The sequence below is a fragment of the Neopelma chrysocephalum genome, unplaced genomic scaffold, assembly GCF_003984885.1.
Source record: "Neopelma chrysocephalum unplaced genomic scaffold, ASM398488v2 Primary Assembly neopelma1_24, whole genome shotgun sequence".
NCBI lineage: Eukaryota > Metazoa > Chordata > Aves > Passeriformes > Pipridae > Neopelma > Neopelma chrysocephalum.
In genome coordinates, this window is record NW_020897693.1 from 25,085,665 (window position 1) to 25,157,753 (window position 72,089).

The following is a 72,089-nucleotide window of genomic DNA, read 5'->3' on the forward strand; positions in this document are numbered from 1 at the left end:
AAGGAAGGTGTGAGAGGTGAAAAGTGATAGGAATCTAACGTTCCCTAGTATTTCAAATAGAGGTTGATGTTTTCTGCTTAAGTTCAGCAAAATCATAACTGCTTATGAGAAATCGGCACTGTGAGCTAATAAAGAATTTAATAAACTAATTAATGAAACAGAACCCATGTGACATTTTCAGGAGACTGTAGGTTACAGTGCAATGTTTGAATACTGAGAAGGGTCTTAAACACCAATGGTAATCAGAAGACCATTTCTTTCTCCCAGTTGCGTTGGTTACTAGAAATATTTTAACCCTAACTCTGTTACTTCTGAATTGTCTCTAATATTTTTACCTAAGTAAGTTGTTCCAAAAGCCTTTTGTTTCTTTTATGGTGTCCTCTAGAATGGAAAACTTTCAGAGAACAGTAGGAGGAAGATTACTTATAGAAAAGTAACATTCAGACCAATAAACTGTCCTTGCTCCATCTAGAATTCTGTTCTTTGAAATAGTTAAGTATTTTATGAGGTGGTTTAGGAATGCGGCTTGTATTTACCTCTCTAAGCAGTGCTAAGAGTAAAGGGAAGGATTCCTTGTCCTCTAATGTCGCAGCTGGGAGTTACGTCTGGCTTGCTTGAGGGCTGTATTGTAATTACTGGGGTGAGCGGTAGCGACAGGATTGGCAGCGATGCTCTTCCAGGAGCAGAACAGATTTGACGGATTATGCAACAGCAGTTAATGACAAAAATAAGCAGGCTGACGCCTTGATGCGTTAGGTCCCCTAAAGCCCCCGCTGTGCTGGAGAGTCTGTCTGGTGACACAGTAAGTGGCGCAGGAGCGGGGCCCTGGCCGCAGCGCCGCCGCCCCGCGCGCCCCGAGGGCCCCGTGCCCGCCGCCGTGCCCCCGTGCGGAGCGTCCGCGCGCCGCTGCGCAGCCCGCTGATTGGTCAGACGGCCTGTCAGTCCTGACACCCCCCCCGCCGGGCGCGAGCGGCGGGGCGCGCGCACAGCGCGGGGCTCCGCGCCGGGAATTAGCCGGGAGGAGGCAGCGGTCAGGGGGAGGACGGGGGCGGGGGGTGGCCGGGAATAGCGCGAGGCAGCTGCAGTTCTGCAGCCACTCGGCATCCTGTGTTCCTCCCCTGCGCCTGAAACAGCAGCAGGAGCATCGCAGCCCGGGGCGCTGCTTCTCGCAAGGTAATACTCCTTCGTTCGCTTGCCCACCGCTCTGCCCATCTGCTCCGTTCCCCGCAGTGGCTCTGTCGCAATCGAGTGGATTACAAAATAAACCCACTAACTCAAGACTGCGGGAAGGGGTCTCTTTAGTCCTCGTTAGCATCTCGTCTGCTCTCTCGGTGGTTATTTTTAGATAGCTTCTGCGGGATCACGAGGGCTGGGATCTCTTAGTTTCTCTTGCAGTCTTAAGAAAGTCCGTAGCTTTCCTCCTTCCCTTTTTCCTGCCTGGGCTATTAATGTAAATTATTACTGGATTACTTCCCCCCGACAGAAAATGACTCTTAAAACTCTTTTTTCTTTTAGTCTGATGTGTGGGATACGTACAGATAAGCGGGGAATGCGGACTGTTATAATTCTGTAGCATTTGATGGGTGCAAATGCCATCAAATGCGCTCAGGAGGGCAGATGAGTGGGAAACACGTGATTAATATTTACAGCGTTCAGACAATCTGTTACTCGGTGTTGCAAAGCTTATCGGAGTCACCGTTGCAGATGAGGTTAATGAACTGTTACCCTGCGTTAGAATGCATTTGTATACTGACATCTGCTAATATCTTTTACATGCAGGAAAAGGACACATACTGATGTTTTGGAGAAACCCTTCTCTTGCTGTTTTGCACACTCTCCTTTCTTCGAATGCAATATTAAATCACATTATGATACAACAGAGAGTTGGTCTGGGAACTGTATGTAATTAGTTCTTCCAGCTGTCCCACAGTCTTGTCTTGTGATACTTGTTTTCTCAAGAGTGTAGCAGGAATCATAATGAGTTCTTACTTTTCTTGTAGCTTCACAGAAGATTAATCGATTTTAAAAAATAGGTGAGAAATTACAGAGAAGTTTTGATTATGTTTCTGGTTTTAGTTATTTATTTTCACCCATCCTTTGAATTGTTCATGATGGTTTAATAATCATTTTACTTCTAGGAATGTCTTGTGCAAGTGTTATCATTAAACCATTCTGTACACATTTAAAGATATCTCTATACCAGTAGTATTCCTATGAAGTTTAGGTAAATCACACATAATATTCTGACACTTTCACCTTTCAGGTAGTTTGGACTGTACTTGCAGGTGAATTGGCTTGTTTGGGTAAGTTTCAGCAGAAACAGTTAAACAATTTTGGATTAAATGGAGAGTGGAAGAAAGAATAACTGCTTTTTGTATTATTATGAAAAAGAAACTGTCAACCCATTACATCATTAAATTAATTTGAAGGACCGTAGTCAGAATGTGTAGAGATAGAAAGTTGCAGTTTGGTATGAATCAAACCATCATGTGAGCAATGGAAATTAGTTTTGAGTTCAACCTATCTCACTAAAAGTCAGGTGCCATGAACATGCATGTTCCTGTATGGTTTTTCTAACAGATGTACGTGTAAGGTGTACAGCTACATGGACATAGGTGACTTAATCATGTACTAAGTAGAGAACAGGACAATGTTTCCCTAACATTTTGCAACTTGTTAAGACTGAAATAGAGGCATGGGGAAAAAATTAGACTCTCTGTAGAAGTTTTATTACCTAGACAGGTATTTCCAGAAAATTCGAGATTTTCCATTCAGTTTCTGTTTACAGATTTTCATATCTCTAAAGAGTAAGTGATAGGCAAATACCAAATAAAAATTGGGAAATGTCTGTTTTTCAAAATAAAGGCCAAGGTAATGAATGTCAACTTTATGCTGACATTTGTCAGGATATAAAAATATGGTGAAGAGACAGTTCTGTCTGGGATATGAGGAACTGCAGGTTTGTTTTTTTTTTTTTGGTTGGGTTTGGGTTTTTTTGTTTAACTAGGAAAAGGCCTAGGGCCTTAACAATATCATTTAACAGGGTGATCTTTTCTTAAGCTTTGGTCCTGCTTTAACTTGTACAAATAACATGTTTGAAAATGGAACCAAAAGTCAAAAGCAGTCTATGCAAATAAATACAAATTATACTCTCTAGAGAGTGGTCAAGAGTAGGAAAAGAAAAGCAAGAACAACCATAGAGGTCTTTGTTAAGGCTTGAGAGTTGGATGGCTTTTTGCTCCTTACTATAGTATTTAGAAACTGAATGAGTTCAGTTCTTAAAAAAAATTTTCCATGTGCCTTTGTGTTGCTGTTTTCAAATATTAGCATCCCTTTCTCCACCCCATCTTTTTCGAATCTGAGAAAGTTAGTCAGCTTTTAATTTTTCTTTAGCTCTTTTGACATGAAATACATTGTTTTTCTACCTTTGATCTCATATGACTTGAAAATATATATAATTTGAATGTATATTCCATTAGCTTTTAAGTATCAGGAAGAGTGCCAAAAATGCAAGAAACTGGCCATCTTGGAGTGATAAAATAGATATAACTCAGTGAACTCTGAACCTTAATCAAGTATAAATATTTTCTAACATTTCAGCATGTTTTATATATTTAGACATTACTCCTTGATGACAACCCCTCTTTTTATTGTTAATATGTCACTGCTGTAGTTTGTAGTTGTGACCATTCATGTTTATTTGCACATACTTGGAGACAGTAGGAGCAAAGACTGCATTAATATTTTAGTGACCAAGCAGAAGTTTGTTCTTGTCCTTTTTTGTTGATTTTTTTTAAATTTGATTGTATGTCTAATGATCAGAATAGTTCAACCCTCCTCTGTGGCAGTGGAGTCTGTAGAGCCTAGATCTGCCTGCAATCCAAGGGAGGTTTTTTCTTTTTGCCGTGATCACTTAGCAGTCTCATGCCATTTCATTACATCTTTCCAGATTAATGTTTGTGATTTTGCTCGCCTGTAAGTGTTGCCAGAGTAGATATATATATGTATAGTGAGTCTCAGCATTTCTGGCTGAGAACATGGAAAGAAAGCACACAAAATGTGATGCCTGAATTCTTATCCAAGTCACTGTCTCCTAATCAGGCAGATACTTTCCATGGAAGATTGAACCTCTAATTATTAGTTTAGACATTCAGCTTGGCTTTAAAACCAGTTCTATGTGGTGATAAGGGAGGGCTTAGTATCTCCACAAGACCATATATGTTTTGTTGATTTGGGCCCTTAGAAAATTATATAGGGCCTTTAAATTCTTATTGAATTGCTTCTGTCCTCCGTTTAGAGAGTCATTAAGTCTTACAGATTATTTCAAATGGCATTACTAAAATCTTGAAGTAAAATCAGTATTTATTATGGTAAGATTTAAATTGACAATTTTCTCAAAGACATTCTTTTTATCCTGCAGTATTGTAAGCTTATTACATTGAAATACTGTGTCTTCATGTGTTACTCTTATTGCTTTTTTTCCCATGAGGGGTTTCATGTTGCTTAAGTTATAACCCCTTTGGGGGATCTATGCAACCTGTTTAATCTTAAAATAATTTGGGTTTTATAAACCCTTTAAAACATTATTATTGGTAAAAGTGCATTTGATGTTGGCAGACTTGCTGAATTTAATAAAAATTCTGTGTTCCATGACAGGACACAGACCAAGAAAATTGCTATGACATATAAACAATTAACCATTTTCAAGACTTTTAAAAAGGTTAATTCATTTGCACTTAGGACTAGTAAAGCAGACTAAATGTATATCTAAACCCCAGTACTTAATATGATTAGTTGTTCAACAGGCCTTTGGAAAACCTATGATCTCTCCTAGCAGTTGGATTTATAATTTTTTTGTTAGTTATAGTCATATGTCAAAACCATGTAACTATGGATGAAATTCTGCTAGAAAGAAGTTGCACTGAAGAAAACAAATGCAACCATAGTTCTCTGATTTAACACTTTCTTGTTTGAAGTGTTAATATGATCATCTCAATTATATCCCATTTTATTTAGTACAGCCAAGCTTTTCAAAACTTGAATAATAGATTTTTTGAAACAACTCAAAATTCCTTAACACTAATTTCAAGACCAGTAAAATTTTTTAAGGGGGAAAAGTTAAAAATATTTCTGAGTTTATTCTCAACCATTGTATTTTTTTTTAAAATATGCATAGTTAAAAATAGGTTTGTTAATTTGTCGAATACATTATTCCAGAAAATTGTTCTCGATTCTTAAGAACTTACTGGGGGGCAGTGTTTTTGACCTTTAGTTACAGAAAAATATATTTAAAACCTGCTGGATTTTATGGAGGGGTTCTTCTAAGGGTATAAAATGTTGTTATGAGAAGTTTTTTTAATTGCTGTTATTATTCTTTAAATTCCATGTCTCTTTTATCTTCAGCACTGAAGCCTCCTTAGCACTTGCACCTCCTTTTGCAGCTGGATCAAACTTTTTGCAGCTGGAATTGCTTCCCTTGCTCATGAAATAGCTCAAACATTTGCTGTAACATAGCCTTTTAATTTTCTTCTTTGCTTTCCTTAAATACTGTATTGAGATTAAAGTTCGTAATATATGGGCCACGTATGTCTCTCAAAGTGATGTTTGTTGAAAGATCTTTGATCTGAATGGCTGTGTACTAAATACTTCGTTTAAATATCATCATGACACTAACAAGCATAGGCATTCAATAATTAAATAAATAAAAATATACTTTCTTGCTTTAGAGAACCTAAAGATATTAATACAATACAGAACAAGATGCAGTTCTTTTTGAAAAGTTGGCTGTCTGGACAAGCAAAATTAAAGCTTTTGGATAAAGATTAACAAGACAACAATTCTTTTATTTAAAAAAGGTTTATTTAATTCATGTTGGTTTTCTGTAGAAATATCCTATACTTGCTACCAGAAGTGGAAACAAATTACTGTGTATCCCGTAAAACTTACCCATTGATAAAAAATGTTTTATTTTAGGGGGTGTATTTATCTAGGTTAAAACTGGAAAAAATCATGTGTGCAGTTTATGACTTGTAGCTGTTCGAGGGGTTTCTGTGGGGTCACTGCCGGCCGCTCTGTGAAGGTTTTCGTGGCAGGGACAGGCGGCGGAGGTACTTAAGCCAGGAAACAGAGACCACGCAGCACACAGCGAAGAGAGCTTTATTCAAATTTCCCGCAGCTTATAAGGGCTGCTGGGCAAAGGAGGGGATTGGCCATTTGGCTAGCCAGTGCAAGGAGACAATATAATAACTATGGCAACACAGAAACCAATGGTAGACAAGTGAGTTAACAACTTCAAAACCTCGGCAATGACCCAAGTCTAACATGTACAAATATGATATTGCAAGTTCATATGTTTTTTTCACTATTAGTATGATTTGGTTTTTGGTTTACTTTTCCTGGTAATATAGTATGTTTCTGTTGAAATATGTAAAGATTACGTTTTACACATGTGAATAGAGGTCCGTACAAGCTTGTTTGGTCTAGTATAGTTTTTTGTTTGTTTGTTTATTACTTGAAAAGCAACTGACTATTAATTAGTGCAACTTTTCATTAAGACCTCTGTAACATGAGACAAAAGATTTTTTCCTTTTCCCTATAATTAATTTTTATGTCACTATGAGAGTTCACCTGAGTATTAGCCATGATCCCCTGTATACATGTACAGTGGTTTTCTATTTTAAGTTACAAAATTTCATTGAGAGTATTCATCTTAGGTACAAAAGATGTAGGGAAGGTGTTAGTGATGTTGTAGGGGAGGCTTATTTGAATAAGGTATATATATTACGTTAATGCAAAATCAGTAAAGCCCAGAATATCATGTAATTCTGTTATTGAGGAATGAATCCTATCTTTATTTTAAGATAGATTAAGTAATTCTAAAATTTATTTTCATTTCCAGATTTGGCAAAATACTCTTTTCACAGAATATTCTGAGTTGGAAGAGACCCTCAAGGATCATTGAGTTCAGCTGTTAAGTGAGTGGCCTGTACAGGGACAGAACCCATATCCTTGGCATTATTATCACCCTGCTCTAACCAGCTGAGCTAATCACAGGTTTTCTTACCAGCAAGGAGAGTTTGGACTATTGTTTGTTTACTTACTTGTTTATAAGTATCTTTTGAATCCTGTTGAATCGTAACAGTTTGAGTACGTATCTTCTGCATAAGGTGAGAGTGTAAGTTCCAGCTGCCATGATAATATTATACTTGCTATATCTATCTATTTTGGATAGATATACTCAACAGATTTTCATTTTCTGTATGTGGTAAGAAATGAAGAAGACATGGTCTGGAAAATGGTGAAGATGTCTTTGGTCTTCACTGAGGAAGGCAGAAGTTAACTGCTGTGCTGGGTTGGACTAAGAGACCTAGGCCAGGAGGGCAGCCTCGTTCTCAGAAGCGCTGTAATATCTATTAGCTCCAGAAGTCTTCTTTAGAAGAGGAGGTATGGGGGTCAGTGTTAGTATTTGAAGCAGTCTGGCTTGTATTTCATTTATCATGCAAAATGGAGTTCCTTTCTGTTTAATCTGTCATGTAAAATAATCTTGGTTTTCTGATACTTAATTAAAAAACCCAGCAAGACTGATTACTACCAGCTATATTAAAGTTGTTCAGGCATTTTTCATTATAAGACTCTCAGTTATAACTTTGTAACACTTTGATTATTTCAGCTTCAATTGTCCATACCAAATACAGCCTCCTGAAATGTTTTTCCTTAGGAAAATCTCAGTAAAATACTAAAGCAACGTTTTTTACACGTAAAGCTGGAGAGGTGAGGTGAGAAATGACAAATACAACTTTGATCGTGTTATAAGCTATTAAACCCATTTAAAATCTTTAAATTCCATAAGAGTTGCTGTTGCTGTCACTTAAGAAAGTCTCCCTTATTTATAAGGCTGTGAATTTTGGTAATGACATTTTGCTTCAAGTTCTATATGCTGGATGTATCTTTCTCTGGAATGCAGTGTTTTTAGTGATACTTTGCATTCCAGAGGCAAACTGAAAAGAATGTTTTTTTGTGATACTTTCCTGTTAGTTTGCCTCTTCAGCAGTCAAGAAACTCTGTTCTAGTCCAAAAGAATTAGAAGAAGGACAATAGACTCATCTTCTCCCTTGGTTTTTTCCCTGCTAAATGCCTAGGAATGAGATGGAGAGTGTAAAAACCTGACTGAAGTGTAGAGGGATTTTGTTTGTTTGTTTAAAGGCTTTATTTCTTGAAATAGTCTGTTTCAAACTGGCTGTTACTGTGTTAAGAGCGATTTCTTCAGGATATGTGTGAAGATTGCCTTTGCTGTTTCTCTCCTTTAATTTCTGCTGGTTTGCTAGTTAATGTACTTACTATATTAAAGACTTTTCATATTTATAATAGCCATTGCAGATTTTCTTTATTAGCAACCCCTTAAGCAGTAAAATGGTTGAATTTGTGATGGAAATCTCATTTAGTAACTTCTTCCAAATTAGTCACCTTTGTCAAACAGATTTTGGACATTTTTGCAGTGTGTGGTTGAATTCTGCCAACACAGTTTGATGAAGACATGTTGTGTGGCATCTTTGATTTTTTTTTTTTAACTTGCTGACGCAGTTGTGCCAGGAAAAAAATACATACTGCTTTGCTAAATTGAAGTAGGCTACACTGGATGAGAATTTTCATGTCAGTCTCCTTTGGGGAAGACAGGTCTGTTTGCTTTCTGAAACTAAAATTGCAAAAGGTGTATTAGCACAGATAAAAATTGAAAAGAGAAGAAAAAAAAATCCACTTGCACAAATTATATTGTATATTTCCAAATAATCACAGGTTATATTCAGAAAGTACTGTGAGTAAGAAACAAATATATTACTTGCTATCAGTTTCCATTAGCATCTGCTGGTGCTTCCATTTCAGTTGCCTTAGTCATAATACTGTTTGCTTCTGCAGGGTTCAACTCATGCCCTAATAAAGCTCTTCAACAAAACAGAATTATTTGTCTTCCTTGAATCACTAGTTGTTCCAAGCCATTTTTTCCTTCTTTGTACTCAAGTTCAAATGTAGACCTGACAGGAAATTATTTTCTTCTGAAAGAAGAAATGATACATTACATTTCTTACTCAACCTGCAGTGTAGTAATCAAACTCTTACCTGGATATTTAAAATAAATATTAGAAAATAGAAACTTTAAGTATTACATGACCTTTTTTTTTTAATTTCCCCTACTCTTTTTACTGTACAAGAACAGAGTGTTATCCAGGATTTTTTTTAAAATGTATTATTTATTTATTTTCCATCATTTTAATTTTTTCTAGTGTTGAAAAATTCAGTGGCTGTTCCTAATTTTTTCCTTTTTTAAATTTTATACTTAACTATGTCAGAAAATGGGTTTGAGGAATTAGGGGAATAATTCTATAAATTTTTACATATTTCTTAGCAGTTTCTACATGTGCTCCATGGTTCTCTCTTCTTTTGTTCATTTTCCTTATTCCTGTTCTCTCTTCTGTAATAATGCATTAACAAGCCAAATTCAGTTTAAGTCTTTGACCCTCTTAACATTTCTGTGAAATGATAATGTTCTGTTTCAACTGTAATCATAAGCAGAATATAGTGTTTTAAAAGAACTTTCTCTATGTCATCTTCATTGCCATATCATTGTTAAAATGTACATCAGCTTTTAGATAAAATATAGATATTATAAGGCCTATAATTATCACTCATTTCAATATTATGGCTCTGTATAAACTCATGTGTAGCTTCCTCTTTTGTTAATAAACAGCGATGGGTTGTTCACAGAATGTGAAGAGAGTGATACGAATTACTTCCTTAACAAAATTGTGAAAACTGCAGTACATTTTCGTGTTTTACAGGTCATGGGCAAAAAGTTGGGATATTATTTGTGTGTTATAAGAGATTTCAGTGATGCTTAATGTAGATGAAAGATGTGTAAAATATTATGTGAACTCTGAGATGCATTAGGTGACAAAATTTAACAGGAAATCTAAAAGTGTTATCTGGAGATTATATTTGCTTTCCATATGTGTTCCATCTATTCTCATCCAAGGTAGTTTTAATACAGAAAGGGTTCTTTTGTCATATGATTATCCTACATCCATTTCTTTGATTCCTGTTGTATAGACCAGCTCACCAGTTAGAAATTATTTACAAAGGCTGTCTTGTGGCCTCAGAGAGCCTTGAGAGCCTCTGAGAATCCAGAAGCATTTGTTTGTGGTGGTTCTTCACATATATGGCTTTAATGGGGAAGTACTGGAGTGAAAATGAGACTTTGTGGTTGCAGAATTTAAATGCCCTGGTCTTGTCATATGTTGACATTGCACTCAATATTGCACTCCAGTGTTGATATTGGAACTCAATAAGAAAGAAGATAGTTTACTTATTTATGCACTCAATTCTGTTGTTTTAAATGCTATATAAACTACCTGGCCCATCTATACTGTGCTAATGGCCATTTAAGTTTACCTTGGAAGGTGCATTTGGCATTAATGCATCAGAATGCTGGGTAACCTGGAGTTTCTATTAATGTTGCAGGAACACCATTAGTTCAGCTAATTTGCTGAAGCCTGTTAACAGTTTGTGAATCTAGGGATTTTGCCTAATATAATGTCCTATAGGTCTGAAATGTATTTGCATAGCTTTTAATCATAAGCAATGGGAAATTTCCTTACAAAATATTAAAATCTGTACTTTCTAGTCAAGGCTGATCTAGCAGAAAGAAGTTCTTCATGCCGGTCCTGCCTGGGCTAACACATGTTACTTCAGAAGTGTTAGTCTGTAAAAGCTGTATTGAGTAATTTTTTGTGTTGGAAGAAAGATCAAGAATTATTTGACACAATATTTTGCTGGAAGTAGGTACAAATATATGGTAACATATATTCTTTAAAGTTAGTTTCTGTTCTGGGGATTGGAATTTTTCCATTTTTCAGGAAGATGGGTATGCTAGAGGAGCACTTACAGGAAAATATCTTGCATTGTTGAGATGGACTATTGGTTTGTCACTAGGCATAGAAAATGGGTAATGATTTGACTGCTCAAAGTTTTGTATTTGAGAAGAGAGGTTTCTGCTGCCCACTTTAACATCTTCCCTCCTTGTTTTTCTCTTTTCTATTTTGAGCTTCTATCTGCTGTCATTCTGTCTTTCAAATACAGAATCATAGGAAAGGGGTCAGCATTAAAACATGGATATTAAGGAGTATAATTTAAATAGTTGGTTTTTTAAAGTTTGATAGTTGATTTTTAATAGGGATTGCAACACAAATATCAGGAGAAACATTTTTACAGGAAGCATAATGCTGGAAATCTTTTTTTATTTTTTGGGACCATGTATCTCCTGTAAAATGGAAGCTACTAACACAGGAGTATGTCAGCCTTTTTTTGAAGGAATACTGTGAAGAGCTAAGCTGTTTTACAAGCAACCAGTATTAAGAACTGCACTGACCAGGAACGATCAGTTTCAGGGACACCATTGACATTATATACATCTCATTCTGAAGTCTTTGCAAATACATGTTTCTAAAGATACCCTTATGATATTTATTAATCTTTAGGGTATCCTTTTTAAACGGTTCTGCTTTTACAAGAGCAGTTTTTAAAAATTCCCTGTTCCTTGGTTGAAAGGCTTATATAGCTTCTTGCCATGTGGCTTTTGGAGAGGAGTTACCAAGAAGTTAGTGTGAGTGGGTGGAACTAGTTGGAACTAGAACTACGTGATTGTAATAGTAAAAAACATAACTTATATCTGGCATTTAACTTGGCTAAGTTATATTGGAGGTCACTTGGCTCACATCATAGGAGCAAAAATCTGAACAAAGGGACTTTCTTTGTACAAATGAAAATATTTGTCAGGAATTGTGATCTTTTCTAGAGAAGATCACTGTACTAAAAATATTTTATTACTCAGAAACTACACTCTTATTGACTTCAATAGAAGTCAATAATTTCTGTATAATTCTAGTTTTGCAGTCTAGGCATCTTTTAAACATTTTTAAGGCCAGGTGGTGTGAGTAATACGTGTATTTTATGTTTGTTTCCCAACATGACTAGTCAAACATAACACACATTTTTAATGTAAATGGTGAGCATTAGTTCTAAACCCCAGAGTATCATCCCTGCTTTCTTCCATCTCCTGTGCACTAAAAAGGCAATAAGCATATTTGCAACTATTTCAAGGGAGACAGTGGTCTATAAAGCTCCAGAAACAAGTTTGGGGAAGTTTAGCTACTGACAATTTTTTTGTTTCTAGTGAGGCATCATCATATTATTCAGTCCACCATAAACTTTTAAAAACAATTTTAATTAACTTTTCATGCCTTGTGTAGATTATCTTTTTGTTAAATTATGGCTTCATGTTTCAAGAGTTTTGATGTCCTCATCTTCAGATCACAAAGATGATGTATTCAGAGAGCTGGGTTTCAGATTTTTTTGTTTCATGGACTTGGTCCTGGATTTCGTGGTTGTTGGTGTGGGAATAGTTTGAACAGAATGACACAGCCAAAGGTTGCATCTATGGTTAAAAATTGGTTTTGGTATAAAAAGCTCTGCATTGAGGATTAACTTAATGACTTTCAACCCAATGTTTTGTGTTACTGCTTTATGTGTCATCTGAATTTGTTGGCAAGACTGTAATATGCTTTAATACTTCCCCTGTACCGTTGCATGAGATCTGAAATTTAATAATGCAGTTCTCTGTTTGGCGTAGACTCTGTTTTGTATTCCTTAACACTCTATTTGCTACTGTAGGTCAGTACTTGCAAAGTTGAGAAGAGCAGTATTTTAAACTGCTATTGCTAACAAAACACACCATCATTCTAACCATTATACAAACACTTAAATACTCTAATTTTGGTGGGATTTTTGCTTGTGGTGTTTGGGGTTTTTTGTTGTTGTTTTGTTTTGTTGTTGCAACAATCCAGGAAATACAATGTAGGCTTAGAGTTGGAAACTTCATGTTATGAAATTTTTTTACTTACGTCTATGCTGCTGCAAAGAACTGTAATATTTTGTCTTTATGAAGAGATAATAACTTTTTATCTTTCTAATGATAATATTTGTAAGTCAAATGGTAATTTGGAAGAACCTTGCAGAAACATGATTTTAAGCAGAAGAAGAAAATGATGGAGTTTGTCTCTGCTTGTATCTATCAAACAAAACAAATACTATGGTAGTTTCATTTCAGTTTCTTCGAGCTTGTGACATGGAACCTTCTTCTGTTCACTTTTTTACTACCTTTCCTGTACCACGCTTTTTCTGTTGTGATGTGTTAATTAGCTACATAACAGCACAGAAAGTTAGCCATGGTATGCTCAGAAACAGGTTGTCACTTAATGACAATTAGATACCAGGGAGAGCTGGGAAAGTTAGGAGTTTCAATTCTTGCTTAAGTATCAGGGAAAGGAGGAAGACCATCTGTCCTGCAGAGCAGTAAATGATGCATCCTCCTAGAGAGAAAGAACTGCAGCAATGGGCTCCTGACTTTCTAAGAGCACATTTTGAACAGCGAAATGAATGGATGTGTTGTTGTTAGACTTTGAGGGCCACTAAATCTGGACATTTTTTTGTTGTTACACTAAAAAAATCCATCAGCTGAGCAGGTTTGCTTCTCAGCTGCCTATTTAACACTCTCAGCTGTTCTTTCCAGTTTTTAGATATCTCTGAGTAGTTGCTTTTCTCCTTGAAGCAGTATTTCTCACAAACCCATTGCTCTGCTACTACTCATTGGAAAGTTGCACGAGAGAAACAGTTGGGAATTATGCTGAATATTGCTTTCATTGCTCCAAGCTATGTGTTCTGTAGTTAAAATTTTATCTGTGTGTGCTTTGCCTTAATGTGGCTTTAATTTAGAACAGTTCACTCCTTGTAGTAAGGTTCGCAATGGAAGTAATTTTATAAACAGATTGCAAGGTGAACAGAGAAGTTGGGGACAGGTACTGTAATTATGTTTGAAAGTCCTTAACCAGTTTTCTTCCTTGACATAATTCTTCTGATAGTTTCTTATAGTGCTTCTGCTTCTATAGCAGGGAGTTCACTTCTTTGTTTTCTGATGGAAGATTATAAAAAGGTTGAATAAGGTGCTGAAGGCAGTGAAATTAAAAGTTTTTCTTAGTAATGAATGTATCTATTAATAGAAATAAGCTTCAAAATACCAGTAAACAGTGCAGCACGTGGTATAACATTATCTTTTAAAACAATGGAATATTTAGATACAGAATATGTCATTGCTCTAACAGTAAAAAAGTCTTCTTTCTGTTATTACTATTGTTACTATTACTGTTTTTTTTCTAAATATTCACTTTTAATATTTAATTTCAAAGTCTATGTACATTTTTTCATCATAAGGAGGTGAGTTATGTTCTACTCACGGTGATTTTACATTTTAATGTGTCAATATGGGTGCACCAAATCCATTGTTTATTTTGGTGTAATTAAGAAGATATCTAATAGGATGTAGCCTTTAAACCAGGTTTAAACTGGCATAACAATTTGTTATCTTTAGAAAAAGAAAGTTCAGCAGATGTATTTATTTCTAACTGAAAAAGAGCTTTTAGTTGCATAATGTTTTAAGAAGAACTGTAGGTCTCATTTCAGTAACATAATGATTCAGAATTCAGATTAGATTAGGGGAGCTGCTTGTGTTTTGGGAGGGGCATAGCTTAGCAAATCTGTGCAGCAGAGACAAGGGCTAGCTAGTTCTCTCATTTACACATACAGTCTTTTGTCACAAAAAAACCCCAAACCAAAAACATGCACTTTACCAAGAGTAATGTACTCTGCAGAATGGATCTGACTTGGACCTGATAAAGCCATAGATGTCATTTGAGGATACAAAATTTGATCATAATGTCTGTGTCTATAGCTACTGGGTCTGTAGTTTCCATGATGCTATTTCCTTGTAATCACTTAATCATATTTTAGTGAGAAATTACTATGCCAGTTGAGGCGAAAAAGAGGAACAGATAAAATAATTCAGACTACTTTAACACTAAGTGTTTTTTTCCTAGATAAGACTGTGAAATACACATAATGCAGACGGTTTATTCTGCATATTGATGTTCTGTGAATTGTGTCTGTTATTTTCCAAACCAAATGCATTGACAAATACTTTGATGTGATGCATCATCTTTCTTAAGTCAATATGAAGCATAGAGTTGGTCTCCTTGGGATATGCACCCTCACTTTGTCTAGTTTTTTGCCAGTTACCTATTTTTTCTTCTTCCTAGTTGAACAGCTGTATGTTGCCAGTGAACCAAACAGACTGTGCCATCAGTTTCCTTGCCTAGTAACTCCCTTGATATTCTTCTAAGTAATGTTCTCTAAGTAAAAAGTGACTCAGCATACATTAGCTGTGACTGCTGAGACATTTAGGGAAATGTCCACAAGTTAAATAGCTCATATTTCATGGATTTCACCACAGTAGATTACTTAAGTGGCAATTTTGTGCTATGCTGAGCTGATGTACTGGCAACCTGCTGCCAGAAAGGATGTTCAGTACTTCTTGCCTGAAGAATTAGTAGGTTTAAGACTGCTCCTCTTATTTCTGTATGTAGAACCACTCTTGGTTGCATCTGCCAGTGACACAGCCCCCATGGCTGCATCATCACTGTACGCTAGAAGAGCAGCAGGTCTGCACAGCTGGAGACAAGGAAGACTAGAGGTGAGGCTGCTCTTTTTGGCAGTACTCAGCCTTGTCCATATTCAAACTCCAGGCTCAGACAATCAATTAAAACAAGAATACAAGAGGAAACAGGATGGCATATTTTTCTCAAAAGCTTCTATGGGTCTATGAAACAGGAATCCGGTCTTCAACAGAAGTGCTGACTAAAGTTTTTGCACCTTTCCTATCCCTTCCTGTACTTGCACAGGATTCTGAATCATGCCACACAACTGTTAACTGCTGGTGAACAGAGTTAAGAAGCTCATCTGGCTCTGATGGAAGATTGTTCTTACTCTGCTCTCTCTCCTTAGGATCTCTCCTTTGTCTTCAAGGATTATGTGTACATAGTAAGAGCTCTGCTAGCATGAAGAGCAATACTACTCAGTATATGGAAAGTTTGAAACTATTTAAAGATCATTATAAAAAAATGCAAATAAAACTCTGCAGTAAATGACTACTTGCTGATAGGATAGGATGTTTTGGGAAAATGCTGCTTGCTTCTTACAGTTAGGACTCACTAATTATAATAAATTATGGGCATTGTTATAAAATGATATATAACTCTGCATAATAAAAACTGATACAATACTTGTATCTTGAAAAAATATGCAAAACTGAATGATGGTCACCTCACAAACAGGAGCAGAGACAAGGCAGAGGTGTTTAACGCTTTCTTTGCCTCTGTCTTCAACATGGGTGATGCCGGACCAAGGGGGTCTCAGTGCTCTGAGCTGGAGGGGCATGACTGCGAGAATGGGTCAACTCCCAGTTGACCCTGAACTTGTGTAGAATCTGCTGCTGCAGCTGGATCCCTACAAATCTATAGGGCCAATGGGGTTAATGCAAGAATCCTGAAAGAGCTGCTGATGTCGTCTCAAAACCTCTCTCAATGATTTTTGAATGGTCTTGGGAATCCGGAGAGGTCCCAGCTGACTGGAAGCTGGCAAATGTTCTCTCCATTTTCAAGAAGGGCAAGAAGGAGGATCATGGAAACTATAGGCCTGACAGTCTCATTTCAGAGCCTATTAAAATCATGGAGAAGATTATTCTGGTAGGTATTGAAAAACACCTGGAGGACAATGTAGCCATCCGTCACAGCCAGCATGTCTTCATGAGAGGAAAGCCCTGCTTGTTGGACCCGATTGCCTTCTACAACAGGGTAACCCACGTAACTGATCTGGGAAAGCCAGTAGATGTCATCTTTTTGGACTTCAGCAAATCTTTTGATACTGTCTCTTACAGTATCCTTCTAGACAAAATGTCCAGCACACAGCTGGATAACCGTGTTATGCCATGGTAGGGCACAGGTAGGGCACAGAGTTACGGTGAATGGAGTAACATCAGGCTGGTGACTGGTTGCTAGTGGGGTTCTGCAGGGCTCCATCCTTGGCCTAGTTCTCTTCAACATCTTCACTAACAACCTGGATGCAGGACTCTAAGGAATTCTAAGTAATTTTGCTGGTGGCACTAAATTGGGAGGAGCTGTCAACTCCCTCTAGGGCAGAGAGGTCCTGCAGACAGACCTTGACAAATTAGAGAGCTGGGCAGTCACCAACCATATGAAGTTCAACAAGGGAAAGTGCCAGAATCTGCACCTGGGGTGGGGCAACCTTGGTTGCGTGTATAGACTGGGGAATGAGGGGTTGGAGACCGGCACTGTCTAAAGGCACCTAGGGGTCCTGGTCGATGACAAGTTCAATATGAGTCAGCAGTGCCCTGGCAGCCAGGAGAGCCAACCCTGTCCTGGGGGGCATCAGACAAAGCATTGCCAGCCGGTTGAGGGAGGGGATTGTCCTGCTCTGCTCTGCACTGGTGCAGCCTCGCCTTGAATATTGGTGTGCAATTTTGGGCACTGCAATATAGGAAAGATATTAAGCTGTTAGAGAGCTTCCAAAGGGAGGCAACAAGGATGGTGAAGGGCTTTGAGGGGAAGCCGTATGAGGAGAGGCTGAGGTCACTTGGTCTGTTCAGCCTGGAGGAGACCCCATCACGGGCTTCAGCATCCTTATGACGGGAAGCAGAGGGGCAAGTAGTGATCTGTTCACTCTTGTGACCAGTGATAGGACTTGAGGAAACAGCATGAAACTGAGTCAGGGGAAGTTTAGGTTAGAAATCAAGAAATGTTTTTTTCACCCAGAGCATAGTTGAGCATTGGAACAGGCTCCCCAAGAAGTGGTCACAGCATCAAGCCTGTCTGAGTTCAAGAAGTATTTGGACAATGCTCTCAGGTACATGCTGTGACTCTTGGGCTGTCCTGTGTACGGCAGCAGTTGTACTCAATGATCTCAATGGGTCCCTTCCAACTCAGCATATTGTGTGATTCTCTGAAATGTGTTACACAGTAACATGGCAGCTTCCTTTTAATTACTGTTGCTTGAGGCTAAGTTTAACTGCTTTAGATTGATGAAAAGTTATGTTGTATTTATGCTTTTTAAGTTGAAAACTGAAATCCCTGCATTTTTCAGTGTAGAAAAGCCTTGGAGCAAGTGGTCTCCAGCTTTCCGTCCCCCTGGGCTTTAGGCCTTTCCTGGATCCTTATGCATTTCTCAGTGAACTTCAAATTTGTCCACTTTAATTGTGGTAGCAGAGTTCCTTCTGGATAAAAAGCCAGTTTAGAGCTCAAAAGGAGTAAATTAACTTCTATGATGTATCAAAAGAATGTAAACATATCTGTAGCAAGAAAATACAATAACAAAGTTCAGTAAATCTGCCCATAGTAGTACGATTACACTACTGCATGTTGAATCAAAATACATTTATGTAGTATCTATATGCTAGAAAGTAAACAGAAACCTTTTTTTCCTTATTCCAAGTTTTCTTGATGTCATGGCACTTTCACAGAAAGAAAATCTTCAGCTTATTTATTTTTCACATGTTTTCCTAGCAAATAAAGCAGCGAGACCTAATTACATTGTGATGGTGTTATGTTAAATAAAAGGACAACAGATATGCTCGAATGGTTCCTTTTACTAAATGTTCAACAGCAAGTTAACTTTTAACAGAGGGAGGGCAATAGATTCCACTGTTCAAAAGTAAAGTTTGTATGAAATGGGTGTTTAGTGAATATCTTGTGATCTTATTGAAGAACATTGGCTGAGAACCCTGGAGACAGAGGGATGATATATGACAGAAGGATTATGACTCCAACTATGAGTGTTAGCAATGTCATTCTTTTTGTGTCAGATTTTTCAAGGTAAAAGATTTGTATCAGAGGATAGTAAAAGAAGATTATGCTTCTGCAGGCTTGTTATTTGTCATATTAAATTTGCCATAATCAAGTTTGACAGGCTTCTCTTTATTTTTTCCAGCAGACAATATTATTGTTGAAGATTAGTCAGATGCCTTCCGTCCATTCCCTGCCTCACATGCTATGTCATGCAAGCTTTGAAACACTTAGCACATAATTTAAATGAATGATTAATTTGGCAAGCATAATGGAAGGCACACATACTGTCCTTCAATTGCACAAACCCATTATGGAGCTTTGTTACATCAGCTTCTGTCTTCCAGAGGGAAAAGTCAGAGGATTTACTTACAAGGGCTGTGTAACTCTGGATAGAACCAGTAAACGTTTCTGTAGCTGCTATCAAGTAAGGGAGAGGTTAGAGACGGAGCCATATGAAAACTTTGGAGATATTATTTTCAAACAAACTACCACGAAAGACATTCTTGTTGAGCTGTACAAACTAACTACTGAAAAGGAAAAACTGTTATCCAGTGTTTTGAGATCACATCATATTCCAGACCTTAAGGCAGGACATCAGGAGGGAAAGCAACAGGATGTTTCTGGAGTCATGAAACTTAAAGGTGATAATTACTCTAGTCTTACACATCAGCAGGAGTTCTTTCTGGATTCCACAACAAGAGACAATTTGAATCACAAAAAAATGAGGAAATACAGAAGGAAGGAGAGTTTTGAGGAATTCAGACACTGGAAAGGAGGAAAAAAGATACATGAACATCTTTTTTTACTGAGCGCACAAGACACGCAACAGGAAACTAAGAAGATGCTCCCCACAAGATTTCCTACCAGGAGTTATCCCAGTTCCTTTTCTGCCTCCAGTTGGCTAACAGTAAAAGGTAAGGAAAATTTACCAGTAGACAATAGAATACAACCAGAAAGGTGTATTCTTGGGAGCAACAAAGCTGTGAAACTGGATGCTGACTTACCAAGTTCTAGCTCCAAAGACGACAACAATGTGGTCACAGTTGAACCAGTGGATAATGGAGAATGCATTCCTGAAGTTGTAAAGGTGCAACAGAGTATCACTTTAGTGAAGCCATCTCAGTACAGTCTATCTAACAAACTTGAGACATTAAGTAAACTAGCTGCTGCTAAAAGCTTCAAAGGTAGCAAGTATGCTGAACCAATATGCAAGGAGAAACCAGGAATCACAGCTGTTGGTGAAATACAGGATTTAGATGCTTGTATTAAGAAAGTTACCAAACCCCCTGCAGAGTCTTTACCTGATTTTCTCAGAGAGAAAGAAACCATTCCTCCTGTTCTCACAACAGTACATAATGAGTTTATATCAAGAACTGATGTATGCTCTGTAGATGAAGCTGCTGGAGTCTGTAATAACAGTGTGCTGCAGGAGAAGGAGGAAGAAGGCTCTGGTTTGCAGTACAAAGCAGAGAGAGTGCACATTACTGATGAGTCACGCAACCTTGTGGGAGCAGTCAATAAAGCTCTTCTGAAAGTTATACGGAGCGACAGTTTAGATGAAGCTGCAGAATGGAAGAGACTGCAACAAATTACAAGAGCAGACAGAAACCTGCCGGGCTCTCTATATGAGAAAAGAACCACGGTATCCCGGGCAAACAGCAAGCATTTATTTTTGAACCTGCCTATAAATGAAAGTCCTGATATTCCTCAGACAAGTAATAATCTTAAACTGGAAGAGAAAAGGCTGCATTCACCCCCTTTAGCAGCAGTGAGTAATGTTTTTAGTAGTTCATATCCACTATCTAATACACACAAACAAATGTCACCTGTTCCTTCTCCGTTATCTTCAAGACTGCCTAGCCCACAGCTGCATCATCGGATTCTCCCGTTACCAACACAGAACACCGAGGACGAATCTATGTTCAGTGACTATGGCTGTGGAAGACATGGTGCTATAAACTTCTCTTTCAGTGATTTGGAGCCACAGTTTTATCTGAAGTTTTCTGAACCTGGAGAATTGGGATTTGCCAACAGACAACAGGGCTTACATCAGAATGCAACTGCAGAGTGTTTCGAAAAGCGTGCTGTGCAAGAAAAATTAACTACTCAGACACAGCAGAATTTCTGTCCAGGTCAGTCTTATTTCATAAATCTTTAAAGTAATAGAATCAACCAACCATGAAAGTGTTATAGTGTTTGGTTTTGGTTTTTTTATAATACTAGCCTTTAATAATAAATATGTTTGCAATGAAAGTATTTTTCACTACTTAAGGAGTGAAAATTGTTGAAATTTTTAAACAAATGTTACAGCTATATAAGAGTTCCTTGGAGATGCATTTTTATGTCAGCTTATATTTCAGTCCTGTTGTTACTGAATGACCTCTTAACCAAAGTTAATGAAAGATTTTTCTATATAAAATGGAAAAAGTTTACATGTTTATTTATCTGATTTTCCTGTGCTGTGCTCTAGTCTGTCAAAATGTTATGGTAACATTGATTATCCAAAATGTTCTTTTTAGCTTGTTTAGCTTAACTGATAGAATGTTGTTTGAACAATATTCTAATATTTAACTAATTTACATTGCCTTGAGTATAGGACTCGTACTTTGACCATTTAAATACAAGAGGTTGATGCAAATTCTGTAACAAAAGGCTTGATTTAAAAATGATTACATGCAGGAATCATGTTACAATGTATTTGAGTGCAGTGCATGGGTTTATTTATAAATATATCCTGTGAATATGAAAATGCATAAATATATGACATACTGAATACTTTGTTAGCTAGAACATCAACATCTATATCCTTTATTTCATCCTCAAGAAAAGAGCTGGATGACCTAATTCTACAGTGGTGTAGGTGTGGTTCAGATTGGTCCCTGTGTGTTATAGGGAGGGCTGACAGTGCAAAGTGACATGAAAGGGGGATTCCAAAAGGGGAGGTGTGTAGGGATATGAAACCAATACCCTAGCCAGAGGATGTTGAATACTACCTATAAGGCTTGCATTTATGACTGGTACTTCTAGAAGTAGCTTTAGTCCCATTCAAGACTAAATCAAATTTAGAGTGTTGTTTGATGAATCGACAAAGCTGATGCAAACACTCATTGACAGCAGAAAAGATGAGTGCTATGCTCTCATTCTTCCATTACTTTCTTGGTTCTTGTTGTGCTCTGCTGTCCTAGACCTCTCATTGCTGCTTGTACTCATCATACCTTTTGGTGAGCTGGTTTAGTTGACAAGACTAGCAATTTCACGCCTCTATAAGACTCAAGTAGCACAGCCAATCTTTTTCTCCCTGTTTTATGTTAGTATTTTTTAAATTAGAGTATTATTTAGAATTGTTAGATGTGGAACTGTACCTGTTGTGCTGTACTCTAGTACTGTGTTTGCCTGGGACAGCGTTAATTTTCTTTATAGTAGCTTGTATGGTGCTCTTTTTGGATTTGTGATGAAAACACAGGGATGTTCTAGCTTGTGCTGAGCAGTGTTTGCACAGCATCAATCTCTGTTTCTCGGTCTGCATCCCCCCAGTGAATAGACTAGGGGCTTCACAATAGGCTGGGAGGGAATACAACCAGACAGATGACCCAGAATAACTAAAGAGAAATTCCCTGCCATATAATGTCATGCTCAGGAAAAAAGCGGAAAGAGGGGGCTTTGGAGGGGTTAGTCATCTTTTGCTTGGGATTTGGCAGGGCATCAGTCTACCTATGGGAGGCGGTGAGTGATTGCTTTAGTATCACTTGTTTCATTTATTTTCTTTCCTCTTTTTCCACTTATCCTTCATTTATTAAACAGTTTTGTTTGTTTGTTTTAGCTTGACCCCTAAGTTGTTGGGTTTTTTTCCATGCCTCTTTCCCTTGTCCCACCTAGAATGGGAGTGAGTGGGTGAGCCATTGTGTGGTGCTTATGTGCTCTCTGGGGTTAACCCACAATAGCTTTACAAGAAACAAAACAAGACACATACATTCAAATGGCATCTGTTGGCTGAAAATCCTGGCTATTAAACAGAAACATCTTTGTGGAGAGTAGAAAAGCAGACAAACCAGATCTTAGTTCTTGTTTACAGTTACCTTACAACATTAATATAGATAAAAAATATCACAGCAACTTTCTGAAAGATGTAATACTATTTTGTTGGGGTTTTTGATTGGGTTTTTTTTCATTTTCAAGTATGATTGTATGCCAGCATTATTGCTGGTGTGTCAGAAAATCTGTGACTTTAAGGAAAAATTTCTTACTTTGCTGGCATATATAACACTGTAGGTATGTCTCTGGATCTGGGATGACTTTCCATTTTGTTCTGAACCAGGGGTGGAATCATTCATATTGACAGAGCATTTGGAGTACTTCTCTTCTGTAAACTGACTTGAGTAATAACTAACAAACTATAGTTCAGTGAGACAAATGATGTATCTCCAAATTTAGTCAATACAGCTCTACACATAGTTTTAATTCTCTTTTCTGATTGTTTTAAAATCATAATTCTTCACACTTTTTCTTGATAATTGGAGAATATTCCTGCAGTCAAAACTGAAATATTTAGCCAAGGCAGAGTACCCTTACTTCTGTACTTTCAATTTTTTTGAAGTTCAGTTTCTTTATAGATATATAGATACATATTTATGGCACATATCTTGTAGTTTCATTGCACAAAGTTCTATCAGGAATTCATTTGAAAGTACAGGTTTTGGGATCTTCCTGTTGAAGTGCAACTGTCGGCCATGGGAAGAGACCACAGCTTTCATCTTAACGAGTTAATAGTTAACTGAGAATAATTTATAGTTCAACAATAATTATTTAGCAATTTTCTCTGTAGGCAGGACTGGGAATTAACATTCCTATATTTGCATGTAATAGTTTCATTTGAATTATCAAAATTCTAAGTAAAAGCTTTAGAATAACTTGAGGCTTTCAAGAAATAAACTGCTCTGCAAAACCAAAAGTACAAACACTAAAATTTCTCATAAAAAAGACATTTATTAAATCGTCAGAAGCATACTTTCTGCATTTGTGTATGAAGTTCTTCCAACTCTAACATAAAATACATTATACTTTTGTAGCCCTGGAGAAGCCAAGCTTGCTTTTGAAATGATCTTCAATATACCTGAATATCTGCCTCGGGGAAAGATTTTTCTGAGACCTTTTTAGTTCCTGACAATGCTTCTCTCTCAAGTTGTTCACAGCGGTAGAAAAAAATAGGGAGAAAATTTTCAGAATTGTTAAATTAGTAAAGAATGACACCAATATGGTCTTTTAGTAAGTATTATCTGAAAGAGGAGGAAGATTAGTGGTATTTTTAGCAGTTACTGAAGTGCATTTGATTCAGAGCAGGAAACTTAAAAATAAAAATCTCTAGTTATGACATAGCCTCTATCACTTAGGGCAGTTCTAGGACAGTGACTGATGACCGTGGTTCGAGTCCGAATGAGACTGGAATGGGTCATTTACCACACTTTCTTTTGTATATATTGGTGCTAATGTGGAAAAAAGAATAAAAATTTGACAAGGGGGAATGGGGAAAGTGAGAACAAGAACAAATGAGAAAAATGGTGTTACCCTACCCCCAGCCAATGAAGAATGCTCCTTTTTTGATATATAGTAGTTGTGAAAGAAGACTATACCCTGAAAACACAGAAATCCAAAGTTAGTAGGACTGTAGAGAAACTTAAACTAACTTGGAATAGAGCTGAATGATTAAGGCTCGTGCCAGGAAAAATGGCTGAGCCCATGGGACTGAAAAGGACAGGCCCATTATCTTCTTACTCTTCCTTCTTCTAGCAAAGGCCTCCTCTCTTCACTATTCCTCCCTTTCTTTGGAACAACTTTGATGTTTTTCTTGCTTTTTGGTAATTTGTGTCAGATCACTAAGCAAGTTGAAAACTCAGCCAGCAAGGAGAGGGGTGAGTAGCTTTTGCTGGTTTAGTGAGCTGAACAGTTCCCTAGTGGTCTGAAGAAAACCAAAGCTAAGATGAGGGAGGACATGCAAGTGTGCTACCAGGAGACAGAAGGGACTAGTGAGCAGGACCACCCCTCACAGTAGGGAATCACTTGATCTCCAGAACATCAGTTGTATCCCAAAACTGGAAGCCAGAATATATTGGGTAAAGTAGAAGTTGTTAGGAGTGGGAAATGAGGTGAATAAAGTTGGATGAAGATACGGAGAGACTGTAATATTTGAGTGGGTGCTCTTAATGGTAAAGGAAGAATAAGAGAGGGTGGACAATCGAGAAAGGGGAACTCCAAGACTGAGTAGGGAGTGTTATCTTGGCTAGGTTTGCGAACATGTATGGAGTTTTACAAAACAAGTGGAACATGGCTGATTAGAGATAATTTTTTTGTGGAAAAATCTACTAAAGGATCTTTAACCATTAGAATGTACATCATGGATGTAAACCTAACAGTCTTGCTGATGATCCATGAAGGCAGTGTGCAATACCATATGGAATTTTGGAGATGCAGGGAAGAGAAGGGAGGAAGAAAGAGAGAGATGAGGAGAAGGGCTGTAGTTTTAAAGTCTTTGAAGTTATAATGCTTATTGTCATATAGGGAAGGCATCTTAACTGCTGGAAGAAGTTGGTGAATACAGTTTTTCAGGTTATTTATCAAATAATTTTGTTTAATTGACTAGTAAGATATGTACCCAAGAGTTCTTTGTAACTCTGGATGTAATTGTAGCTGCACCCTTATCCCTGCTGATCACTACATTGAGAATGTTGTGTTTGCTTGTTACTGCCAATGAGAATTTTATGGCAGCAGTTCACTTTCCATTAGAAAGAATTGAAAAGATACATTCTGGTAATTTTGTATGCTTGTCAAAAATTATGCAGTCATGTGGAAACATGCCAGTTGCTAATGGCTGTCTCTGGCAGATCAATTTTGCAGTCTTAAAATATAATAAAAGTACTTCAACCTATAAATGACTGTGGATAAATACTTGAATAAGTGTTATTCTTAAATTGGTCTATGATCGTATTTTAGTCCTCAGAGGTTTTGAAGGGAGTGAAAAGCACGAAGTTTGGTAGTTCACTTGCTGGTGGCTGAGAAATAGTTTTCATATCTGTGCTCTAAGAGTTGTCCTACTCCTTAGCTTTTAACTGCTTGCGAAAACTGGGTTCTCCCAGTTTTCCTGGGTTCATCTGTGTTTGCAGTGTAAACATAGCTTTCTTCCATGTGAACAAGAATACTCTGATTCTACAAATATAGCAGTTATACAGTAGCTCTTACATGTCTGTCTAAATTTCCAGCGTTAAAGTAGAGGGTTGAAGTGTCCATGTGGGAAGCCTTAGTTTTGAATTTGTTTGGGTGTATTATGATTAACTACAAAAAAATGAACTTATTGCAGTGCCAGTGCTAGAAGACTTGTAATTGAAAAATGGCATACAGGCAACGTTTTATCCTAGATATTTAATGAAGGTAGCAAAAATAATGAATATAAAGTTACTATTTGAATATTATTTTGTGTTTTCCTAACTTAACTAACTCTTTCAGCTGAAAAGGGGCACAGTCAGTTAAGAGAAATTCAATAACAAGACCTTATGATGTGTTCCTGAACCATGCTTTTAGAAAATGAAGTTTCATATAAGCAAAACTCTGTTTGAAGGCTCTTATAACAAACAGGAGACAGATTATATTATGTTGTTTGTGATGTTCCTTTTATAAGGAAGGGAAAGGTTTATAAATATATTCTCTAACTGAAGTGGTTCAGAGAATTGCTAATTAGCATTTTAAAAGCACTATAGCGTTCTGTCCACAGCAAGTATGCACTTCATGAGGTAATTTTGCATATGGATCACATGGAGACATGATGCATAGTTTCTCACAGGTAATTCACATGAAAGTAATATACATGAGTGTGTTGCTTCACAAAAACCATCTTATTCAGAATGCACGTTCTTTGAAGATTCTGTAAAGGAGTTAAGAAAAGAATTAAAATAAAAAAGAAGAGAGAATTAATCATAGAATCTCAGACTCATTTAGGTTTAAAGGGACCACTTGAGATAATCTAGTTTAACCCTCTGTTCAGTTAGGGTCACCTAGAGCAGGTTGCCTGGGCTCATGTCCAACAGAGTTTTTTAATTTCTCCAAGAATAATGGCTGAACAATCTGTGTTAGTGCTTGGTCACTCTTACACTAAAACAGTGTCTTCTTATATTAAGGTGGAATTATGTAAATTTTAATTTGTGCCCATGTCACTGTTAGCCTTTTTTTGTTCCTGTGAGGGTTTATTGCTGGCCACCAGGACCCCAATGTCCATTTCCACAAAGGTAATTTTCAGCTGATTGGCCCCCCAGCATGTCCTAGTGCCTGGGGTTGTTCCTCTCTAGGTGCAAGAATTTGCACTTCCCCTTGTTGAACTTCATTAGGTTTCTGTCAGCCCATTGCTGCCCCCCCCCAGAGGTCCATCTGGATGGTAGCACAACCCTCTGGTGTATCAGCCACTCATCCCAGTTTTGTTTCAGCAGCAGATTTGTGAAGGGTTCACTCTGTCCAATTATATGGGTCAGTAGTGAAGGTGTTGAACCACTAGTTTCAACAGCAATTAAAGCCACCAATCACAACCTTCCAGGCCTGGTTGTTTAGCCAGTTTTTAATTCATCTCAGTGCCCACTTGTCTAACCCATACTTTGTCAGCATGATGATGTTACGGAAGACAGTGTCAAAGGGTTTAATAAAGTAAAGGTAATTGACACAGACTGTTTGTATCTCATCCACCAACCTAATCACTTCATTGTAGAAGGCAATGAGGTTGATCAAGCATGATTTCCCCTTTGTAAAGGTGATTATTCCTGATCACCTTCTTGGCCTTCATGTGTTTGAAAATGTTTCCCAGGAGTATTTTCTCCATTGTCATTACATGGCCTGTAATTCCTTGGAGTTTCCTTCTTAAGGTAAGAGGGATCTTCCAGTCTTCAAGAACTTCTGCCAATTGCTCTGACCTTTCAAAGAGTGGCCTCATAATGACAATGGTCAGCTCCCATGGCATTTGTGCGAGCAGCCTGTTTGGTTCTGTGGATTTATATACATGGGGGGTGTTTAAGTGCCCCCTAACCTAGTCCTTCTCCATCAAGGGTAAGTTTTCCTCGCTCCAGAGTTTCCCTCTGATGTCAGGAGCATGGGATAACTGAAGGCATGTTGGACTCGTAAAGACTGAGGTGAAGGCGGCATTGAGTACTTTGATCTTCTCTGTATCATTTGTCACCAGTTCTCCTCCTCCATTCATCAGTTATTTAATTGATAATTTTTCATGGTTTTCCAAACCTGAGTAGTCTTATCACAGTTTTTCTGAACAAAGAGCTCATTACCACATAAAATTTATGAGATTAATTATCATAGTGATGTTCAAAAGTTTTAATCCAAACTTGATTCATATAAATCCTGTCAATCTATTTTTATTATTTAAAGTTATTGCCTTCCTTTTCTGACTATGAAATGATTCTGTAGATTACAGTCTGGATCAAAAACTAATGAAATTTTATGTTAAATCTGTTAATATCTTAATAGAACTAATATAATTCAGTACTATACTCGCTTGTGGGGTAGCAGGCGTAAGTTCTATTTCCTCTTAGTGTTTTTTCCTGTGGATTATCATCTCTGCAAAATTCAATTTACCATCTCAGTGTTATAAATACCATTAACTTCTATTTTTTTTTCCCAATATAAAACCTTGATGGTTCCATGGGAATTGTGTTACCTAAAGACTCAGTGTGGCTAAAATGGAGGTAATTATTTCTGAAGATCTTTCCAGATACTGGTTTTTTGAATCATAGTGAGTAACACCACTATCCTGACTGCCACTTTGGTCTAGATGTAAGATACATATCCTCTTTGGTAAGGATTTCTGTTGCTCCTTCTGTAGACAGTTGCGGACTGTATCTAAAATTTTCCAGTTAAGTTTGTGTGTCCTTTCTAGATATGTAATCTTGCAAAGTTTGCTAATATGTATAATATTTGCTAATAAGTATGTCCAACTAAAATTACAGTCACTACATAGCTGTTTACTGGATCTTTGTTTTCCTGTTACATTCAGTGCAGTTCCTTATCATACAGTATATTATGATTGTCTTTGAAGACATCGTGTGTTCTCTATTGAGTCTTATGACACATGTTAATGATAAAAGATCATTAATACTTCATCCCAGTGAAGCCCAAATCTTTTCGTACTAGTGTATACAAAACAGGGCAATGCTGCATTGAAGCTATAGATGTATAGCAGTTTGAAACAAATGTAGACAGGACTGGAAGTTCAAGACACGGTCTCTGAGTTAAAAAGACCCTCTGAAGACCGCTCTTGGTAGATGCTGGGAACAAATAGCTCCTGTTTTAGTTGAATGACTTCCCAGCATGACACACTTAAGCAACAGTTATATTTTATTCTCTCTTTGTAACATGTGACTCTTCAGTCAAAGGCAGTCAGTGAGGGGAAACCAAGTGAATTAAATTGGCATGGAAAACCAGAGACAGCATAATGTTTTATGCTGGTCATAGATTAACAATTTCATGGGGGGGAGAAAAGGCCAAAACATTCCCTCTGGTTTACAGTTTGTGCACTCAGTTTAAGAGACTTACTGTAATGAAATGGACTTCTTTTTTCATCAGTATAAAAAGAATTTCTTGAAGTAAAATACTGAGATATTGTGGAAGTCGTCGTTTTGTAAATCTCTATGTATTCTGTTGGCCATTTAAAACAAGTCAATAGAAATGGCTCAGCTGACATTTTTCTTGATGGATCAGGATAATATATAAAGTGAGATCAAATTAAAGTATTTACCTCTGTAAGTATGATTTAATAATATATATGGGAATTTTTAAAATCTCTAGTAGCTACTCTTTGGTATTTTGACATAGCACCAAATCCAATTTGTGAAAGTAGTGGAAAAAAAGGCATATTCCCGGCTAAAAATATACTTTAAAATAAATTTACTAAAAATGAATAAAGACACAATTTATGTGTTTGTGGTATCCCATATCAGTAAATAATTTTATTTACTGAATATTATTTCATGACTTAGATGTGACATTAAATCTATAATAATACATTTAAATAATACCCATAAGTATTGAATATTATTTATGAGTCATAGCATTAAAATACTGCACCTAGTGGTTTAATGACTTATTTGTTTGTGTCAGAATAATTTTTCTTGGGGCTTAGATTATGACTACCCTTACATTTAGATTATGGTGACTTCTCAATTGCTCCATGTGTTTATGATTTTCTAGATCATATTCAAAGATCTCTTCAGGCTGGTGTGTTTTGTTGTGGGGATCTGTGAGGTAAAAATAGGAGAAAATAGAGGTGAAATGTTGAGAACTGTGGGATGTGTTTTACATGAGGAATTTTAAAGGCTGAGCGAAAGGCTTTACCAGAAAAAGTGATTAAGGAAGGAAATAGAAATAAGTCACAGTCCCTCATCTGAGCAACATTCGCTTTATACTGCCACTTGTAGTGTCATGTGTGATAAAGATTTAGATGCTTTGTAATTTTCTAAATTTTTTTTTCATTTACATTTTGGACATGTTAGAAGGAAAAGTGCTATGTTTTTTTCTCGTAAGGTTTGCTGTTACAATGAAGGGGCATATGGGTCATTTCTGTATTCTGGATACAGGGAGTCTGAAATTGTCTTAAGCAATCACTTAGCATTTCTTTGCTACCACTATATAATGATTTTTTTACTTAGATAATTCAAAACGACAGAGATTAGGGGTATAACTGATGAATAGTTTAGCTAACACATGACCGTGTTTGCTGTCATTTTTCTTGAGTATGTCGGAAAATTAAGCAGGAAAATGTGTGTACTAAAAAAGTCTGAATTCATGGGAAAAGATATTCTGAGTTTCGATTCTATAACTTTTTCAGTGATTCTATATATGTATGTCTATCTTGTGAGTAGAAACTGTTTCCTGATTATCACCCCTGTAAATCTGAACGTCTTTCCTCACCAAAGCCACTAAATATTTATGAATAGAAAATAATTCTTATTATGTGTACAAAATGAAGTAAATTGATTCTTGTTCTCTAAGCTTCAGTACTTCTGTTCCAGAAACATCAGTAAAAGTAACTTTAGTACAGGGGAGTTTGGCCATTAACAAGTTATTATTTCTATGAATACATGAACTTACTAATTATTTTTGAGGGAGAAGTTGCAGAAAGGCTAAAAGTTGTTGTTCCTATTCCTTTTACCCCCTAACAATTCACATTTGTCAGCAGCTAGACTAGTAGCCCTGGGAGGCCCTTCCAGCTGGAAGGGCACACCCTCAGTTCCCAACGTGCTCCCAGCAGCTTTAACTGTTATTATCTGCAAAGTACCAGGTGCTTCTGTGTGACCTAAGATGTTAATCATGCTTACCTTGTATACATAGTTTGTATATGGGATCTGGTTCGTATTGCCAGTATATTTATAACAAATACCTTGATTTCCATGTCCAGAGAAACCGAACACTACAGCCACTAAGGCAGACATATCTAAAAGCTGCAGAATTTTCTCAAGTATGTTGTGATAAATTTGGAGCGTTAGTCAGCAGAAGTCAAGATCTTTGGGGCAATTACTCAAAAACTGGCTTCTTTTATTTTATACAGTACTGAAACTCACTGGTTTTGCAGACCCTTGACTAACATTTTGTTAACAATACTTGAGTCTGATAGTGTTGTTATAATAGTGAAATTTAAAGCTTTGTTTAGTCACTTGGAGAGAGTAAAAGTTTGGGGTTTTTTTTCCTGTGTTAATTTTGTTTAGGATATGTATATATGACCTGGAAAGCTACTGGCATTAAGCCATTTCATCTCAAAAAGCTAAAATCTAGATATTATCTTCTGTAAGTTTCTTCTAGAGTATATATTCTTCTCATTAATGTAGTTGTCAATATATTGTAAACCTGAGCATATGTTCACTAATTTCTGATTTTTCAAAATGAAATTTGTTTTGTTTTAAGAAATTAAAATAGTAAGGAAAATATATTTAAAATGTTATTAAAAAAACTACTCAATTTTGGAGAGTATATGTTTTTAAATAAATGTATATTAAAATGAAGTTACAGTTATGTACAAATTTTTCAATAGACATTACAGTTTAAACTTGAGCATGTATTTGATAGCCTATACTAATTCATGCCAGTCAGATTTTTTTTTCTTTTTGGAAAATACCAGCTTTCATAGAAATAAAACTAAAAATAAAGAAAACCTCAAACAAACATTTTTTTTCCTAGAAGTAGCAGCCTTCTGAAAATTATTTTCTCGGTGAATAATAAACTCCAACTAATATACCAAGAACAAAAGATGGTAATACATCTTTTTGCACAGGCAGAATAGTCTTGTACAAGATCTAAGTATTTATTTATAATGCTTTTGTACTCGCATTTTCTGTCATATCCTTCTTTCATGGAATATGGACCTAATAATTTTTGTGCTAGTTTACTAAAACAGATGATTCTTTAAATCTGACACACAGTGAAACTACCGTTTTAAGTGTTATGAATAAGATAAATACCACCATATAAATCCCCAGGAATTGTTTACATCTTTATTCCTTGTAATTTGTATTCCCCTTTTATACTTGTTTATGCAAGTTATACTTAATTATGCAAAAATGAAAGACTTCCTTCTAATGTCTAATTATGCAAAAATCCAAAGATAGGAAGAAAAATGTTAGGACATACTACTTCAGGTTTTCGCATTTTTCAATAATCTCTTACTTTTTAGCCTTCAGTTTTCTATCTTGTCCTCTAATTTACAGTATGAAAGGCAGTGTTCCATTTCAATGTTTTCCTTATATTTTTGCAAGTCATGGGAAAAAAAATATTCCTAATTTCATTGCTTAGTTTGACAGTCTTAATCCATGTTGAGAGTTTTTTCTCCATTCTATGGATTAGCAAAAGAGGCCAAGTGTAATTAGCCCAAAGAGCTCTATTTTTCATCTCATCAGGCACTGAACGTCTGTCAAGTCCTTTTCATCAAGGTGGTTGGATAACATTTAAACCATTTCACCTTGCAATGTAAACAAAAGATTTGTTTCCATTCTATTCAGAATTTGGTTGCCTGTAAGAACTTCAAGTTTAAAGGCTTTATTCAAAGGTTCGCAGAAAATGGGCTGTAGTTGGAAGCTATTTCAGATTTCTAAGGTGACATGAACTTCGCAAGAGATATCTCTTTTGTTAAAGATTTTGAGGTAGCTAAGTACAGTGAGAACACTTTCTTTTATAACAGGTCCAAGGTGAAATGGTTTTTTATCTAGAACAGGCAGGAGTCTGGGTTTAGTTTTGTCTGTTTGGTTTTTTTTTTTTAATTAAATTTAATAGGTGGGGGTTTTTCACCCCTGTCTTCCGTGGTATTTCTAACTATACTAATTGACTTTCAGATCCTATTTTTTTACTCTCTGTGTAATTGTATTTCAGTTATAGTAATGTAGATGCTTTGTATGAGAGCTGTCATGTAGAGTGTGTTTGCATGGCATGCCTGGTCCGTGCTAGCCACCCACTGCTTTTCCAGTTTGGTGTATGAGAGTCGTTGGATAGATACTCATGTAGTTCAAAGAGTAGCCTGAGCTTGAACAATTCTTGCATATAGTTGCTAAGATATGCCTGCACAGACTTCATACATCTCTCAAAATCTTCATGGCAGGGCTGACATTGCACAACTTCTCTCACACCAGTAAGTTACAGTCATTCTATCCTTGTGGCACAGAGCTCAGATCTGAAGCTTTCCTCATGTGGGTTAGGTGTGACTATAGGCTTAAAGGGGATTTCAGGCTACAAGCAAGGCTGTGACATAGCCTAGGCTTGAGGCATTAATAATGTGGATGGTCAATGAGACAGAGCATAAAAGCAGGTTCAATTAACTTTGTAAAGTAAGTTGCAGCTCTGTCATCAGTGGGTTGAATTCTCTTATGTGTAACTCATTGAAATTGATGTTAAATGTGCAAATTGGGCTGACAGCTGGGTGTTTCAGCAGAACAAATGAAAGGTTTCTTGGAATTCAGGTCTGCTTTAGCAGCTTTGGCTGCTAAAAACAACATCTAATGATACTAATATTTAAATAGTCATAGATTTGAATAGTCATGGAAATACTTCCACCCATCTTCTCGGTGATGTATAGTAGCATACTGCTTTACTTTCTTACTCAGCAGTCACCCTTACAACACTCCCGCAACCCTTTCATTGTGTCTCCTTTATTTCTACTACTTTTCTCCTTCATCTGACTTACACTTTCCTATCTGTACCCTTTGAAATAAGGAAGCTCACGCGTTGCTTATTCACATGAAATTATCTCTGCCACCCATTTCAATGCCATAGGCAATTACCTGTAAGGTCATTTCACAAATGAAAGGAAGGAATGCTGTATTTGTGTTACCTCCTTATTGCACAAGATCTTTGGAAGGGATGTAAAAGCGTACAGAATGGAGAAAGCAGTTTTAGGTGCACTAGGGTGTCTGAGGCACAGGCATAGAGCTGGCAAATCTATGATAGATAGATCTATAATGATCCACATCTTTGTGGACCAGGATAAATTAATTTTAGCATCTAACACTCACTTAGGCAACTGAATCCAAATAACTGTATTGTAAATGATGTGTCAGCTTTTTATTGCAGCCATGTTGTTAACTTCATCCAGCTAAATTATTCAAAAATTGATTTACTACTTCAGAAAAAAAAATCTTTTAAAAAACATATCTGAATTTTGGTCTAGACTTTCATCATGCATTTTGGTGCTTTGTAGACTGTCTTTTTCGTTGTTCTAGAAATTGAATTCTATTTAATTCTGCATTTTTTCTCCTAGGAACTACCTGTATTTCTGTATTACATTTCTAGTTAAGTATAATTCAGTCATTGTCTCTGTGTCAGTGCAGTAATGCAATTCATCTGACTTTCAACTATAAAACTTGATAGACTATGTTGGGATTTTCTGGAGAAAGATTTTAGGGTCCTCAGTTCACAGATATAGCATCTCATTTTTTTAATCCTAGGAGGAAAATCGATGAAGTGAAACTAATTGTACTTCTCGTTGACACAAGTATAGGGCTCAGAGGTCTTTGGCCAAAGTGCATAATTTGCATAACAGGTTTACTGTTACAACAGAACTGTGAGGACAAAAATAAAGGGAAGTTACACTTTTCATTTGGTTCCTTTGGCATCTACATGTTGAAGATGAAAGAATTTTAAAATATGAAGAATATCTTTCATATGAATCAGAAATATGACCAAGAGCATTTTACTCTCACATTCGTATAGTGGTAGGCTTCAGAATGGCGTATGTTATCACTGTGCCTTGAGAGAGAGAACCACCCTTTTCAAGAACAGTACTGAATGCATGCTTAACTCAAAGTAAGACAGAGAGCAGGTATGTGCTTATGAATGACTTAAATAGAAATGCTTTCCAAAACAAAATTATATGCTAGATGGCCAGCACTTGCGAAGTTGTAATTTTATATTTAAAGTAAATGTAATAATACTGGCAGCTATAATACCAGTAGTGACTGGTATTTATATCTGGTTCCTTAGCATGCCAGTGAAAAATTTCAGGTGACAAAAATCCATTTGGCTAATGAACCACCTTTTAATTAGACTCTGAACTTTCAAAAGAATACAGCTTGGTTTTTTTCCTCAGTAATGTAATATAACTGCATAAAAATGTTGCAAAAATGAATTGAATGACAGAAACATTTTTCTAGTGAATTAAGCAGACCACTTGTTAGGTACTTAGACATCTAAGGCTTTATTTTGCCAGACCTGACTGAGGCCAATAAAAAGGGCCATGTTACATAATAAAGAGTGTTTTCTTTTGTTTCATAATAGAATCCTTTGGGTTCAAGAAAGCCTTGATAAAGCTGAGATACTTGTGGCTTCTTCTGGTGGTTTTTACGGTTATTTTGACATGCAAGTGTTATTGAACATGCACATAGTATCTTGCAGATGTTATGCAGTCAGCCATACACTGAAAAAATGTTTCCAAAAAAAGCACTCTAGAGAAAATAAAAAGCTGTCTCCAGACTTGACTGGTTTTAACATGTTGATGTGTCAGAGTTGAGACTGTGAAATGCTGCTTGTCATTTTGGCAGATACTTGTTAAAATATGAATAAATACAGACTGTATTAAAAAGAAATTTAGGCAGTAACTACTAAAGTAATGTATTAACACTTTTTTTGCATCATTTCTGGTCTGCCATTTTAAGATTGCTATAATTAGCCAGTCCTTTATTGAAGGACTGAAAACAAAAGAAATGAGTGGTGTTGAGAGGTAGCTGTTCTGAAGTAGCTTGTTTCCTCATGTCTTCTGAAGCCTGCTTCATTGTGCTGTTCTCCTTTCATTTCTCTCATTTTCACTATCCCAACAGTTAACCCAGGCATAGTCAGTCTTCATCACTAACTGTAAAATTAATGTTGGTGTGCCTGAGGATACATATCCTGATATCCAACCCGACCTCTCTGAGGGTCAGGAATACTGCTCTAGCCAATGCATATGATACCATGCTGTTTTGGGAGAAGTGCTGTGGAGAACTGGAGAAAGCATTTACTAAGTAATAAAAAGGCAGGTGAACTTAAAGGAAATAAATAGGAAGCCATGCACAAACCCCCCACAATTTCACTTCATATATAAAATGAAGCTGACCATTTCACAGAATCAGAATCACAGATTCAACCAGGTTGGAAAAGACCTCTAAGATCATCAAGTCCAATCCTTGATACAATACCACCATGGTTACTAAGTGCCACATCCAGTCTCTTCTTAAACACCTCCAGGGACAGTGACTCCACCACCTCTCTGGGCGGCCCATTCCAGTGTCTGATCACTCTCTCTGTAAAGAACTTCTTTCTAATGTCTAACCTAAACCTCCCCTGGCACAGCTTAAGAGTATGTCCTCTTGTCCTACTGCTGGTTGCCTGGGAGAAGAGACCAACCCCCATCTGGCTACAACCTCCTTTCAGGTAGTTGTAGAGAGTGATGAGGTCTCCCCTGAGCCTCCTCTTCTCCTGGCTAAACAGCCCAAGCTCCCTCTTCTCGTAGGGCCTTGTGCCCCAGTCCCTTCACCAGCTCGCTGCCCTTCTTTGGACACTCTCCAGCACCTCAGTATCCTTCCTGAACTGAGGGACCCAGAACTGGACACAGTACTCCAGGTGTGGCCTCACCAGCGCTGAGCACAGGGGAAGAATCACTTCCCTGGTCCTGCTGGCCACACTGTTCCTGATACAGGCCAGGATGTCATTGGCCTTCTTGGCCACCTGGGCACACTGCTGGCTCATGTTCAGCTTCCTGTCAATCCAGACTCTCTGCCTGGCTGCTCTCCAGCCACTCTGTCCCCAGCCTGTAGCGCTGCAGGGGGTTGTTGTGACCAAAGTGCAGGACCTGGCACAATTTCATGTATGAGATCTTTGAGTCTTGAAAGATAGTTCCATGTAAATATTTATTGAAAACTCAATAGCTTTCCAAAAATCAGATTTGAAATTTTTGGAAGAGAAATAAACTCCAAAAACATTATTCTACTTTACAAGATGTAGTGCTCCCAAACTTCAGATATCTCGCAGTTCTCATTCTTTGTATCTAAATGTATATAGTAAAACTGCGTCACGTTCAAGGAAGGACAACAGGATATTTTAAAGCACAAAAAAAAATATTGTCTTTAACCTGGGAGAAAACCCCTAAAGATAACTGAAGTGCACCAAAATGTTGACAGTAGAATGAATATGGTAAACATACACCATCTTGTTTGAATGCAGAATTTTCAGTTGGCAGCAGTTTTTAACAGTTGAAGAGAAGTCACTCATGGATGCCACTGTAAGTTATTCTTGAGCTCATATGTTATTCATGTCGGGTACGTCTCACTACATGTTTACAAAAAAACTGGAGGTGCCAGGAAAACCATAAATCTAAAGGAATTAGTTCGAACCTTAATTTATTTTCTCAATTTGAGACAATTTGGAGGGGTGGAGACCTCAGAAGTCTCCTCCCTCGGATTCAATAACCCTGGTTTCTCCAGTAGAGAGAGAGACCAAATACGCCTGGATGTAAGTGAAAAAATAACTCTTTACTAAGAAGAAATGCTAATAACAATACTGATAAAACTAGGTTAAACAAACTGATGAGGAGAAACTTCCCAAGCCTGTCCACTGGACCAAATTAGGATGGCAGCTGGCCTCCCCCACCTGGAAAAAACACATATGGCCACAGGACAGAGACAAGATGACCAGCCTTCCATGTGGCTTGCCTCCACCATGGCTGGAAAACCTGTCAGGAATGGTTGGAGAGTCAGCGGTGGTGGGAAATAGCAGATAGCTGGGGTTTGTTACTGGCAGACGCTTGCGTGGTGCTGGAGTGAGGCTGCCCGTCAATGTCCTTTTGGGTCTTTGAAGTGCCTGTTTCTGAGGTAGTCAATGCCCAGCATACGGGGGGCATCTGGACCAGTGATAGTGGGGGTTTTCTGCCACTCTTTCCTGGTTAAGCTCCATTCAGCTTCTAACACTGTCAACTAGTGGGAACACCCTGTCACCCCAGAAATGGAAATAGACTCTGCCCCCACATGTCCTGATGACATTAAGGTATGCTGAGCACAAGTCTCAACCAAAGCTTTGAATTCTTATGGTTCTGATGTGCCAGGCCACTGGATCCACACAGTCCAGTAGACCCTATTGTCCCTTTCCTCCCCTGCCTGGAGGCAGGGCCTCTCTAATCTTGTTCATCCTAGCTTCTTCTACCTCCCTGTGAATATATGCGGAATTCACAGGTATATCCCATGTGATAACTAACAACATTATCATCACCGTCATTAAGGTCCAGACAATCGAGACATGCTCTAGAATACAGGCCTTCCCCACCACCTCTCCTTCCTTACCTGTTCTTTCTGAAGAGTTTATGCAGCACTCCAATTGCGCCTCATCCCACCACGTTTGCACAGTTTTCCTAATGCATGGTGGCCTTCAGCTCCTCCTCTTTGTTGTCCATGCTGCTTGCATTGGTGTAGATGCACTTGAGTTGGGCTATTGATCCCACCACTTTTTTGAATGAAGAAGACCTAATTTTTATGTAACTGTTCTCAGGCACTTCCATTCTAACACATCAGTATCCACTGGGTCTTTGCTGCTGCATGAATCTCCATCCCCTGCCTCCTCTGAGATGGCAGACTGAAGTACCTCGCTAGGACACCATCTCTCAAACATTGATGTGCTGCCCCCAGGCTTATTTCTAACAAGCCTGATTTTATCCTTTTCCCCCTTCAAATCTAATTTATAGCTCTTTCAGTGAGCCCTGCTAACTCTTGTGCAAGGATCCTTTTCCCCTCTGAGGCAGGTATACTCCTGCAGCAGGCTTGGTGGTGTATAAACTGACCCATGATTACATTTCAAATTGTATTAAGTGATAAGTGATATTCTTGTTGTCTTTGCACTTGCACACATTCAGTATTTACATGGTTAAATGGTTTGATGGTCAAACTCTTAATTTTAGGATTTATCTTTTATTGCTTCTATCCTGAAGAACTTGCCCTCCCTATAACAGCTATAAGTATAGCTGTTTAAGCTGTTTGATTATATACTTTGCCAAGAAAATCTTTCTGACTGATACTTGTGGTACTTCCAGTAGAATCTTTTCACAGCCTGTTTGTTCTCCTTAATCTCCATCACCTTTCTCTTCACTTTTGTCTCATAGCTCTCCCTCTCCTCCTTCCTCTCATTTTAATCCTTGACCCTGGGCAACTTTCTGCCTGCTCCTCCATTTATTACTTCCTCTGCTTTGGCTCTGTGTTTGGCGTGTTGACTATCTCAGACACTGCCCCATTTCCTTCTGTCTTGAATATCTCACATCTCTTACTCCTTACACCTCAGATATTTTGGGAAGTTTTGGTGTTTGTTGAGAGACAAATTGTGCAAGTCCTTCCCCATTAAAAATAGATTATTATTCTCTGTCTCTTTCAGTAAGTAGTTGAGCCTGACTCATGTTATGTTGTTTGAAATATGTTGCCTCTTTCTTTTTTAAAACTGTCAATTCTTATGTGCTGTGTTACTTTTTTTGCTTAGCATTAAGCATACTGCTAAGCTCAAAATTTTAGTTGATTCTATAGCTTAAATCTGTCCACTCTAGGAGTCTGACACAGCTGTACATGCTAAGTTACAGGATTTGGACATATAAAAATAGATCTTTAAAAAAAGAGAAAATGAGAAAGGGAAAGAAAAAATAAAAAGAAAAAGGAAAAAAACCTCAATAATAATGCTTCAATTCTGCAGATTTTTTTCACCAACCCTTCCCTTTGATTCTGCAGTTTCTATGTCAATATTTATTTTGCTTTTAAATATGTAAATGACCAGAAGTATTTCATTATTATAATTAATTCTGTATCTTTCTTTGGACTGTTACCACTTCCCAGGGAAACAACAAGCTAAAATGCACTATATTTAGTACCTTTTCATTTATTCTAGATAGCTATTAATTTACCAGATCTGTAACTTAAAAGATAACATTCTTGCAGATGTGAATTTGGGACTGTCTGTAGTAGGGAAAGGACAGATTGCACATTGGAATGAAGGCACATAAGATGATATTTTATTATTTAATAGGTACTGAGTATTGTTATAAACTACAGTTGGAGCTATTATTGCTGTCTATCACATGAATTCAGTGCTTATGAATTCATCAAACTTTAATAATTTCAGATAAAAATATACATCTTGTGTGCTTATCTGAAACTGAGGGTTTTAAAATGTCAGCTGAATAGTTTACCTATGTGTGAGAAACAGGCCAGAGAAAAAAAATATTTTTACTACAACAACGACAAAAAATGGTTAGATTAAAAAATATTTGAAGGAAGCTATTAAATTTTTCTGGAGGATCATTTTTATCTGGATTATATTTCTGACAAGTGAGGCTAAATAATGGCACTTCAAAAAAAAATTCACATGTAATTGATTCTTATTATTGACATTTTTTGCAAAATACTACATCTCCATGGGCCATGCTCCATGCATCTTGCACTGGTTCTTCCCACTACCACAGGCCTAGGCAGTGTACGAGAAGCTGGTGGCTTTTCTTTGAATGAAAGACAAGAGCTGGAATAGAAGTAAGAAGTAACCAAGAAAAGGAGCCAGTTCTTAAGCTCATTCTTGAGTTAACATCTTGATGAATGAGTCCCAGAGATTGACACCATGTAATAGTGCAGAAATATCCCACTGGTGTGGAGTTCAGCTGGTGTACCTGTATGACATAGTCCAGAATCAGGAAGAGATAGTAATTTATGTCTGAAACTAGTATAGTTAACAGAATACAGGGTTGCATCAAAAGCTGTCCTAGCAGTATTACTAAATAGTACTAATATTAATTAGTACTATTAGCTATTGGATTAGTAGTTTTTATGACACTGACTCAGACATCCTTCCAGTTGGATGGAGAAAATTAGTGTTACAAAACTTTTTGTGGGACTTTACAGAAGAAAATGATCTCAACAGATCTCTAGGTAGGTGAATTCTCTAAGTTGATTCTGCCCATTCACAGGATATTATCACTCTCACTCGAGATATTGCATATGTTAAAGCAGTCTGGACAGCATTGCTAATGAGGTTAGAGAGAAAAAGACACTAGCTGTCAAATCCTCACTGCATCTCTTGGGTTCTGCTGGATTGGTAATAAAACAAATGATCCTTTTGCTGCAAAGTCTTGTGTATTTTGGTTTTCATGAATGTTAAGCAATGTTGCTGCCTATTATCTTTGTTTCCTGATTGTCAGTATCTTTTGGGCTGTCATGTGGCTTCCTGTTGGATAAAGGCATAAGAATGTCACATGCAATGTGGTGTTATTCCATGAGGAGGAGGAGGAAGATCACAGATCATGTTATCACAGTGCAGTTTTTCACTGATGAATCATATGCCCCATGGTCTACATATAAATAGCATACTCAGTGTTAATTAGTTTTGTTACTGTCGGTAGTGTCCCTGGTTACCTATACAGGCTGTTCTTTTAATTATTGCTTCTAGTGCTTTGGCACATTTCTATCCATACTTCAGTAAGTCAAATCTTAATATCTGCACTAAAAAAGTATTTATATAATAACATTTATTCAATGTAGAAGTGACCTAAGTGACATTTGCAAATAGATTCATCAATGTTAAAGCTTATTTTAGGCAGTTTTCAACATTTTGAAGTGTAAGGTAAAAGATGTAGATTATTTAAAATCATTTATTGTCAGGGATTTTTTATTAATCTATTGCACAAACAAAATCTTTTTTGTGGTGACTTTTTCTTTCTGATAGTTGAGAGAAGAGTGAGAACCAGTGTATAACAGGAAATATTCTAAACAGCATGTGAGAAAAATAATGTAAACACTTAAAGTCATTAAATAGCTTATTACGTTTACTGAACCTGCTGACATTGTAGCCTCTATTCCTAGCTTGCTGCCTAAAAAATGTTAGCTTTCAGTTGTGTAGCTTTTTGTCTGGATTTTCTATATGCTTCTTTGTTCTCCTTATTGCACTAGCCACAGGTTTCTAATCTTTTCAAAGACTATTGCTTGCAAGGACAAATCTTGCTAAACAAAATAACGAATAAAGAATTTCAATATCAGTCTCCTACTCCACATTCTTTTAGTTCACTGGCTAAGGCCACAGATTAGAAAACCAGTTGTAAAAAGACACAATGAAACACCTCCCATAGTAGATAGCAATTACAGTATTAGGCATGCTTCCGTTTTAGGTAGTTGCTTTGAGGGCAATCTATAAAAAATACGGTATGTACTAGAAATTACTTCAGGTAATGAAAGAAACAGTTGTAAACTGTTTTTTGGAAAATCACCATTATCTATTTTAGAGCCCCACAAGACATTTAGCATATGCTTATTAACAAAAACATATGTGAATTGTCAGGTAGTTCAAAAGTTTCTATAGAATTTAATTTTTGTATGTCCACAATTGGCTAACTTGGGAAATGTTGTATAATTATAGGCTGATTGGATATTTAACTATATCACTTAGGGCGTTATCCCCATCTGGAATTACTGTGAGCAATGAAATTCTTTGGCATTAAAAAGGAACCTTTCAGTAAAAGTTCCTGGTATTGCAGCTCAGAACCTTGGCCTGAACACTGATTGTGGTGTTTTGCTGTGGACACATGAAGCTACTTTGGGAATAGTAAAAGATTCAGAATATGCACTGAAGTGTCAACTGCTTCCTGTGTTATGTCCTCCTGGGATTTTTAGTAATCTTTGTTTCTTTGCTTTTGATGCCAATTCTGAACACTTGGAGGGCATCCTGCTTGCATCTCTAAGCAAGATTGGGCTGGAAAGTGACAAGGCAGGTTTTGCTCATTATTTGCTCAGTGTAACTAAACTAGTTAAATTTGAGTATGGCTAAAACAGTAGGTTTGAATGGGGTCAAGCTGCTCAGTACCTTACAGGTCTGTATCCTAATGCAGAAAATAAATTCTGTACTTGTTATGAAAGTTCCTGTTCCTCAGCTTTCTTGAGCACATGTTAGATGATTGCACAGCATTGAAACTTGAATACAGTTCTCTCATCTTTCTGGTGATGATCCTGCTTTTTTTTTGTTGGTTTTGATTTTGTTTGTTATTTTTGCTTCCTAAGACAAATACTACTAATTTTTTTACACTAATTTAGTGATAAGTATTCTTATTTTTGCTATTAGAGTTTGCTCTCTTAGGGATCTGGGATTTTTATCTAGAATAAATTGACTGAGGTTAAGGAAAAAAGCAGTATAAAGGATATAAGTTACTGTAAATGTAAACCCTTAATAAGAAAATTATAAAGCGCATTCAATGTCAACATTCTAAATGAAAACTTATTTTAATGCAAAAGCATTAAATTTATAAAAGGAATTTATACCATCTATGTTGCTAATATTTTTTAGGTTTGTGACAATTCTGAAGTATTTGTGAAAAGCTTTGAGTTGTATCATATGCTTTTGCAGTTGATACACTCTGCATTAAGTTGCACGAATATTTTTCAGAAAAAAGTAAATATTTTGGATTTCCTTCACATCCCTATATTTAGTGGTTGTTCAGTCAAATTTTCTAGGTCAGAAATCTTTACCTTCACCATTTTTTGCTGTTCATTTTTAATATTAGAAGTTTATGTGAAGGCCATGTACAATTTATCACCTCCTGTGGGAAAAATATCCTATTTCAAGTTCACACTTCAGAATAACACACTAATATTTATTTGCTAGCCAGGTCTTAATCTCACTTGGTGATACATTTCTCTGTTAGAAATTGGATGGATTTGAAGCCTCTTTAACATTTTTCCTCCAATACTAGCAGTACTAAGTTGTATTTACTGTTTGCCAGGAGAAATAGGACACAGCCAAAAGACAATAAATTGTTAATTGTTTTGGATATTGATACTTTAGGAGCTTCTAGCTTTCTTAGCATTACAAGGATCTCAACTGCCACTCCAGGCCTTTGTTACCATACTCACCACTTTGAGGGATTTGATTTAAAAATTGTACTAAGTACTGTGCCCTTCAGTCTTCTTTGTAAGAGCTATACAGCAAGTACCACACCTAACATTTGCTTTTAAAAATCTGCAATTTGTCATCATGAAAAAGAATTTCTTAAATGTACTGTGGAAACAGAGGCAACCTGCAGCAAGGATTTTGCTAAACTGCTTATAGTATGAATCACCTCATGCTACAATACAGATTCAATAAAACTATATAAATTACAGAGAAAGATGACACATATCATTGTTCCCAAAGACAGCATTTAGTATAATTTTCCAATTTCTCTACTCCTCCACTAAACTACAGATTTTCTTAATGTTAAGAGGATTTATTCATCTACCTAGTACACGATGTTTACTTTTCTGCACAGGCAGCTCCATATGTTCTTTACATTCCATCCAATACAACAGAAAGAACTGTATTGATGCTAAGATTTCAGTCTTGAGCCTCCAGCAGAGCAAACAGGTTTCTTCTATTTGCTTCCTTCCCATAAGGGAAATCTGGAAAATTAAAAGGGAAGGAGGATAGCTTCCTCTAGATTTTTAAATTTCCTTTCAGCTCTTCTTATCTTTCTCTCTACTTATTCATATTTCAGTAGAATCATAGAATCAGCCAGGTTGGAAAGGACCTCTGAGATTATCAAGTCCAACCCTTGATCCAACACCGCTATGGTTACTAGACCATGGCACTAAGTGCCACATCCAGTCTCATCTTAAAAACCTCCAGGGATGGTGAATCCACCACTTCCCTGGGCAGCCCATTCCAATGCCTGATAAAGAATTTCTTCCTAATATCCAACCTAAACCTCCCCTGGCACAGCTTAAGACCATGCCCTCTTGTCCTACTGCTGGTTGCCTGGGAGAAGAGACCAACCCCCATCTGGCTACAACCTCCTTTCAGGTAGTTGTAGAGAGTGATGAGGTCTCCCCTGAGCCTCCTCTTCTCCTGGCTAAACAACCCAGCTCCCTCAGCCTCTCCTCATAGGGCCTGTGCCCCAGTCCCTTCACCAGCCTAGTTGCCCTCCTTTGGACACTCTCCAGCACCTCAATGTCCTTCCTGAACTAAGGGGCCCAGAACTGGACACAGTACTCCAGGTGTGGCCTCACCAGTGCTGAATACAGGGGAAGAATCACTTCCCTGGTCCTGCTGGCCACACTGTTCCTGATACAGGCCAGGATGTCATTGGCCTTCTTGGCCACCTGGGCACACTGCTGGCTCATGTTCAGCTTCCTGTCAATCCAGACTCTCTGCCTGGCTGCTCTCCAGCCACTCTGTCCCCAGCCTGTGGTGCTGCAGGGGGTTGTTGTGACCAAAGTGCAGGACCCGGCACTTGGCCTTGTTGAACCTCATCTCATTGGAATCAGCCCAACTCTCCAGTCTGTCCAGGTCCCTCTGCAGAGCCCTCCTACCTTCCAGCTGATCGACACTCCCCCCCAGCTTGGTGTCATCTGCAAATTTCTTTAAAATAGAATTTAACGGTAGAAAATCAAATCTTATTGTCCTCTGTGTCAGCTACATACATGGGAACACTGAGTGCAAAGTTTATATGTTTATACAGAATTAATGTCTTTATAGTAACAGATCTGAAATAACCACAGCTGACATGTGTATGGAACTGTGCAATACTTCCAATGCTATTTTTAATAAAATGCTGTGTGTAGTAACAAAGAGATATTTTAAACAGGAAAAATCAGAAAGCATTTACTGCTTAGAAAGAAAAAGGTTCAGCCAGAGGGATGGATCATGAAATTTGAGGTGCCCGTAGCAAAAAAATAATTTTGGTAGGATCTGCATATTTTGGATTCCCATAAATTAAAAAAAAAAGTAGGTTGACTTTTCAGCTCAGTTTATCGTCACATTCCACCAATGCTTTCAACAACATTGGTCAAGCCTAATCTATTTTGAGCAAGGAAGTGTAGCCAAGACTATTTAATGTGCTGTAACTCACTGATGTAAGATCTTGCAACAGCTAAATCCCTACAGTAATATCATTGTCTTAAGTTAGTAGTATTTAAAGTCCTCTAAATGTAGTTCTGATGGTCAGAGTGTTCATCTCTACTGTCAAAATGCTGTCTTTAAATAAGCAACTTCTGCATTTAGACTGTTTCAGTTTTGTGGTCCAGTTGCTGAAAAAATCTACTTGGTTATTAATTTTGTTTCTTTGTTTCTAAAATTTAAGACCCCCAAAGCTTTAAAGGTCTACAAAACTTTGCACTCAGAGACTCATTGTCAAATGGTGTGCAAAGACTTAAATTTTATTTACCTTCTTTTCACTCCTTTTAAGAGGAGAACAGTGAACACAAGTGTCTAGTATCTAATTAACACACGGTTTTCTTCATCATGCGAGTGTTTATAACATTCAAATAGGCAATAGAATTCTACATTACATAGGAGTCAACATACAAAAAGAGTAACTTTTATTTTTGTCATATGTGATATAACAAAGCAATCTAGAAAGAATGCAGTGTGATTAAAATATCAATATATAGAATGACCAGTGGTCAGGAAACATAGCTAAAAAGATAGTGACCTCAGACTTAAGTGTGTTGTGGTTAAGCAAACCATGTTCCCAGAGAGAATGGATATCATGACTCATCCTAATTCCTTGAACTAACAAAAAATATGTTTGAGAAGCTGATTTTTTCCCCAAGTTCTTTGTTCAAGACAGCTGAGAAAGTACAAACAGGTCTTCTATAGAAAGAGACTGCCCAGAGAAAACATACCATGTCCACAGAAACTGTAGAACTGTGTATTCCACAATGGTGACTTAACAGAAATGTATTCTATGTTACCTAATGCACCTGTTTGCTAATTTAAGACTTCATGTTTAAAAGACTTTGTATGACAAGAATGGTAATTTGTACAAAAAATTCAAACATATGAATAATTATATAATTATCTAAGTTCAGCATAGGACTAGAGGTTTTAGGAAATCCTGGATGTACTATTAATTATCACAGTCTGAAGATGTGACCCTGTCTGTACCCCTGAGGTTTAAGTGCCTCATTTGTCTTACTTGTAAATGTGACAAGATAAAAAAGTTGTTTACTTACACTCACAAAGTCTGCATGGTAAAAATTGCCAAAGAAGCATTAAGTATTTAATCTTCCTGCATTTACATTGCTGTCTTCCATTTCCTTGGGACAATAGATGGCAACAGATTTGTATTTGGGCAGTCTTCTTTGTACATGTAATGCTCATAGGAGGCACTCCTAATTGGTATAAACTGTGAAATCTGGAACACAGTTTGAGTAGCCATTGGATTTGTTTGAAGCGTTAGTTTTTCAGAGGGGGGGAAAAAAGATGTCAAATCAGTTCAGCTGGCTAAAAGATAAGCATATGGATTTTAAAACTTCCAAAATGCAGTCTATAATTGAATGATATATACATTTCTTTGCATATGCATGCATAAAATATATATGACCTTTTTTTAAACACACACTCAGATTACAGTGCATTGCCAGTTTAAAAAAAAAATTCTTTTCTGGGTAAGTGTAAGTAGCAGTAAAATCCATCTGTTGGAACTGACAGAATGGTGAACTTCAGGGAAAAATATGACCAAGCATTTAAGAATTTGCTTAAAATAGAATACTTAGAGAGAGGGTTAAACTTCTTTCATATTCCACTGTCTGCTGAGGTGGATGGGTCCCTTACCATACAAGTGGTTGTATGCTAATGGTGTGTGCAGGTGAGGACTGATTCAGGGAAGAATGGGGTCATCATGTGTAGATAACACAACATTAAGTTATGACTGGAATAGAGTCTGAAGCATGTAGGCTTGGTAACAGACTTGGGAGCAGTCTGCCAACAGCAACAAATGCCATAAATTAATATGATGGTGCATAAAGTTAAATTTGGACAAAAACTGAATCTCTGCAGCTGAGGGAGGTACTAATTTTTCTAGAGGCCCAGAAAGCATTTGGCAGGCAAACTGTTCTTAGCTGTGCCACAGTTAATTATGGGAAATACCAGCTACTGCAAGAAGGAATTCTGATTGTGGCCTCTTGCTACAGCTCTGTATCACTTAATGAATCAATGAAAATTATTTCAGTGACCATATTGTGGGTAAAATTCACTGCCACAAAGGAATTTTCTCTTTAGGCGTAGCTGATGTAGAACAGATATCTTGAAAAACTTAGATAAAAATTGATCCAAACACACTGCCAACTACAAACTGTAATCAAGCTTTGAAGTATTGAAGGTAATGCTGAGCAAGATGGGCAACCAGTAATGGGGGATTAGAAAATTAAAATGAATTCCCAAAGAGCATTGAATTAAAAATAGTACTATTTCCTGGGGTTTACTATGTATATTTGCATTTTAATGCTGTTTTAATACTACATGAAATACTATGAATAATACTATGAAAGCATGTATGGTTTTTATAGATTATATTACATTATTCCAATTTTTTGTGATGAAAAATCAGTAGATACAAAACTTGTAGCACTGATACATGACAGAAATCAGGAGAAACACCAAAAGCTGGCACAGTAGATTTGCTACCATGACACAAATAATGTTCAATTACCTTAAAAATGCTGATTTTTACTGTTTCTTCTCCACTCACTTGAAACTTTCTATTTTCCATATGTCATAATCACATAAAGTAGGGTGGCCAGAGATAACAGGGCTAATTGTACAGAGCAATAAAAATGAGGTCAAAATTCAACTGATACATTTTATTCAGCTTATTATACTTCCGAGCATAGTATTTGCATTTCTGATCTTAAAGTTTTCTAAATATCAGAATGACTTATGTAATGATATACGGGCCAACAAGAAAAATATTTTATGAAATGTGTAAAAATATACAGAAAAGCAGTGATTCAGAAAGTCAGAAAGCAAGTCTCTCTTTTAAGATCCCTGATCTTAAAGATAGCACATCTGGACTTGAAACTGTCATAAAATGTGTTGTCTTGTGTTTGAATATCTTGATACAGTTTCATATTATACACAGTGCATAATTTCACAATGTGTAAAGGTATATGTAATACTCTTTACTCTTTCTGCAGAAATGTTGTCTTTTGATAGGATCTCACTTTGAGATTTCATGTGAATAAGCAGATGAGTTTATTCACACAATAATAACTGATTTGTACTTTGGAGTGTTGGCCATTTTACCAGGTGTTCTACATTACTATGCTTACTGATACAGTGTGGCACCTGAATTATTTGGAGCTGTAAGCTAACAGAAAGTTTGAAAATCAGCCTATATTTAAGCCAACATTCTTACAGCTGCCAGCCCTAGTGCTACTTTTTTAACGTGGTCTTTTAAAATCAGGGAAAAAGAAAAAATCCAACCTTTTAAAAATTACAAAATTGTAAGTGGAGTTCATAGAATCATAGAATGGCCTGAGTTGAAAGGGACCATAAAGATCATCTAGTTCCAACCCCTACCCCATGGGCAGGGACACCTTTCACTAGACCAGCTGCTCAGAGCTCCTTCCAATCTGACCTTAAATACTTCCAGGGTTGCTTTTATAATGCTGAGCTACAATATGCAGCAGCCAGGAATTATGCTAGTGTCTGAAGTTTCCAGTAAAATGTTCTAGGATGAATGTGTCTGTGTATATGAAAGAGTGTGTATGTCCTAGAGAATATAAAAGGAGGTGTATGTATCCTATATCATATCAGACATTACACTTCAGAGAACACACTGACTTCATGGAATTCATTGTTCTTCTCATTGTTAAAGTAGAGGCTATCATGCAGAAAAAGGCATTTTTGGAGGGGACTAATAAACCAGCAATGCTATGAATGAGGGAGAGTGCTGAGTGGTTCTAGTGCATGACATAGAGGAGTATACTCTTGGCTGTCAGGTTTTGTTCATACCTCTCCCACTAAATTCATGTCTGTTTGTAACTAAACAGTCCCAAAACCAGGTTGATACTATGTTTTAAGGTTACTGGAGCAAGGCAAAGTGTTAAGTATCACTTCTGATTGAAAAACTCTGCTTTTTATGCATTTGGTGTAAGGGACTTATGTGGATTGGCACAGTCCCCACTAAGGCTGTGTTTAGCCAACGTCAAAAAGTTTGTCTAATCAGTCTGTGGAGCTTCCTTAGTGTAGTTTTTATACTTCACACCCACCTCTGAAATGTGTGTGTCTAAAAAATAAGCACATTCAGAAGGACGAGTAAGAGTGCCTTCGCAGAGCAGTTGAAAACTCAAGCATCTTACACACAGTCTGTGTCTGTGTATAGGGAAAAGACAAGCAGGCCACTTTTTTTTAATGCTACATCTGTCCCACAAAATTTAAGAACAAAAAGATTTTTTTTTGAGTGAATAAAAAGTTTCTACCCCATTTATACCATTCTGGTTTTTTTTTAAACAAACAGGAGAACTGTAAGTGCAAGTGTTGGTAGTGTGTACCAGAGTTTCAAAAAGATATATAATTTTCTGTATGCAGGGATTATCTGCAGATGCATAGAATTATTTTATTTAATTTCATTTCACTTGGGCCTTCCAGCAGAGTCTGCTTTAAAGGATGATGTCACTGAACAGCTGACTAATTTGGATGTGGCAAACAGAGATGAAGATACTTGGGTTCTGGATTGCAGATTGGGGCACTCCAACTCATTTACTCATTCAAGTGATAAAGAGAAGATCAACAGAAACGTGTTGCATTTGAGCCTGGAACTGAATGTGAGTACGACTCTATTCATGCTATATTGGGTTTCAACAAGCATTTATTATATATAATTACATTTTTGGTATGCATTTATTTCGTGTCTGTCTAAAAATTTTGGATGGGATGCAGTTTTCCAGATGGTCTGTGAGTCCATGTATCTTTGTGCAGCTAAGCCTGAAAGCAATACATAAAACTTTTGAAACTATATAAGTAGATTAAGATATGTGATGTGCCACTTCTAAAATCTTGATGGGTGTTTAGTTTAAATTAGTTGCTTCCTGGAAATGCATTGCAGGAGCTGGCAACTAGGAGACAGGAAGGGTAAGTACCAGGAAGATTTAGGTCAGCAAGCTGTGTGTGTGCACCTGTGCACATGTGCACTCCTCTGTGTGTCTGTATGTGTGTGTGTGTGCGTGCGTGTGCTTCTGTCCATGTGCACAGCCCAATACCCAGTTTTCGTGCAGCTGAACTGGCACTGGAGTCAGACTGGCCATTCGTTTGACAGGAAAGGTTTCTAAACTTCCTGGGATATAAACCACTAAGGCTTCAGAAGGCAAACTGCATTAATTACAATGCGAGACACTTCAACATGGCCCAGCTTAATGTAGCTGGAAATATTTACATGCTCCCAGGGTAAGTAAGCAGCCTACAGATAAACGTGTTTTGGCAAAAGTTTTCAAATTGGGAAAAGGAACAGAATGTAATAGAAGAGGAAAGAAACATGGAAGGGATTGAAAAGGTTGAAAGGGTTGAAAGATATTGTTTTAAAGACTAGACTACCTAATACAGTTTGTACAAAGAAACACTAACAAAATTTATGTAACAGTGACATCTATTGGTAGAAATATCAGAATTAACTTAGAAGTACATTTAAAATGCTTTTAATGGTGCTTAAAATCACCATTGCTATTCTCTTGAGCTTGTTATAAAATTGATTTCTTGTCCTAATCTTCTTTTCCTAAAATAATTATTTAGAATACTGTTGTACTACTGTGAAAGTACAGATTTATTTATCCTTGTAGTAAAATGATGAGATGAAAACAAATAACTGGACTGAGAAGAATTGTGATGTAGCTATTATCACTGCTAGAAATATATACTACGACAGTCCATGAGGATACTTTGTCTGCATTTACAGTCCTTGTATAGAGCAGGACGAGTTACAAATTAAAAGCCATTTAAGAACATTTTGAGTCAAGTAAGAGATATCTAAGATTAGTAAGCAGTTTATTTCAATTTTTCTTACTTTTTCTAAAGAGACATTTTATGTCTAAAAATCTAAATAATTGCATTATGAAAAATTGAGTAACTTCAGTTTCTTGTAGTTAACAAGGAAGAACATTTATTCCACTATTTTTAAAAAATTCAGAACAAAAGCCTTGATTTCAGTTAAAAAAAGGGTGCTCAGCATGGGGTGGGTTAGGGACCCACCGAGACACTTTATCCTGCAGCTCACTCCCTGAGACTTTTCTGAAAGTCTTTTAGAACAGAACACTGGGTTGAATTACAGAACCCTTGTATCTCCAAGACGAGTCCATGGGATTGGAGGAGGAGCTGCCAAAAGAATGGTAGTGAGAAGACTGCTGCAGTTGCTGCCATAAGAATCTGTTTAGACTGCAGCATTGCTATAAGCGGCCTATAAGAAAGATAATGGCCAAAACCAGGATGCATGAGTTGCTCTGGTGGGAGCAACCCCTGGGCGTTCCCTTCCCCTAAAGGGTGGGATGTCACACCCAGATACTGTCTCTCCTATGCAGTCGTCACACGGGACAGCAAGACAACTTGGTAACAAATGTGCCAGTATCTAGAGGGCAACTCAGAAGCAAAAATGATGTTTCCAGGAAATAGCATCTGAAATGGACCGATTTATTTATGCACAGTTGCACTACACCCAGTCATGTGATCTATGGCCCTTTCCTGCTGTTGGAAGAAAAACTTTAGTCTGACTGTTCAAAAGTTTGGCATTACCATTTTATAATTCAGTTTTATTGACAATAATGACAGTGTGAAAAACAAAGCTATTTACTGAATTGTTCTGCTTTCTCTGGATTATGAGCATCCTAACATTAACGTATAATATACTTGTATATGTTAATATATAGATATGTGAAAATTCAGCTAAAATTACTATTAATAGCTAGTAATTACTTAAGAAATTATGGTAAATTAATGTAACTCTGGATTTTATAAAGTTTTTTGTTTAATGTTTAAACTATTATATCATACTGTAGATGGGGAGCAAAAGGCCTGTTGAAAAATGAAGAGAGAGCAACCTAGAAAAGGAAAAAGATTAAAAATTCATCTCCATTCTTTGTTACACTAAGTACCAGCCTTTGTGCCTTAATGCACAAAGATCTTACTTAGTTTACTTACACAGTTTATAGTGATCTTCTGTTCCCTGTCTTTGTTACCTGTACATCTGCTTGTATTAACTAGATCAGTTAATACATCTTCCTACAAGTTCTGCCTCAGAACTACCACTGATTTTTCATATGATAGGTTTTACAGGCTAAATGTTTCATACATTTATTGATACAGTATGCACTCCTTCAAAAAAGTAAACTGACTTTCTTAATGTCCTTTCTGATTTTATAAGCATATAACTATTAGTCTTTTTTCAAATTCTCTTAAGTAGCCCATATCTCAATGTCAAGCAGAATTTAGATGAAGATGTTACAAAAGATTCTACACCAAATGTGTCTGGTGTCCATGCATTCTGTTAACATCATGTAATGCAGAATTTTGATAAGAATTATCAATCTCTGTTTCTATTGCTATGTCTAAAATTAATTACTTAAATTTAAAGAAATTATGTCGGTAATACTCAGATCCTCAAAACTCAGGAAAATTGCTCACATAAAACTGAGAATAATGATCAGTTAAAGACTTGGAGGTTTTTTCCATCTTCCATGCCTTTTCTCTCTTAGAGCATTTAAAGAGATACTAAGTATAAAACAAGATAAACAGCAAGAGAGAAAAACAGGAGAGCAGGAGAATGTTAAGACCACTATCAATTCTGCACAGTAAATGTTGGGCTGGGGACAGGACAGAGGGCAGGACTGTGTCAGCTGAGCTTCAGACCAGTTCAAATTACCCGAGCTACAGCCATAACCTGCTGCTTCATGTGGCTCTCCCAAAGCCTGACACAATTGCTGCATATTTGATTCTATTACTGTTTTCAAGAAATTATGCAAACTTTTCTTGATGTGAGGTTCTTTATTTTGAAAAAGCAGTAGAAAGATTGTTTTCTATTCAGTTTAGGCACCTTACTGTTTTGTAGAATGTGTCTTTCTGTCCTGTTCATGTTTATCTAGTTTGTTACTACAGTCATCTGAAAAGGAAATATGAATAGATATGGGGTCAGGAAGTCTTGAGCCCTGCCGTATGATAGTGATAGAAATTAGATTACCTTATTCTGGCTTAATATGTGTTTTCTTCAAGGCTGGTTTTAAAACCTACTTCACATGCTCTTAGACACCTCGAGAACAGAACTGGAGCGAGTTGTAGGTGTGACTTCTGTCTGTGATGAAATGTAGGTCAGAAAGGGTGTGGATTATTAAATGTGCTTTAAACTGTAAGGAATGGTTGTCCTTTTGTATAATTAGTGCATTGACTGCCCTGAAAGTTGCTATGACAGGTTTTAAGGGCTTTTCTGAGGCACCAGAGAGTTGTCAGTTTTATGAAGTAAAGAGGCTTGTAACATTATCATAACTGATTTCTTCTAGAGATTTTGAAGTTGTTCCCTTAGATGCAGTGTTACAGCCTGTTCAGAGAGACTATCCTTATGAGATCCACCCAGCATTAAAACACTTCTGCCAACAAACTGGCTCCGTCTCATTTGCACATCACAATATGATGATCTCTTTTTTGTATAAAAATTTAATGGACACATTGATGTATGTATTTTACCTAGAAACACTCTTGGGTGAGTAACCAATATGCATATAATTATCAGCTATCCAGTCCCTCACTCCCTGAAACAACATCTCAGCCTCGGCCATATTGATCAGCACAACTGGTCTACTCTGGCCTCAAACTGGGAGGCCTGGAGACACACCATCTATAACGCTGCTGCTTCCTTTGAGATTGCACACAGGATCACTCTTGAGGAGAAAAGACAATGCATAAAGAACTGTGTCTTGCAGAATATACTACCTAAGGAGTCTTTCTGTTGTGCCTTTTGCAATTGGACATGTCTATCTCGTATTGGCCTTATTAGCCACCAGCGTGCTTGTAACAAATGTGGATAGAGCCTTTCCCAAATCTTTGTTCGCGAAGCCTAGCCATGATGATCCGGTCCCTCAACAGGGGAATGTCCACTGGGCTGATCATCAGAAAGTAAGAAACAAGTCCTTACAAAAGCCTTATTTGAGACTGAGGGTTTATGGACCGTGTGGTGAATTTGAGAGACTGACTGACTTCCAGTTTTTGATCATTTCTCCAGGGGTAGATATCGAGATGAGTTTCTTTGTTCATCCTAAAGCTCAAAAAGCCTGAAAGTTTCTCCACACTTCCTAGAGTTTACTACAAATATAGGTACATATAAAGCAGTATCATTTTCTGCATGCTTGTGAGATTACCTCTGGTTTTATGAAGTATTATTTTTACTTCTGGAGTTTTAATTATTCAGTATTCAACTCTGGGATTCGTAGCATCTCAATACATTGTCTAGCCTGACACCCAATGCACCATCCTTTTCCTATTAATTTGATCCTTGTCTTCTAAATTTTTTGGGATGTTGTTTAGAAGTAAAGTATGAGATTCCTGTTTTATGTTCACTTTAAAACTAAACTTTTCATATGTCCTATTAAAATCTTGAGTAATTAAATAGTAGCTATGATCAGTAACCTTATATTCATAGGACTGTTACAGCTTGGTGACCCTTGTTTATTACAGAGAAGTGTAAGTTGCTGTTAATATTAACAGATAAATAAATAGGTAAATCTGATTAAGTATGTTTAGTTCAAAAGGTACCATGAAGCTGTTCATAATGGTATATTTTTTGTTAGTGACCAACAAAACTGTTCTTGAAAATATGATTTAATGTTTATCCACCATATGTCGTTAACCAAACCCCAAATAAATAGGCACATAAATAAACAAGACATAACCATAGAAATTGTTAGAACAACTACCAACTAGTCCTGTGGTTGAACATAAAAATAGATGTAAATTTAAATGTAGGAAACTTTGGTTCAGTGTGATCACTTTGCCCCAGTTATTTTGTCGTGAAATGAAGTTTAGAATTGCTGTAGCTTTCCCTTCGAGAAATTTTGTCTTGCTGGAAATCACCAGTGCTGAGGTAGCTTCCTTCCACCTGTTTTATAAATCCTAGGATTATAAGAGTAGGTTGGTGTAGAGAGTCCTAAAGACTCTGTGTCTCTTTCCTTACGTAGATCTTCTTTTTATGATATTAATCTATATTAAGCCTAGAAAATCAAGGGAGCCATGACCCATCAGTTGCTTCTGACCTTTGCACCTGATGATTAAGCATAGCGGAGAAGCAAGTCCAGAGCTCACTACAGGAAATGTCAGGCAGTTAAGGCAGAAGACATTGCTCTGTGTTAAATCACAGATAAAGATGGGAATGATTCCAGTGCCCTTTGTCTATAGGTATGCACACAATCCTGTAATTGAAAATGTGTCTGTCTGTAAGCTTTATCTAAGCCCTTAGTATTACAATATGATTTTCAGGAAACTTTCTTCCTGCGGGAGATACCAATGAGTTTTGCTGTTGACTTTATGATCTTTTATAATATATTGAAAAGATAAACAAATGCTTTTTGCATGGTCTACATTTTTAAATATCAAACCGAAAGTTAAATGTGTTGGGATACTTTGTTGTTGCTTGTTGTCTGTAATATTCAGCTTTTCAGTAAATGTTTTTTTGGAAATCACACACAGTGATGTGATCTGCAGCAGATTTCCCTGTGAAGGACAACTTTCCCCATGGTGCTTGTTTAAGATTACTCAACACAGCTAAATGGCCGACTGTAGAATGACCCTTTAACTTGGGTGCAGAAAAAAAAATGGTATCTTTATATTTCTAAGGTACCAGTGTGGAAATTTGACTAAACAAACTTCTTAAAGGCTTGGGAATAAGAAGAATATAAGTTCCTGCAGGTTTGCAATCTCTGTAATTCCAAAAATAAGAAAAATAACAAAAGTGGGGACTTGTGATGGGAACCTGGCCTAAATGTTACTGACTTTCTGAATATCAAAGGTCCTTAGAAGCATTTCATACTTTCTTTATATGTACTAGTAAAAATATATATAGTATCCCTTAACAAGTTAATAATGAGTTAGATAGTCTTGAAAATTTCCTTCAAGTGTTTTTGCCCATATTACCTAAACAAATCTCACGCATATAGCAGTACTGTAGCAATATACATAGAGATGAAAATTATCCCAGAATATGTCAGCAGAGATTGTTCTGGTTTGGAACGATCCAAGGCTGGTGCAGTGCGAATGGACAGCCCGTCCGATTTCCAAACAGTTAACTCGGCCCTCCTGGGCGCGGGCCGTGCTCCCGCCGCCCAGCGCTCCCGGTCCCTGGGTGCGGCCGGAGTCTCCGGTAAGTACCTGTGTGCACCTCACTGCAGTAGCTGTGCAGAGCAAGGACAGTGGTAATATGAAACCAGTCTCGTTGGTTTTTGTTCATGGCCCTGGAGGCTGAAATCTGCATTCCAGATGAAACCTGCAGCAAATCGGAAGAGAGCCTCTTTTTTTCCTGCATTCCTCGTCTTCAAGGGCGCTCACCCGAGTTGGCTCTGCCCGGCCGGGCACTGAAGAACTTCGGGAGAAGGCACTGGAAACTTCAGATTCGTCACCTCCATTTGACATATTTTGGTGGTTATGGATTTACAAAAGAAGTTCTTTTCCCGTGTGAAAAGACTATGCAAAAGAATCCGTCAGGAGTTTTCTGCTGAAAGCCACTCGGCGCTGGCGCACCGGGACAAGGAAGTAGCAAGCAGCTGCGCTGCGCGGCGCGGCCCGGCGGGACGGCTGCTGTAGCCGACGGGCGCTGCGGGCGCTGCGGGCTCGGCGCGTCGGCAGCCGGGGGCGCGCAGCCCGTCGGGGCGAGGAGCCCCGGGGGGACCGTTGGCCGAGGTTTCAGCTGAGATTAGCGCTGGGACAAACCCCTTTGTGCGAGAGAACAGGTTCCAGACGCTGCCGAGAACTTTTTTTTTACGGTGGGTCTCTTTGCTGGTCCCGCGGTAGAGTTCGGAATCCCGACGGCCGCGGCCGGAAGGAGCGGCGGGGCGGCCGGGGCGGCCCGGCCGGGTGGGCGGGCGGCCTGTGCGGGCCGGGCCGGGCCGGGCCGCCTGTTGCAGCCAGTCCCGCCGGCTGCCTGAATGCGCGTAGTGAGTGAGTGTTCAGCAGTCAGCAGCACTGCTAGAAGCGAACCTATTCTGCCCTTCACGCAACATGGAAGAAGATAATGGCGTGCCCGATTGTAGCGAGCTTTTACACATGAAGAGTACAGCAGAAACCGAACCTGACCCTTTCACCACATTTTCTGTAAAATCACTGTTTGGATTTACAACAAAGTTTGAATCTACAGGTTCCAGAGAAGAAACAGTGCTTAAAGCATTTCAGCCTTTGCACAGCAATATAAACAATCATGCTAACACCTGGCATGAGAGGAATGATAATGGTTGTAATGACGACTCAGAAAATCAGCACAGCATGAATAGTACCAGTGGCCGAGCTGACCCAATGTCTAGCAGGCACGCAGGCCTGGAGCTGGAGTTAGCTGACCAAAACGAATTACTTCTTAAGCATTTAAGGTTTGTACAGACTTCTTTGTCTGAATCGGACAATGATGACAAGGATGCTATTCTCGTACAAGGTACTTTGGTTCATACAACAAGTGACACAGAATCGGACACAGAGAGTAAGGACCTAAACACCGATGAAAACAATACAGGCAAATATGGGCGAAATAATGCTGCTTTGTCTGCTGAAGCTTTGGACAATAGCAGTCAAAATAAGGAAGATTCAGAATCAGAAGGGCACAGCAACAGTGATGACGCTGTGGATGCAGATGACATTGAGTTATATCCACAATTTTCTAAGCAGCTCCCAAATGAGCTGGATAGTATTTTAAAGCATGACTCCAATGGAAAAGACAAAATGTTAATGGATGAGCAATTCAGTTGCTTGCTTGCTACAGGGGAATGCCCTCAAGAACTTTCAGATGAAGAACAAAGACCTTCAGTTGATAATATATCACTCCAAAAACCAGCACTGGTTGAAAAGACTTTCCAGCTGCCTGCCTTCTTTAGTGGACTACGTGTGAGGAAAAAGGGACTAACCACGGAAGATGTGGAAACTGTTACAGAAATTAAACCAAGGGAGAATGATTTAGCTCTGCTTAAATTGCGACAGCCTGTGAAGAAATCCAGTATTGCATCAGGTTTGACCATTAAAAAAAAATCATCTGAACCTAAAGCAAATCCGACTTTCCTGGAACAGCTCTCACACTTGTTAAACATAGATGTCTCCAAGAATGAAGGTAGAACTGAGGACTCTGGTGAGGGATCTGGGGAGGCCGAGGACAGCGATGAAGCTCAAGAGAACAAAGCCTCCAGCAAAAGAGAACCACGATTTCCCTCTGAGGAGATAAAATCAAGCCCTGCTGAATCTGCACTGGACGTCTTTAAAGCTTTATTCACGCGGCCTCCCAAGAAAGAAACAACTGCAGATACTTCAGAGCTGGAAGCCATAAAACGCAAAATGAGAAATGAAAAAGAGTCCTTGAAAGCTGTGTTTGAAAGGTCAAAATCAAAATCTGGGGATGGACCATCAGACAAATCTGTAGGTTGAATAACTTTTTCCTCCTTAGATCTGGAAGTAGACGTATAAAAAAATAATGTCTTGTTTAAATATTATTGGTAGAGATGTCAGGATTGCCCTCTTCTTTTGACAGTCTCAGATTGTGAATTCCCAACCGAGGAAATCTTGGGGCTAATTTGTCAAAGGTTTTGATGATCTGCAGTTGTAGCAGAATTCGACTGCAGCTGATGGTGACAGTTAAAGCCTTTCAATTAGAAGTGAGAACTTAAAAGATCAGTTACTGATTTTAAAAAATCTCTTCATAACAGTTCCCTAGATTTTAAGTATGGCTTTAAATCGGTTTAGTGCTGCAGATATTTACTGTAGTATTATTTAATAGTTTCTCAATCCACTCTGTTTTGTTTCATTTAGTTTTTTAATTTTAGAAGTAATTCTTCATTTTACCTGTAGGAATAATTTTATGATAAGAGCTGATACAAGAGGTTGTCAATGATTTTCAGTTCAGTTTGTTCAAGACATAGAATATGAAGTGGTTTTTTTTCTTGTTTACCTGCACATACCTGGCTTTGCAAATATTGATAAGCATTTAACCTTATGCAAGTTTAACTTAGTGATTTCAATTCAGCAACTCAAGTTATGGATTAATATAAGCATTTACAAGGTTAATGTTCTTAGGCATATGGAGATGTAGTTAGTATATTATTAAGAAATGAAAAAAATCTATGCTAAGTTTTCATACAGTCATAAATGAATTTGAATGTGATTTGAACTCTCTAATTAAATGAGTAGCCCTTGGATTGGCATTCCCCCAACCCAGAATTCTTACAGCTACATCTTTGGCAGATGTAATCAGCCGAGTAGACTGTTGTTGATGAAGCGGGAATTACCTGAATGATTGAATTTGCAGGATCGGACCCTAAACCTGAAGCTCCTTAAGTTAATATGCTGTGTTGGTTGTACTATCTTTAAAATTTTTATTCTTACATAAAATTAAAAACATTTAAAAAATCTTGACTGACACTTGGGTAGACTGATAATACCAGTTTGTAGTAAATTACCTATGGGGAGTAGAAAAGAGGTACTCATTGGCTGTGGCATGTACAGCAATTGCAGTCTGAGTGTGCCCTTCCCACTCCTGACTTGCTTCTTCCTGCTTACACCAGTCCCTGTGCTGTGCTGGCGTCAGCGTTTGTGTGGCTCACAGCAAACCTATTTGGGAAGCTGTCATTACGCACAGTGAGGGAGGAGGCACAGGAGTCAGCAGGAGTGGCTTTTATAAGTGTCTGCTTAACGTCCGGTCTAGTGCAAATCTGTATTTTCTCAGGGCAAAGCCAGAGTCAAAGGGTCTTACCTTTCCTTTTCCTTGCTCGTGTGGGCCGTTTAAGGGGCCACTTCTGTACAGGGTTTCACTGTTGCTGCAGTTGTGTCTATGCAATTACTCCAAGTAACATGTTGTAAATCTGATAACAGAAATGTTGGAGATGTAAAAAAACCCCACGAAACGTAAACCTGTAAAAGAACGCTTGTTTAGTGGGTTGTTCCCTTCCCCCCTTCTCCTTCCCTCCCAAATTAAGGACTTATTTTAGCATTCCAGTTGACGGTGCAGTCCCATTAACAGCTGCAGCAGCACTTTGATGTGGCAGTATTACCTGGTATGTGGACTGAGCAATCTGCTGGGGGTGGGACAGGAATTTCATAAACTAGCTCTGGTTTCAGAAAATTATATTGTCAAATTACGTCTTAGGTGAATTGCACTAATGTTTGTTTCTAAGAGGAGCGCAAATGGGTCCTTTCATTCTGGAATAAAGATACAGGAAAAAACCCTAGTATTCTTGACCACCTCTGTGGTTCGCCAAAGGATAGACAGCTCTCCACAGTGATGTGAACAGTTCCAATGTATCATTGTATGTCACATGCATTGTTATTTTCCTCCTCAAAATTATCCCTTCCAACCAACTGAGCACTGTTTCAATTAGTAGAATGAGACAGATAACCATTCTGGAGTACGTGTGTAGAGCTGAGCATGGAAGTTGCTGTTTTGGAATCAGTTGATACTGCAGACTTTAATTTTTTTCTTGCGTAATTTTAACAGCCTGACCTGAGTCCCTCAGAGCAAGATGACAAGACTCCAGGGAGACTCCAGACTGTCTGGCCACCACCAAAAGCAAAGCACGAAGAAGTAAAAGTAGGATTAAAGTACACAGAAGCAGGTAAAACAAAGAGGTGAAGCATTTGCAGAAATTAGTTTCTGACATTTTTAATCTTGTTTAATGCAGAGATGGTGATAAGTCACAGTATTTTCTTATCTGGAAAAACAGACCTTATGTTTTGGATATGTGGTTTGCTGCTACTTTTTAAGCATCTGATTTTTAAATGTAAATGTCTAAATCTCTGTTGAAATCTATATACTTGCCTGTACAAATTCATGAGGAAAGAAGTGGGGTTTTTGATAAATGAGGTTATCCATTTCCCATGGGATTTTGTTCAAACAAACAACGGATTAGTGCATACATGGAAACCTGACTGCCTTTTCCAATGCCTTAGAACTGCTGAACTCTGGTCTAGCTGCCATGTTTTCTTCAGGTACTGTCCATAATGAAAACAATGAATACTGTTGTTGCAACATGTGCGTGAACAGATCACTTTTGTAGCTAGTCACGTATATTGTCCTATGGAAATGTCTGAAAGGGTATGTGTGAAGTGCAATGCTAATTATCAGGTAAGCTTTCCACAGAAAAATATTTACTGGTTTTTATGTTATTTAGATGCTTACATAACATATTTAGAAGGCAGAAAGTGATTATTTTAGCCACCACAACTGTTTCAGATTTATATTCTTAAATATAAATCAGGAAGTTCTTGTTATTCAGAAATTAGCTGTAAACTGTGGAATTGTCTGAAATATTAAAATGAAAGACAAGAGACCGTCTGTTCTTCATGTGCCTGGAGACTTTAGAAAATACCACCTAGGAAGGATTAAGTGGGATTAAAAAAAACCCTTTTCTATACTAGTTCACTGTGAGAAATTGTACAGGGTACTGTTGTATGGTTCTTTCCAATTCCTGTCTGACCTTGTGTATGAGAAACTGTACTCCTGTTTGCTCTGCTGCCTTGTATTGTTTAGTCTTTCTCCCTCTTCCCTCAGTTTTCTCTGCCTTAATCTTCCCCTTTTTGTAAAGTGGGCATAATATTGGAAATGTAAAAGTTGTTGGAAGATTGAGAAAACTTGGTTTTATCAAGAACAACGTGGTTCTAATACAGACAGAATTGAATTTACAGTGCATTTGATTGGTCTGAAGTGTGGGAGTCTATCACTTAGATGACTAGGACAGGTATTCAGCTGTTGACAAGGAGTGTTACAGGCTGTTCATGTTACTCTTAGATTCTTATTATGGGCTACATACTTCCTGTATTTAATTTTACCCAAAGAAATATTTTTCCTCCTAATGACTGTAATCCTCTGTGGCAAAAACATACACTTAAAGAAAGAAAGAAGAAAACCCTGAATTAACAAAAGCTCCAGATTCTACTACTTGTAGAGAAATTAGGTCATGCTTTCTTGAAATATAAATAGGAAGGATAGGCTGGCTTAGAGCCCATGTAAATTGTTACTCTTGTTAACTGTGATATTTTGGGTGGCAGTGTCATCAACATGTTGATGGTTTGTTTGCTAAGTCAAATTTTTATAGACCAGATTCTGCAGTTCATTAGTTGCTCCAGCGTCTGGCAGATGGATTTGAATGAAAACAAACCGCTGGTGATTCAGCTGGGATGAGACGTGCTTTTAAAGAAATAGGCGAAGACTATGTTTGCAACGTATGTTAAGAGTGCAGTGAAGTTATAGGTGTACCTCAGAGATTAGCAGATGTGCTTCTTTCAGCTATTCATGGATTCCCAGAAAGCAGTTGCGGCAGTGAGGACACTGCAAGCAGTTGCAAGTTGCGCGTGATGGATCAGTTACATTGGCCTTTCTGAGTAATTAGGTGCCTGTTTTAAAGCACTGTAAAAACTGCAAGTAAAAGAAAGGTACTGTTTGTGAGTAGTGAATAGGTTTTGTATTCAATGTTGGTTTTATTGCTGGGGGTTTGTGGGGTTTTTCTAATGAATATGAAAATGGCAATGCAGCAAAATTTCTGAATTCAGTGTCTTCTTTCTGACAGCAGTTGGTACCTTTGAAGTGCATATGTGTACTAGCATTTCCCTTCATGCCCCTTCCCATCCAAAATTCCCTCCCAGACACCAGTACTTTAGGAACTTCTTGACCCCTGATGTGTACTTCTTAAAACTGTGCTATAACGCGGCATTAAACTGACTGGTCTCAAACAGAAACCTTATTTCTTACCTCAGTGTCTTGTCTGGACAACTAAGATAAAATGAAAAGTTCTTGATCTCAGAAGAGAGCTCAAGAATTGTGTGTGGCAGGGATGTTTGTGATTCTAGTCTTCCTCCACTGATGTTTCTGAATAGATGAATATCTGTAACATAAAAAATGCCACATTGGCTTCTTTTAACTTTCAGTCAACTCTGTATGTTACTGTTTTCATTTCTGTGGTTAAGAGTTTAATCTACTGAAACAATAGGAATTTATATAAAAACAGTAATAAGAGGATGAATTATTAGGTAAGTATTCATTTAGCACAGCTTTATTTTAGGCTTAGACAAAATATATGTCACGAATGTGATCACATCCAAGGATAAATCATTCAATTTGTTTTTGTACTTCTAATAGGGTACAAGAATATGTACATATTTTATGAGATAGCATAGATTTTTTTTCATTTCTCACAATAAAATAGGATTTCAGTAAGACTGAAAACTTGAAAGTTGGAATACTGTAATCTTTTTTGCAATTCTACATTGTGTCTTTGATTTGCTTCCTTCATCACCATGCACTATGACAACTATGGCAGGAAGGTAGGGATATTGAGGGAGAGGATTCCTGGCTTTTTGATCTTTTCTCACCTCCTTGCCATGTTTTTCCTCATTGTCCTTGCTGCCTAGTGGAAGCAAGAAATTCAGGCTTAATTTGGCCTACGCAGCAGACATTACAATGATTCATAGCAGCTTGGAGGAGTAGCTAACTCCCTCCTGAGGCTAGTAGTCTGCCTTGATGTGTGGGAAACAAACTGAAAAGCACATGGACATAGCAAGGAACAAGTGTGTGGGGCTGACTAGGCCTGTTAGGAATATTAGAAGTGAAAGAAGTTCGTGAACAAATACAACTCTGCAACAGGTTTTTTTCATGCATTTGATAACATCTTGTGTAGTCGTAGTTTTGTCAACTTCAACACCCAAATCTTGGGTTGTAAGTTTTGAATTAAAAGGATGATGTCACAGTATTTTGGTTTATCTTATGTTTTCTTAATCCTTTAATTCCTCTGTCTCCATAGAGCGTAGACTGTGTTGTCAACTGGCTCTCTAATTAAGACAAGCTGCTTACATGGTTCGTTAGAGAAACTAGAACTTGTTTGAAGTGTGTCTAAAATAGCTGAAGTTCAGAAAGTCTGTAATACATTTATATCCTGGAAGACTAAAAAAAAGGGTATTTTAATATATAGTTTTTCCATGAAAATCCATGTAATCCAAGACATCTCTCTGCATATTTTTCTGATCGTAAAGTTTTGTTCATCTGCTTTCATTAAAAGTTTTTTTTTTATTTTTCCTCCATAATTCTTAGAGAGATTTCTCTAATTTTAAAGCATTAAATCTGACAGAAGGGTAGGTGTGTCAGCTGTTACATATGGTGAAAATATCGAGCCAGGTAGAGGAGACAAATTCATGTCTATACTGAGCAAACTCATCTGCAATACTACATCACATGGAATCCACATATGTCTCCGCTGCTGTGTATGCCCGGGTCAGCACTTGCAGGCTCCCATGTCCAAGGAAAGGAATTTAGACATGGGTTCTGCTGCTCATAAAACTGCTTATGTTTGAAGAACTGTCTCCACATTAAGGTGGTGTACATATACAGATTCTGTGATTCCTATTAAAAATGCGTTTTTAGCCATCAGCATCAAACTAGTTCTCTTATATAAATAAACAGAGAGAGTTTAGTCCTTTGCTTAGCAAAACAGAAATGTAAAAAGTAATAAGAGAGAGAAAAGTATTTGACGTTCCTCCTGGAGAAAATGTTTTTTAAAAAGCCACTTGAAACATTAATTCCTTTAGTTTTTTTTTCCACTACATGTTTTCTTGTTAATTCGTATGTCTGTATTTAACATTTAAAAACCTCTTTCTCTCACAGTCTGTCTGTTCATCATCCTTGAATCTGCAGTGAGGTAATGCTGCCACAATGTCTATTACAGTCTGTGATGAACTAAGTACAATTTTCAGTGTAAATAAGAAAATCAGGAGGTGACTGAGAAAGCTCTTGTTAGACAAAAAATGGCTAGGTAAATGGTGAATGAAATACAAAATAGTGTCAGAGCTGAGTCTCAAATATATTAAATCCTTGGTTCCCTATGCTCTGGGTTCACAGCAAGAAAATCACTTTATGGTCATGATGTAAATGCAGGGAACAACCAGCTAATGCGAAAGAGAGGCATAATGGTCAGAACAAAGAGATGAAAGATAACAATATGATTTATCTTTCTTTAACATAAACTTCCTTTGTGGCCTTGAACAGTTTGTGTTTGTCTCTAAAGATAAAAAAAAAATTAGTAATTTAAGTTTATTTGATTTCCTTGTGGTATTTGGGGTTTAGTTCTGGGATTCTATTATAAATTTTATTGTAATTAATTAGATAAAGCAGGACTACAGCAAGCAGGATGTTATGCTTTGGTTGAAGATAGTGCTTTTACGGTTTAATGGTTAGTGATCAATTTAATGTGATCTCAAGAGTGCAAGTGAGCTGCATAAAGGTGTTGTAAATTATTTTACTGCCTATATTGTGTAGCATGATAGGTGTATTTGGCCATGTTATGTCAATGTTTCATATTCTGACAGATGCACCGTCATGTTTTTGAGAAGTTGAGGTTTTTAAGACAAGCCAGACTGTTGTAGCCATACTATATTCCTCTGGAGTAACAATGACATTTTCTCCCCTTCCTTGTGCTAGCTAAAGCTATAATTTTATGTATTCAGAAGGTATTGGGTATAGTGCTGCTTGGAAATCTCTACAGTCTCACACGAATGAGCTGTGCACTGCATTACAGTACATGTGCTGATCACTGCAGTAGCCGCTCTTCCAGATATCTCGCAGCACTGTCTGCTAAGATGTACTTTGAAAATATTAAAAAAAAAAACAACTCAAAACCAAGCAAGCAACAAAAGTTGCCTTTGCTTTTCTTTCCCCACCTCTGCTGACACTGACATTCATACTGTGCCTCTTGAGACAAGAGCAAAAAGATAGGCACCTGTTGATGATGAAGATTGCTGTTAAGATGCTTGTGTTCCATTTTCAGTCCTTTTGCTACTTTCTAGAATGACTTCAGGAAAGTTTTGAGACATGTTTTACAGTATACAAAACCATTCTGGATGCCTATATGTGTGTAGCCATAAATACCAGCAAGCTTAAGGATTCATATACAGAACAGCTTTGATCCACTCAAAGTAGCAACTTCATTCTAAGGTTAATTTTTTTCCTTCCGAGAAGATTAATCTGTTATCTGAATATGAGGAAGGCAAGTTCTGTGAATTATTTCTTTTACTGTAGTTTTTATTTTGAAATGTAGACCCCACTATTGACCTGACCAATCTGATGTTGAAAAGGCCCAAAACAGTCAGAGGGTTTTACAAAATGATTCCTGTTATATAATTGAAACACAGTGAAAGAGCAATTGTGTACAGCACAAGAAGAATGACTTTGTATTTTATTTCCATGGTTCTATTTCAAAATATATGAGGCCCTTTGTGTAACAGAAATGCCTCTGAGTTTTACTGAATTCCCTTTCCTGTTCTCCAGTCTCGCTGTTCATGTGTTCTGAAGTACTGTTTGGCCCAGCATTTGAACATGAGAGATTTAGATACTAGTCTGAATGAAACCCTGGATCTGAACACGCTAATGCTTTCTAAAAATTTGCACCTGCATTTTGACTGCCTTTTGGGTTTCTTTTTAGATAAATTCAATATCAGCCCTACCAAGATTGCCCCCTCTGCTACAGCACAGACATGTACTCTTATCTGTGAAAAACCAAACTCAATTTATTGTGCATTTCTTAGTTTTGCATATGTCCATGTTTTAAGTGTGATAGCAGTTCTAAACTTGAGAATTGCTGAGACTTAACTGGGGAACCGGTGTGTCTCTGTGTGTGGATCTGTACTGTGCTTGCAATCACCCACATGCTCACCCCCATATGACTGAATATGCACGTATACTTACTGTATATAGTATATAGTGATTGCGAAGGTGTTATAGTTCTAGAATAAGTACTATGTATTTTAAATTTGTGCTAAATTAAGTCGGTAGAGTCTGTAATTCATCAAAGAAATTCTGTAATAAATCTGTTCCTCATGTTTCCTAATAAGGTGTTATTTGTTTACCATATTGCATTGGAGAATGTAATCCTGTAATAGATCAGATTTGTAAATACAAAGTAGGATGTTTATTGAGAAAGAATCAATGTTGACTGTCCCCAGCAGCAGTACCTCTAATGTGGCCTTCCTGGGAGGGTGAAAATGGCAGCTGAATCTATTAATTTCTACTGTCAGGTAAATGAACTGTAACTGTAACCTCTCACAGCTGAGGAATGGTCAAGTAGGTAAGTTTCTCAGGTGATTGCTTCTGAATAGTGCTTCATACTTCTTTGTTGTCAGAAAGAGGAGTAACTGTTTGCTTCATTTCCATAACAGAGAATCAAGGATGCTGGTTTTTCTGTAGGAAGCTGGTTTTCTGTGCATATAGTTCTGTTATTTTCAGGGAATTCAGTGAGTGTGGTGAAGAAACTTCATTTCATGTAGCAAGTTTACTCTAATATCCTCTGTATTATCTTAGCATCCAGACAGCATTTAGATACTGGACTATTGGCTTGTTTAGGGCTGTTTATTCTCCACAAGTCCCTCTCCATCTGTTTCCCTTCCTCACATCTACCGTATTTTCATTGTACCAGAATCTTAAAGGTGCTGAAAATATTCGAAATTTTAGGTTTGGAGGGTTCTTCCTTGTCTTAAAAGTAAAACAAAAACCAAACAAACAAGAACCCCCCCCCCCCCAAAATTGAAGATGTCTGCTCATTTCCCAGTCTACAGAATTGACATCCTTACATATAATGAATTATGGGGCTGTAAAAGAAAAGAGCTCAGGTTCAGTGGGAAGTAAAGAAAGGAGGACAGATAGGAGTAGATGGAATGGAGTGAGGGAATAAGGATTAGAATCATGTATTAAAACTACATGCAGTATTGTTTTAGCCAATCCCCTATCCCTAAAAAGTAGGTAATTCTGTGAATTTCTTTGAGCATAAATAAATTTTATTTTCCTAGTTATAAAAGGATTTTTAAATGCAGATATGCTTTATAAAGACCATTCCAGGAATGAACAAATTACATGTTTTAAAAGTTGCTCATGTCTATGTTTATTGGAAGAAAATTTGTTGCTGTTTATGACTGCAGCATGAAAAAGCCTGGAAGGTCAAATCAATGCATCTGTAAAAAATAATTAAAAAGTAATAAAGGAGGTGTAGCTGTGGTAAGTAGATTCCTTTCTGACACCTGGTGGTTAAAGATGAGAACAACATGGGGAAATAATGGAGGAGGAAACAAAGACTTATAGGAAAAGGGAATATGGAAAACGATGGGACCAAGAGCTACCATGCTGGAAGAAAACATTAAGGAACTCTCACTATTATGAAATGTAATGAATCGGCTCAATTATAAGTTTATGATTTCCTTTATGCTACAGGGTGAGGTACATCTCAAGAGAGGTAGATTGCACTCAAGTTTTCCAGCTTTTGTTCTCTAATTACTTTAAAATTGTCTTAACATTATTTTGCATGTTTCCACATACCGACTTTAATATGTAAGGCTTTTTACAAAAATGAGGTCCTGACCAGAAGTGGCTATATAGGTCATTTAACTTCAAAGCTTCTACTTTCTACTTGAAGTTTTGAGGTCATGGCAGAGAAGGTTACTAAATTGCTTATGTAAAGTTGAGGAGTAACCCATCTATTTGAGGTGTAAGTTATGGAGATTTCTGTGGGAAAGGTTTTCATATAAGATTTTATTTAAAATTATTCAAGTAATTAAGTTGTTTTATTACCGGAGAAGAAAAGGAAATTCTTGCACAGCACAGTTTTGAGCACAAATAGAATAATACTGCATAATATTTGAATGTGTATACTTGCTTTTCACAACTGGATACAGAATGCTGTATCCAGTATTCCCAGGGATGTAGCTTGAATTTTTTCAGGTCACCAGATTTACCAGTGAATGTTTGTACCTTTTCTTTTAGAAATGATCGTGAACAGTGCAGCTTTCAATATGACAACAAAGATTTTCGTGAGCATGTATTGTGTCTGTTTATAAACATTATTGCTGCTCTGTTTTCAGACAAATTCTGCGTGATGATAAAACTGAACATATATTCAGCATTTCCATAAATTACATAGGTTGTCCAAGACATCAAAATTTTATTTCATGTTTGATTTTCTATGCATTAAGGAAAAGCATGCATGCTGTAGTGTTATTTTCTTTGCAAAACAGTGAAGCATGCCTCTTACTTTATTTATCATTAGGAATATTTTGTATGTTTTATATCTACCACGTGGTGGCATATGTCATCTGTCATATATGTGAGCAGTGTCTTTCACTGTTATTGTACAGTTTGTAATTTTTTTTTAAAAAATGCATGTTTTGGAAACAAAAAGCAAAAGAAGGAATTCTTGGAAGTGTTCCTACCCCAAACTTCTGTCTTCTAATCCGATTGTATGGAATGAATTTCTCAGAAGAATCTAAGCTTTCTGATCTGCTTTGGTCTCCTTGCCTTAACAAACAGCATGAGAATACAGTAATGAGTAAACATGGTTGTTATTTCCAATTGAAAATCTTGAGGAATGAACAAAATAAATTATTTTATCATTCTGTATACATATCTGCATACATATCAAGCTGAGAGCTTTAAAGAAATATTTGCAAGTTTGTTTTCGTAGTGTTACTACATGTGGCCCAAGGAATGTCCATGGACTTTTTTACATGGTGGGAATTTTTTTAAGTACTTGCTATTTGATTTTGATTTGGTTTGATAGACAGTGCTAATGTGTAGCAGCACTTCAGAAATTAGGCAGTTCACAAGCAGTTGATAATGCAAGACAAAATGATATAAGCAGGACCTGAAAATAGCGACTGAGTTATTTGTTTGTAGTAATGAATAAAAAGCATGCAGTCCGCCAGACTCCCTCCTAGCATATATAATTCAGGACCGTAAAATATAAAGTCCCTGTGTGAAGCTTAAATACAATCTTACTTATGCTTTTTTCTCTAGCTCACCTAAACGTTTACAAGGAGGGACCACCAGGTGGGTGGAACAGTGTATGAACAATGTTGTCCGTCTGTATCTAGTCTTTGGTCTCTTTTGTTACCATAAAGGTAGTATTTACCTGTCCTTGATGGAGTAGAAATGGTAAGTGCAGAGTCTGCTATACGTGTTTAGTTCATTGTTTAGAACTAAAAATTTGATAAAAACTATAGAAGTTCTATAATAAATCAGAAACTGTTTTAAGAATTCTAGCTTATGTTACTTCAGTTTCAGTGTCTGCCATCCCACTAAAGTGAGTTAGTTTCTTTGACTTTCAGATCCATCTCACAGTGCTGAGTGTAAAATTTTACAAAGTTAAGATTTGAAGTCTATTAGAAGAACATCACAATTGAGAACTGGTGTATTACTTTCTCTTCCTTTTTTTCCCCCGCTCATTTATCTTGTCTGTGAGCAGACTCCAGGTAGATGTAACCAATTTTAGAGCTAATCTAATTTGCCTAATAATTAGACTCATTATAATCTGGCAGTGTTTATTCTGAAAATCTTTGAAGCAAAGACTGTAGTGAAAATTGAGCTAGTGAAGTTCTTTCTGAGTGGGTGGGCTGTGGTCCTTCATTCTGAGGTGTATGTTACGTACAACTGAGGTAAATTGCTGAATTTAAGCAAAAAGACAAGGTGAAGCAAATTAATAAATGATGAGAAATATTGTGGCAATATACTTTTACTGATTTGAATAAATATTGAATATAAATAGTGGGAACAGAAGCTCTTTGTACGAGAAATAAATTTGCACTGTTTACTAGTGTAATACTAGTCAGTTTGGGAGAATTAAATTGATGATAGCTTTTTACTTTTCCATAACTGATGTAGTTGGTCATACACTGATCCTTATTCAAAACAGGAGCACATTTAAGACTGCCAAAAAATACAGTAAAATCTCACTGAAAACTGTGTGAGGGCTAATTAAATAGTAACTGATAATGCCATTAGTAATCATAAAATCACAGAATGTTAAGGGGTTGGAA

General features: G+C 37.3%; 2 protein-coding genes across 3 annotated transcripts in view; both read left to right on the plus strand.

Annotated features, from left to right (window-relative positions):
• Nucleotides 1-1,092: 1,092 nt before the first annotated feature.
• LOC113981501 (formin-1-like) lies at nucleotides 1,093-52,487 on the plus strand. The gene is made up of 4 exons (XM_027708908.1): nucleotides 1,093-1,173; nucleotides 18,943-20,929; nucleotides 50,694-50,869; nucleotides 52,307-52,487. The coding sequence occupies exons 2-4, from the start codon at nucleotides 19,045-19,047 to the stop codon at nucleotides 52,316-52,318; spliced, it is 2,073 nt and encodes a 690-aa protein (XP_027564709.1). The 5' UTR covers nucleotides 1,093-1,173; nucleotides 18,943-19,044; the 3' UTR covers nucleotides 52,319-52,487.
• Nucleotides 52,488-58,176: 5,689 nt separating this feature from the next.
• LOC113981484 (formin-like) overlaps nucleotides 58,177-72,089 on the plus strand; it is a 132,642-nt gene continuing 118,729 nt past the window's right edge. Inside the window, exons 1-3 of one of the 2 annotated variants that reach the window (XM_027708895.1) lie at nucleotides 58,177-59,675; nucleotides 61,747-61,864; nucleotides 71,071-71,103. In XM_027708895.1, the coding sequence (XP_027564696.1) occupies nucleotides 58,284-59,675; nucleotides 61,747-61,864; nucleotides 71,071-71,103 (1,543 nt within the window). In that variant the 5' untranslated portion in view covers nucleotides 58,177-58,283. The remainder of the gene's footprint in view (nucleotides 59,676-61,746; nucleotides 61,865-71,070; nucleotides 71,104-72,089) is intronic. The other variant, XM_027708901.1, reaches the window with a different exon arrangement.

Coding starts and splice junctions, on each gene's coding strand:
- LOC113981501 (XM_027708908.1), top strand. CDS start 19,045: ATGATTAATTTGGCAAGCATAATGGAAGGCACACATACTGTCCTTCAA. Junction 20,930..50,693: donor ACAGCAGAATTTCTGTCCAG/GTCAGTCTTATT, acceptor TGGGCCTTCCAG/CAGAGTCTGCTTTAAAGGAT.